This window comes from Lathyrus oleraceus, chromosome 7, assembly GCF_024323335.1.
Source record: "Lathyrus oleraceus cultivar Zhongwan6 chromosome 7, CAAS_Psat_ZW6_1.0, whole genome shotgun sequence".
NCBI lineage: Eukaryota > Viridiplantae > Streptophyta > Magnoliopsida > Fabales > Fabaceae > Lathyrus > Lathyrus oleraceus.
The window spans coordinates 468788987-468861075 of NC_066585.1; the positions used below are offsets into that span (position 1 = coordinate 468788987).

Here is a 72089-nt window from a genome sequence, read left to right on the forward strand (position 1 = left end):
TGAATAGGGGCAGCTGTAGCACCTCAAATTTGCACCTCCCATTTTGTATATACATTTTCATGTTTAGGTCATAAACATTGCATTGTTCATTGCATAGTCCATCAAGTCATCAGGCAAGACTGGTCAAGAGATTTAACTGTGCAAGCAAGCAAGTGCATTTTCTATGGAATCAAAGCCCTAGGGTTGGTACAATGGGTTCATGTGACCTAAGGATCATTTTGAAGTGATTTGGCCAAGAATTAAAGGTTCAAGGCTCATCAGTCAATGTGCAAATCATCTGAAACCCTAAAAAGTCAACAGAAGTCAACTGTCAGTTCAACTATGGATTTGGAGGTGGGAGATGGTTAGAGATGCCTCATTCATGTTCATACAAGTCTCATTTGACATTGCAAACATCAACATTGAAGAATTTGAGGTCAGATCAAAACTTGCCCAAAATAGCAGGTGACCTGTAATTTGAATTTGCCAAAAATGGAAAGGTTTTCAACTCAAGATTACATCCTCAAGAAAGCTTCAAATGAATATTTGTCCAACATGAAAGTTGAATATCTTTCTCTCCCATTTCCAAAAAGTCCAAGATCATGGATTTCTCATGTGTGTTTGAAGAGATATGGTTCAAACTTGGCAAAGTGTGGTTTGAACTTCAAATAGGCATAACTTTCAAACCAAAAGTCCAAATTGGATGGCTCTTTTGGCATTGTTCTTATTTTGATCTATAGTTTCCAAATCTTGGATTACATACCATGCCTTATCATCATATGAACATTTGCCATTTCACTTGATTTTTGGAGGGAATTTTTAAAGTTTAAATTTGGTGCATTGTTTGAATATTGTACCATTATCATTGGCTCCAAAACAGCATTTTGAGTGAAAATCAAATAAATTCGTGCACTGTTCACATGTATTCCCATGCACAAGGGTGAAAAACCAAATTTTCCAAAACACCTTGAAACTTAATCCATTCCATTAGCATTTGGTTTAGGCTTAATTAAACATGATTAGTGGAGCATATATAAGCTAAATCTCTAACTGTTTTTCAGATTAGCTTGGCATTTTCAGATCTAGATCTCAAATACTCCAAATTTTCCTCTCAAACTTTCTTGCATTTTCTTCACATTCAAGCATTTTCTGGTGATTGATTCTTGCTCCTGAAGTTTTATTGAGAAGATTCATACGTGGAAGTGAAGAAAACAGTGCAGTTTTGAAGCATTCTCCAAGCTTGAAGCAACAATGGTGAATTCAGATTTTTGTGAGATCGTGTGCAATTGAGCCTCAATTCTTCCTCCAATTACTTGTACAAGCATTATAGAAGAGATTGGAAGCATCATAAGGCCTTGTATCCATCAAATTCCAAAGCTGCTCTTCAAGAGGTTCCAAATCGATCCTCTTATTTCTCAAATTCATTTTGCTATTGTTGTAGATCTTAGGATGCTGAGTATTCTGAGCTTTGAACCATTGATTTTCATGCAAAATTGAGTGAGATATGCTTGTATAAAGTTTGGATGATGATTCTTATTTACTTCGATCCATGCTTGCTTTGATGTTTCTTGATGAAATGATTGTTGATTCTTGTTGAATGATGGAAGATCTACATGATGCCATGCTTATTTCTGATTTCTGGACGTTTTGAAATTTTCTGGAAATTTGTGGATGAAGATCTTCATGATCTTCATCATGTTCATAGCAATCTCCAGGTTTCCTGCGAATTTAGCTGGGAAACGCATAGGTTTGCTGCGAATTTTGTTACGTGTTCATGTGATTTCCTGCGGATTCTGTTTCCAGCGCTTGCATGTGTTTGTTTAGGGTTAGCGCGTGATTGGTCCGTGCCTTGCCATGCTAGCATTCTGATTGGTTCATGTTCATTCAGCAAGTGCGCCAACTTTTGAACTGTGCTTCACTTCGATTCCCCGCGCCATGCAATATTCAAATGTACTTCATGATTTTTGCTATTTCCCTCCTATTTTATTACATGCTTCACATTACATTTTTTTTATTTTTTCATCAACTTGAAAAATTCATATATAATTGAAAATTGCTCCAAAAAATATGTGGTTTTTTGCATTGTGTCACATTTTCTGTCTATTATTTTTTGATCATTTTTCCATAAATTGTGCCTGGCCTGGAAATTATTTTGCTTAAGGAGATTGAATACATGTCCATTCTTGACATTGCTTTGCCATATCATTTGTGAAATGCTGAGATTTTATCCAATGCTTCTGAAATTTTACATGTTGAAACTAGACTCTTTGCTTGACATTTTAGTGTTGATTTGGTATTTTTGTCAATTACCATTGATGTTTTATGATCATGTTAAGGCAGATGTGACAATTTGTGTCACACCTTGTGATGTTCAACTTGATTGATGAGTTTGCCATGCCAAATGATATCCAATTGCCTTGATTTTTTGCATGATGCATACTATAGATGTTGTGATTGCTCATGATTTTTGTTGGAATTTTTGGGATCATTTCTGATTTAATTGAGATTTTTCATTCTGGATGGTCACATTTGAGCTTTTAAATTGTCTTGAATTTCATTTGATTGTGAAATACTTGTGGATTATACAATGAATGTGAAATTTTGCACACTATTTCTAGACATGTTGAGTGTTGTTTTGGCTTTGGTTTGAGGTTTTTACCATGATTCATCTCTGTTTGATGCCTGTGCTAACTTGGTGTGACAATTTGTGTCACACATGTGCTTATTGTGCTTGTCTTGACTTATGCTATGTGATTGCCATGCCTAATGATGTCCAATGCCTCTAATTTTTTGTGTGATGATCATGTTATATGTGCTGTTTACTCATGAATTTTGTCAAGATTATTTGAATCATTTTTGATTTAATGTGCATTTATTTCTTCTGATGTCACAATGTGGTCACAATTTGCATACCTTGCCATGTTTGATTCATGAAATGCTTTTGGTTAATGATATTGATATGGGACCTTTTGGAATGTGTTCTTGATTGAGTGAATTTGATTCATGTTAAATTTCATGTTCTGTTTTGGATGTTTGACCCTCTTTTGACCCTAGGCTTGGACCTAGTGGTTTGGACTCACTGTTTGGATTGTGGATTTCAGGTTAAGAAGCACATTGCCATGATTGGAGTTGCTCACTCATTTGAGTTGATTAGTTGATTGATGTTGGCTAATGTTGAGTTGTTTTGTAGGTTGATGCCAAGTTATTTGTGTTGTGCCCATTGGCTTGTGCCTTGCCCACTGTTGCATTGCTTGTCTGTCTGATTGTATGGATGACTGTTGTCTGTTTGTTTGTTTGACTTGTAAACTGATTGGGTTAGATTTTTTCAGGTACCTAAGTTGCTTTGAGTTCTATTGAACTTGCTTTTGCTTTGCTTGGTTGCTTAACCATTGAGGTATAACTCTCTGACTGCATGTAGTCTGGAAGACCTTCCCTGTTATGTGTGCAGGCACCTGTCTGAAGTCCTCCTTAAGAGGCAATGCTTGTGTTTGTTTAATGTTGTGCCAAGCAGGAAAAGTCCTCTTATGAGGCAATTGGCAGATAAAAGAGATGTGTAATCCATCTCCTGTTACTCAGTGTGTCATCCACTTTGCTCACACCATGTGTTGATGCATTGTGGATATTAACCCGAGATCTTTGTTGTGTCAGTCATATGTGGAGAAGAGTTCCTACTTTCTGAACTCCTACACCTTCATTTGTCTGAAGCTCTCCCAGGCCAGGGATAAGAGCTGTGAGGCACACCCCTCATTCCCATTTCATCTGCTTCACCCTAACTCTCAATGTTAGGGTTAAGAGCTAACTACACCCGATTCCAGTTGGCTTGTGTTTCACAGCCTAACCTTGTGTGAGCCCAATTGATTGCATATAGTGTGTGTGATTGTTTTTTGTGCTTGTGTTGTTTGCTTGTGCTGTTTAGGATAGCTTGCTCCCTATGCAAGTTAGATAGAAACCTCAACCTAGGACCATGGTGAATTTACATGATAACTATTAGGCTCGAGTTAGTCTCCCTTCTAGTTTGTCATTTCCCAGTCTCTGGTTAGGTTAGCAATTCTTTCCCTGCGTAGGGGAACTACGTCGCCCTGATCCTCATACCAGATGAGGTACGTAGGCAGGAGATGAGCTGATCTCTTCGGGCGCCCTTTTTCTTTTTCAACCTCTTTGTGTCTTGTTTGCTTGTTAGAGTCTGACGTAAGTCCAGCGATTGGCAGTCGGTTTCCTGTGTGTGTGTTTGTTGGTTCGGAATCTGATGTAAGTCCAGCGATTGGCATTCGGTTTCCATGTTTGCCTGTTTGTGTGGAGTCTGACGTAAGTCCAGCGATTGGCAGTCGGTTTCCTGTCTTTGTTTTGTTTGGCGTGTGTTAGCCAAGCTACGAGTGCTCTGATTCTTCTCTGGTCCGAGAAGATACGTATGCATAGGATGCGACATCCTAGCGAGCACGTTTCCCTTGTCCCGAACTACGTCGACTCTGATGTCTGTGCTTGACAGGCTACGTAGGCCCAGGATACGATATCCTGCCGAGTTAGTTTCTTTTGTCTTTTTGTGTCTCCTTTCGGCCTGTGTGTGAAGTTTGTTTGAGCAGTGTTTAGCAAACTTATCCTTTCTTTTGTGTGTGGATCCCGTCGAGTACGACGGATGCGTAGGGGTGCTAATACCTTCCCTTCGCATAACCGACTCCCGATCCCATCTCTCTCTGGTCGCGAGACCATGTCTTTTCCAGGTTTACTTCAAGCGTTTCCTTTCCCTCTTTTGGGATAAATAACGCACGGTGGCGGCTCTGTTGTTTCGTTTTCCCGCCGATTTTTCGCGTAATGCGACAACTATTATCACCATGAGAATAACTTATGACACTTTGCATAACTTTCTATATAGTATTCTCATGGCGGGTCAATCCGGTATAAATATTACTCCTAATATTCATACCTATGTTTAAGACTTCATAACTCTTTATCCATGATCCATGAGATGTGATCATCAGTCTACAAACATAATAGTCTTAATGCTTTAATGTTATCCCACTTCACACTAAAGCTCGACTACAGATACTTTAAGAATAGTGTCCTTATGTTTAATGTGTTCTCATGATTAAGTCACAGTTAATACATTAAACGGACTATCTATTCCAGGGACTTTATTAATCAACCATAATAAAGAAAATGCCTTTAAATAATTCGATACAAGTACCAAAAGTATCGGCCTCTAGGGCTTACACCAACAATCTCCCACTAGCACTAGAGCCAATCAGGCATACCTCGTATGCCCATTGATCTAGTATGGCCATCATGCTTCTGCTGCGCAAGAGGCTTTGTCAGTGGGTCAACTATATTGTCAAGTGTAGGTACTTTACATATTTTCGCACAACGCCTAAGTATGTGTTTGGATCGTTGGTGAGATCTAGGCTCCTTAGCTTGTGCGATAACACCATTGTTATCATAATAGAGACCAATGGGATCCACAATGCTATGGACTATGCCAAGTTTATTGATCCAAATAGCTTCCTTTGCTGCACTTAAGGCAGCAATATACTCGGCCTCAGTTGTAGAATCAGCAACTGCATCTTGCGTTGAACTTTTCAAGCTCACAGTGCCACCATTTAAGAAAAACACATAACCAGATTGGAATCATTCATATTAAAGCGTCTCAGCACTTTGTCTATGTATGTACTCTGACTTAGGCCAAGCATTTCATGATCTATCTCTATAGATTCTGATAGGCTACTTCACCCAGGTCCTTCATAGAAAAGCATTTCCCCAACCAAGACTTTACTTGTTGCAGGGTAGGGATATTGATTCCAATGAGTAATATGTCATCTACATATAATACCAGGAATACGATCATGCTCCCACTAACCTTCTTGTAGACACCAGGCTCATCTTCGTTCTTGATGAATCCATACAGTTTTACTGTTTCATCAAGGCGAAGATTCCATGAGTAGGTCACAGGCTCAGCTTGATCCATGAGTAATACATCACCTTGATCAGATATCCATATATCTCAGGTAGGTGACGTATCCTGCCTGACCTACGCTGGTCTTGTTCTACTTGAGCAGGTTGCTCTTACACAACTACTTGTGTTTCCTGCTCTAATTCCTCCATAGGTGTATCGATGCTTTATGATTCTTAAATTTCTTCAAGCTCTACTTTCCTCCCACTGGTTCCTTTGGAATTAAAATCCTTTTCTAGGAAAACTCCAGTTCGAGCGACAAACACTTTGCCCTCCGAAGGATTGTAGAAGTAATATCCTCTTTTTTCTTTAGGATACCCCCACAAATAAGCATTGGTCAGATTTGGGCTTAAGCTTAGTTGAAATTTGTCGTTTCACATAAACTTCGCAACCCCAAATCTTCATGTAAGACATATGTGGTCTCTTACTACTCCATATCTCATATGGTGTCTTTTCAACCTTTTGGATGGAACACGGTTAAGTGTGTAAGCTGATGTCAATGGTGTATGTCCTCAAAAGGAGTTTGGAAGATTGGTGTGACTCATCATGGATCGGACCATGTCCAACAGGGTTTGATTTCTTCTCTCAGATACACCCTTCCATTGGGATGTTCCAGGAGGAGTAAGTTGGGATAGGATCCCACACTCTTTCAGATGGTCATCAAACTCTAGGATTAAATACTCATCACTTCGATCTGATCGAAGAGTTTTAATATTCTTACCTAGTTGGTTTTAACTCGTTAGGTTTCACCCTTTTGTATTAATGTTATTAATATGCATTTCCAGATCAAGGGCATATAGTCCATTGTTCATTTGTGCAGTAGCATAGAATATATCATTCAAATAAATTGAGCAACAATTGTTCTTTATTATAAATGAAAAACCAAACTTGTCCAAACAAGCAATGGAAATAATATTCCTGCTAATTGCAGGTACATAATAACAGTTCTCTAACTGAATTATTAAACCACTAGGTAAAGTCAATACAAAAGTTCCTACTGCTAAAGCAGCAACCTTTGCTCCATAGCCAACTCGTAGGTTGACTTCACCTTTTACCAAATCTCTACTCCTTTTTAGTTCCTGCACATTTGTACAAATGTGAGAACCGCATCCAGCATCCAATACCCATGATGCAGAAGTAGATAAATTAATAACAAAAATACCTGAAGTTGAAGTCTCTACTCCATTCTTCTTATCTTCCAGGTACTTTGGGCAGTTCCTCTTCCAGTGTCCGGTCTTACCGCAATGGAAGCAGGTGCCTTCTTTTTCTATGCCTCCACTAGGCTTCAAAGCAGCAGTGGATCTAGGATTGGCAACTTCCTTGCCCTTCCCCTTATCACTCTGCTTAGTGGGCCTTTTATTCTGTCTCTTTCCATTTCCGATCATCAGAATGGACTTCCCTTTTGACTTCAGATTCTGCTCGGCAGTTCTTAACATGGCGAGCAGTTCAGGAAGAGATTTGTCCATATCAATCATATTGAAATTTAGGACAAATTGACTGAAACTGTCTGGCAACGATTGCAAGATCAAATCAGTTGCAAGTTCCTTTTCGAGGGGAAAACCCAATCTCTCAAGGTTTTCCACATACCCAATCATCTTGAGTACATGGGGACCTACAGGGGCTCCCTCAGCTAACTTGCTTTGAAAAAGGGCTTTTGAAACTTCAAACCTCTCATGCCTTGCTTTCTCTTGATAGAGCAACTTCAGGTGTTCGATCATATCGAACGCTGACATGTTCTCATGTTGCTTTTGCAATTCTGAGTTCATGGTAGCTAGCATGAGACAAGCAGTTTCATTGGCATCATCGACATGCTTCTTATAAGCATCTCTTTCTGCCTTAGGTGAAGAACTAGGAGGTTCCTCTTCGGGAACAGGTGTCTCCAAGACATACAGCTTTTTATCATGTTTGAGGACAATCCTCAGGTTTCGGTGCCAATCCAGAAAATTTGTCCCAGACAATTTTTCCTTATCAAGGATTGATCGCAGGATGTTGTTAGAGGTGTTTGCTATCATGGTAATCTACATAAGGATTAATGAAAATATAAGTATCATTGACATATTCAATTAGGCCTTTAATTAAATATGCTCCCACTATTTTACTCAAAACAAATGACCCTCATCATTTGATTCGGAAAATCCCATTGGAAGATTTTCTAGTGGGTCGAGATCCATATTTCACTTCGTTCTAAGTCCGCGTAGGCGGATTACACAAAACTAGGTTATTTAGGTAGGAACTCCTTCCAATTGTATCTCATACAACTCTCGAAAATTTCAATTGGGTGAATAACTCCTTATTCCAATCCATCATATGGATTATTCCCAACTCTTGCTTCTAAACATATATAACAAAATTATAATTAAGTTTGAACCATTGTCTTAGTAGTTGGATATTACATTTATCCCATCGCACCCTACTAATATAGAACATGCACCTCGCGTAGGCAAAACCTACATATCCTATACCAATCTTGATGAGTGCTAAAACTTGGAAAGCAAGCACATATAATATTATTATAATTTGTTTAGTTAAGTTTGACCCATTGTTTTAACAGTTGGATATTACAATTATCCCATCGCACCTTACTAATATATAGATCATGCACCTCGCGTAGGCGAAACCTACATTATCCATTACTAGTCTTGATGAGTATTAAAACTTGGAAAGCATAAACTTAATATTTAATTTGAGGGAATTGCAATTTTTCTGATCTCACCGGCTTGTTTATCATATAAACCGTCTCTCACATGCATCAACATACATTCACATGCATCAACATACATACATACATACATAATGAAACAGTTATGGCCCCTAGCGCAATTGTTCTCCCAAGCCAATGAGAGAACCTAAGCTAACCTACAACGATCTAAGCTTCTTCAAGCAAGATCTTCAAGGTTGTCCTCCTTTGGCACTGACTTCTTTGTTTTCTTCATATCATTACATTACATGAAAGAAACTCGTTTTACATACGAGGGAGTGAGATGAGAAAAGAAGTTACATTTGGGAGATTAAGAGAGAGGCACGACACGCAGGTCGTATTTTAAAAACCCAAAACAAAACAAAGGAAAACTAAGGCCATAACCGATCACCACAAGACAATAATAAACACTTTATTATTATTATTATTATTAATTCCTTTAATTAATTAAAATCAAATTAAATTTCGACGATCGATCACACTACGCAGAGTTAGCCGGGGGTCCGCTGCCCGGACAGCGGGAACGGGTGTTCATTTAAAATTTTAATGAACAATTCATTTAAAATTGACGTCGTTTTTCGTATCAACACTTGATACTTCAAAGCATTTTTCTAGCCGAACGGGTGAATTTTTCCTTGCGTTAACCGGTTAACCATATGCGTTAACCGGTTAACACTGTTTGAAAACTTTTAGAAAATTCTTTTCTGCCTTGCGTTAACCGGTTAACCAAATGCGTTAACCGGTTAACACTGTTTGAAAATCTCAAAAATTTTATTTCGCATTCCGTTAACCGGTTAACCATATGCGTTAACCGGTTAACACTGTTCCAAAAATGTTTAGAAGGTTGTGTTCAGTTTCTCGTTAACCGGTTAACCATACGCGTTAACCGGTTAACACTGTTCGGAAAAGTGTTTAGAATGCACAACTCTTGTGCAGTCAAACCCCAATCGCATAACTCTCTGACAACACAACCCTTGCGCCGTCACTAACCCTGATGCACCAATTTCAGACCGTCAAACACATCTCGATTGTTAATTCAGTATTTGCTTAACCATAGTAATGTCGGATCAAGAAGCAAACGACCATTGATCGCTCAAAGGAAAACAATCATCGAGGGTTTGAATGAACGAAACGAGAACACTATATCATATATAATGTATTTTGCATCAGGATTACATATATCACATATATGTAACTTGATCGATCTCAATTTAACCTTTGATTCATTTTGTCTTTAATCATATTATTACAGAACAAAAACAGTTATCAGATTCATGGTTTCGTAAGTAGCTCTGATACCACTGTTGGAGAATAGCCATCCAAGGCGCAGCGGAATTAAAAAAATTTCTCCATTTAGTGATCCTTACGAATGGGCATGATCAGTGATAAAATCGTTACCTCTTGTGGTGATTCAAACCTTTGGTGCAGATCTCTGATAATGATCAAAACCTTTGATACAGATCCACGGGGCGATCACGAACGTTGAACGATGACAACGTCTCTACTCAGTCCACACGAACGGATTCCTTCAATCGCAGTGCTAGCTGTTATGAATGAAGGCTTTGAGTGAGAGAGAGAGATACGAAATTCCAACTCTTCAGTTGTGCTTTCTGTCTCAGTGAGTTACAATGCTTCTACCCAAGGGGTTCTATTTATAGAACCACTTGTGTGGGCTTCAAGCCAAAAAGCCCACTTAAGTGCATTTTGGCCCATATCTCATAAAATGCCAAAATCACTTAAGTATTTGGTACCTTACCATATTTCGTATTCTGCTTAAGTACACCGTACCTTACGATGTTCCTTAATTATTCTATCTCTCATCAATCCGTCCTTTGTGTGTGACCCTATAGGTTTTCGCGGCGTTGGCAATTATATTAAATCACGCATTTAACATAATAAACAGTGAGCGGTATCTAGCAACACATCACTGCTACCCAAGTCACGAAAATGTCATGTGATCTGACAAAACCTCCTGTGATAATAATTATGTGTATAATTACCCCTTTGCCCTTATGTCTATATTGAACACAAGGTATAGACCGTGTCATCCTTGTCCAGTTCAATATTGGCCCCATAGACATTTATCCTGTTACGCAGGATGGGCAAATTCCATCTAGGACACTCATGTTCCTCAGCATGCTTTGTGGAGTACCCATCAACTGTCTTTATGCTTATCCAGTTACGGACAACGTTGGATCAGCAATAAAGCACTCGACTCTACATCTAGGATCCATAGTGGTTTCAGGTCGAAGAGTGGTATACACTATTATCACCATGAGAATAACTTATGACACTTTGCATAACTTTCTATATAGTATTCTCATGGCGGGTCAATCCGGTATAAATATTACTCCTAATATTCATACCTATGTTTAAGACTTCATAACTCTTTATCCATGATCCATGAGATGTGATCATCAGTCTACAAACATAATAGTCTTAATGCTTTAATCTTATCCCACTTCACACTAAAGCTCGACTACGGATACTTTAAGAATAGTGTCCTTATGTTTAATGTGTTCTCATGATTAAGTCACACTTAATACATTAAACAGACTATCTATTCCAGGGACTTTATTAATCAACCATAATAAAGAAAATGCCTTTAAATAATTCGATACAAGTACCAAAAGTATTGGCCTCTAGGGCTTACACCAACATTCCTTTCATTTTCTTGAGCAATTACTTGGTCTATTATCTCTATAGTGTTTCTTGTGCCGATATCATCTTTGTATTGCATTGTGTTCCTCATATCTAATTTTAACTCTTCATCATAGACCTTGAGGGTCATAGTTCCTTCCTCAATGTCTATCATACACCGTCCTGTTTCCAAGAAAGGTCTGCCCAATATGAGAGGAATCTCCTCATCTTCAGGCATTTCCAGAATGACGAAGTCAACTGGGAAGATAAACTTGTCAATTTTTACAAGATCATCTTCCATAATACCATAGGGTCGCCTCACAAAGCGATCCGCAAACTGAGGTGTCATTCGAGTATCTTGAACAGAGCCGATGCCTAATTTTTTATAAATGGACAGTGGCATCAAGCTTACACTCGCTCCTAAGTTAATCAGAGCCTTCTTGAATTTTCTATCACTAATAGTGCATGGAATAGTCATCGATCCTCTGTCTTTCTTTTTCACTGGGATTTTCATGCCTTGGAGAATGGCACTGCATGTTTCAGTTAGGATGATTGGGTCTCTATCAGTGGAACGCTTCATAAAAATGGATGTTGATTTCGAGTTTTTTGAACATTTCCAGGAACTTCTCAAAATTCTTTTCATGTTGATCTTTCTTTTTATGTCTTGGAGGGTAAGAGAGTTTGATTACTGGTTTAGGTACCTTCTCTTTCTCCTTGACAGGAGGTGGTATCACTTCTTCATCTTGGTTCTTTGTTTCCTTGATTTCTAAATCCACCTCTATCAATCCATCTTTTTCTATATCACTTTCCTCTATTGACTTCCCACTTCGGGTTGTGACAATGTTAACAGTGTTATATTCCCGTAGATTTGTCACCGTACCACTAGGTAGGGTACTCGGGGCTTGAGTGTTTGAAGCTAACTGTTGTGCTATCTGACCCATTTGGACTTCAAGATTTTTAATGGAGGCCGTGGTATTTTTCTGATTAGGCCTCGTTTCTTCTTGAAACTGTATGTTGTGGGCTGCTAATTTTTCAATGGCAATTTCCCATTCAGCCTTTTTAGGTGCTTGTTGTTGCTGTTGTTGTTGATACTGAGTCTGATATGCCCTGTACCTTGTTGCGGAGTATTCCATCTCTAATCTTTCCAAGAGAAGTTTGGATGATTCTTCCAACCTCGGTTGTAAGTGTTAGAATAGGGATTATTCTACTTCAAGAATTTGATCTCCTCAATTTGTTAGGGAGTAGCAAAGCAATAGACCGTGTGATGAGGTCCATTACAGATTTCACAAGTGCTAGCTTGAGCTGGATGAATCTGCGCTATTTGTTGAGTACCTATATTCATAGCTTCAAGCTTCTTGTCTACTTCGGCAGCAACTGTGTCTTCCAGACGGATTTTATTTGTCTCTAATTTTAGATCAATCACCCCCTCTGACTGACTAGTACACCTGTCGTATAATTCTAGATGCTCATTGGCAGCTATTGCTTCAATAATCCTTTTGATACCAGTGGCTGTTGAGAAATTTGTTGAGCCACCGACTGCTGTATCAATCAACTATTTTTTTTTTATTTTCAGCCCATTAACGAACATCTACATTTGTTCGGTCTGATCCATATTATGAGTTGGACACGCTACTAAGATCCTTTTGAATCTTTTGTAAGTGTCTCCCAATGATTCACCATCCTTCTGTTTGAAATTAAAAATTTCATACCTTTTTCTCAAGAATACTGATGCTGGAAAGTACTCATTTAAGAATGCAGTTTCCATCTCCTCCCAGGATGTGATACTGCCGACAGGAAGAGAATAGAACCATTCTTTCGCGTCTTCAGCTAAAGTGACCGGGAATATTCTTAATTTTTTGCTTCATCAGTATGACCATCAATTTTCAGGGTGGTGCTCATGGTCAGAAATCTTTGAAGGTGTTTGTTGGCATCTTCATTAACCTTCCCGGTGAAAGGTTTTCTTTCCAATTGATTGATCGTGCTAGGATGCAGTTGAAAATTTGTCACATTCACCGGTTGGTTGACTTGATCGGGAACGACAAGTGTACTATTTTGCCTTTTATAGTAATAATGGGGAAAATCCCTGAATGTCGATCTCAAGGACTGCAAGTCAATATTGAGTTTAAGTTATCATTCAATTAAACAAAAAGTATTAACTTGGTTTTTAGGTGTAAAAATATAATAATAAAGGTAAAGGCAAAGAAGAATGGAAATAAGGGTTTAAAGAAAAAAAGGAACAATGCCAGGGAAGGTGTATGATTTACCCCTGTAACAACTCTTAGTCACTGTTGCATTAACAAATATCAATTACTACCAGTTCTTAAGAGTATTTTCTCCCAAGTCCTTGGCGAGAAAACCTTTAATCAATCTACCCTAATTTCTATGTCCATAGCCAATTAGGGTGAAATTAAGCTTTATAATATCAAGAATGCTCTGGTTCATACAGGGTATCCCTAGTCCTAGGTGATATCTACTATAGAGTAACCTTATGAAAAACTTATCAATGGCGGTCCAGCCTAATTGATAACCACAAATCAATCTCGATTGGTCCGAAAGAGAAAGCAATAAACACATCAAAAGGTTACCATAAAAACAATATTATAAATGCAAATGTAAACTCAAATTCGTTACAATCCTAAATCAGGGACACCCCCTAGCATTGGGGGGTTTAGCTACTCATATTGTTCAAAAAAAATTCAAGATAAAAATTACATATTACAAGTAATTGGATGACTTTGATCTTCAATCGTTCCCGCTCATGAAAACCTTCAGCTCTCCAAATGCCTTGATCTCTGTAATACTTGATTGCTTCACAATATTGTATTTTTCCGTATTCCAAGATGTTTTTTCCTTAGGCAGAAGGCCCTCTTTTATAGTGAAAATTCCAAGCAGCAGTTGGACATGTCCAAAAATATCTCTGGAAAATCCCGACGAACAAAAGCCCGAGAAAACTGAATTTTTGGGCTTGGGCTGACACGGGTGGCCGTGTCAGCCTACTGTCCTGGATTACATGCCCCTGGTATGGGTGACACGGTTGCTTGAGATGCTTGACATGGCCCGTGTCTGCTGACACGGGTGGCCATGTCAGGCTACTATTTTCTTTACCACGTCCTCCCTTGCCTGACACGGCCCGTGTCAGCTGACATGGGTGGCCGTGTCAGGCCTCCTGTACCGGGGGTTTCTGCTTCTCTGCTTGCCGGAATCTCGCATTGTATCGTTCTTAGTTCCCTGGTTCTTCTACCTGGACCTGTCGGACAAAAAACACAACTATCCCACGCATAAAATCACTAAAATATAAGTAAAACATAACAATGATTAAAAATGCTTAAGTATAATGACGGAAGTAAAACTAACTCGAAACGTATCATAAATGCTTGCACAGTGTGTCAAAAGCCTCTGTTTCGTGTCGAATCAATAACGAAAACTTAATGCAAACGGTGACTGATCACAAGGCTTAAAAGATAAATTTAATTTACTAACAAAGGACTTAAGGAGAGAAGATGATCCCGACTATGGTGGTAATCATGCCTCTGAAGATGGACCAGACTCTGAAGGTTATCCATCATCTAACACTGTTCCAGCATCTGAAGAAGATTATGAACAAGTTCATAGACCATAAAGAATCAGACAAATACCAAGAAGATTTATAGAGTTTGACATGTTGAAATATTCTGAGGGGAAGTCATTTAGTGTGACATGCTGGTAGACTCCGAACCAGTCAGTACTGAATAAGTTCTCAAGAAGAAGGTGTGGCTGAATGCCATAAAAGAAGAACTTGACGATATAGAAAGAAACAAGACTTGTGAGTTGACTTAGCTTCCAAAGAACAAGAAATTCATCAGTGTGAAATGGGTTTACAAGTTGAACCTGAAGCCAGATGGATCGATTATAAAACACAAATCAAGGTTGGTAGCTAGAGGATTTCTACAGAAATGTAGATTAGATTACTTTGAGGTGTTTGCACCTGTAGCTAGACATGAAACAATCAGACTGGTGATTGCTATAACTACTAATAAAAATTGGCCTCTGATGCATTTATATGTGAAATATGCATTTTTGAATGGTCCTTTACAGGAGGAACTTTATGTATCACAACCTCTCGGATTTGTGAAAAAGAATCAGGAATGGATTGTGTACAAGTTGCATAAAGCCCTGTATTGATTGAAACAAGCTCGTAGAGCTTAGAATCTGAAAATTGATTCATTTTTTAAGCTTCAAGGGTTCAGAAAATATGAGATGAAGTATGGTGTTTATGTTTAACATACATCTGATAGCAATATGATTCTGGTGTGTCTCTATGTTGATGACATATTGCTAACAGAGAGTTGTTCAAATGAGATAGCTAAGTTCAAGAAGGTGTTGATGGATGAGTTTGAGATGAATGATCTAGGAAATATGGTATATTTTATAGGAATGAAGATTATGTACTCTGATAAGGATATAATTTTGCATCAACTAAAGTATAAACGTGAGCTTCTTAAGAGATTTGAGTTGATAAATTGCAAGTCTACTATCAGACCTGCTGAAACAAATCACAAGTTGGATTCTGATGTTAAGGGTGATGATGTAGATGTTACAACTTTTAAATAGTTGGTAGGCTCATGGAGATATCTCTGCAATACCAAACATGATATTTGCTATGCAGTTGGAATGGTGAAAATGCTTATGAACAAACCAAAGTGGTCATATTACCAAGCTATTGTTTGGATACTGAGATATATTAAGGGGACTCTAAAGTATGGAGTTTTGTTCCCTTCTGGTGTTGACTCTGATTCAGAGCTGATATACTATTCAGACTTTGATTGGTGTGGAGATAGAGTTGATAGGAGAAGTACTTCTGGATATTTTTTCAAGTATCTAAGAGGTCTCATTTCTTAGTGCTCCAAGAAGTAAGTAGTGGTTACATTGTCAACTTATGAAGTTGAGTACATTGCAGGTGGTTTGACTGCTTGCCAAGCTGTATGGCTTATGAACTTATTGCAGGATCTGAAGGTCAAGGTGAGAAAGTCTATGAAGCTGATGATTGGCAACAAATAAGCTATAAGTCTTGCCAATAATTTAGTGCTGCATGGAAGAAGCAAGCATATTGACACAAAGTTCCATTTTCTGTGCAATCAGGTTCAAGAAGGAGTGCTTGAAGTTGTTCACTGTAGCACTCAAAAGTAACTTATAGATGTGCTCATCAAAGTTATCAAGACTGAACATTTTATCTAATTGAGGGATGAAATTGATGATGCTGATTTTGATTAGCTGAATATTGATTAAGAGATGGTGTTAGAATGTAATCCAAATTCAGATTATGTTTTATGTAGAGTTAATTTGGGTTTGCTTTTAGATTACATTTAGCTTGGGCTTGCATATATAAGCAAGAGCTTAGTTCAATTTTGTCAAAGTTTTTGTAATCAACTCTTTTTTGAAAGTTAGTTACAATTCAGTTATAGATTTTTCTTCTCCTTCTCTTCCATCTTCATCTTCTTCATCTTCAACCTTGTGCACCAACAATCCTATAGGGCATCAATGTGCAATATGAGGTATCATTGCTTCCTATTGGTATCACTACACCCTAAGCGGTATCGTTGCACCTTAAGGGAGACATGTCATATCAAACCTTACTTTGGAAACCTCGCTCAACCTAATATGTATTCCTCTCGCCATTGACAAGTCGACATGGGAAACCTCGCCCCTGTATAATATATGTATTCATCTCGCAGAGGACACATTAATGAAAAGAAAATGGTATTGTTAAATATCACCCAAACTTCCATAGAAGAGAGGACAGACTATATCAATTACATGCTTGAACGCATTTGATATTCATCCTATTGTAATATCTTTCAAACTTCAATATGAGAGACTATATATATATATATATATATATATATATATATATATATATATATATATATATATATATATATATATATATATATATATATATATATATATATTATAATAATGAGGGCGAAATAGACTCACTTAAAAAAAATATAGTCGTGAAAATGACGAGATAGTTGATCATTTCAACTCATGCATAAGATTATCTAAATAAACTAATTGAGTTAAGATGCACTCACCAAATATTATTACACTTAAAAGTGATTGATTGAACAAAATTCACTCCGCTAAATGTCAAAAATAAAAAAAATCACAAAATATGATCATAAGAATAATCGTCAAATCAGATCAATTTTCAAGGCTCATGTTAAAATTATAAAGTTGATCGTATGAAACATCAGTGTTTTTCTAAAAGTAAAATGCACTTCCATGCTGTGGTATATGGTGTTTCAGCCCTTAAACATTTCACACAATTACAAACCTACTCAATCGGTCAATATGCCACTGAAAAAAGAAAAACAACTACTGTCTTTTGTTTTCAATTACAACAACAATTGTGCATAATAATGAAACAACAAAATTGTATGGTCAATTGTTTTCATACTTGATAGCATATTAGCATGTATCTAATTGTCTCTTGTTTCATAGTCATTCCACATAGTAAACAAATCAGCAGTAGCTGAGGCCGGCATGTTCTCACCCGCCGCCGACCAGCCGCCAAAACCACCACCTCCATCATGCATATCATAATCAATCTTAACCGGAACAAATTCCTCCGCAGTTCCAACAGCATTATTACCAATCAACCCTCCACTATTATTATAAATCCCACTAGACCCACCACCAACATTATTTCCCATCACAGAAGATGAAGAAGAAGACCCCATGTTATTCATCTGAAACAAACCAGGATGATTACTCTGAAAATAACCATTGTAGAACGAACCAATATTATTATTCTGAGACGTTTGTTGGTTCTGTTGTTGTTGCAACTCAAGCTGTGTTTGGAAATAACCACCACCTTGGTGTTGAGAGAAATGAGACATGCTTTCATGGCTGTTTTGTAAGGTTAGCAAAGGTTGAGGTTGTTGTTCAAATGGATAATGATAATGGGTGAGAGGGTAAGGTTGAAGCCTCGTGTTACTAGAGCTTGCTGCTCCATATTGGAAAGACGATGATGACATTGATGAGTTGAGTGCAATCATCTCTTCACGTTTTCTAGAAGTTTCTAGAGCTTGTGCTTCTTTTAGTCTTTTCGCAGCACCTCCTCCGATTGGAAGTGTGTTACTTTCGAGAATGGCTTTCACGTCGTAACGAGTCATGTCGAAGTTAGTTACAGCGTTGAGTCCTCTGAATTTTATTGCTGCTATGTCATATGCTTCTGCAGCCTCTTCTTCAGTGCCTGTCATAACAGAAAAATGTATGACTTTTAACACAAATGATAATCATTTGTTGATATCGATATCGAAAGAAAATTTAAAAAATAATGAAGATCATAAGCTAAATCATGAAATATTTTATGCTTACTGAAAGTTCCCAAGTAAAGATCTTTGTTTCCGGCTACTCTGCCAATTCTTGCTTGCCATCTCCCATGTTGGTGATGCCTGAAAAATATTAATATTAATTATAATAAAATTATTTATAGAAAGAAAGGTAAGGAATACACAGAATTAGAAGAAAACATTAAGAAAAAATTGTTGTCACATTTGCACCTTGTAACTCCACGGTACATTGAAGCACCCCTTGAGAAACCACTGCTTTTCCTATAATGTAATTCAGTATGAAAATCAGCTGCGAAATAACTTGTAAATTGAAAAATTAAATACTTCCCTGGCATAATGCAATGAAATAAAATTTTTATCCTCAAATGGGAAGATTTTAAAGATCTCTGCAAGCCAAAATTGAGATCGGATTTTTTGCATCAAGCATTAGTCACATTTATTTGTATTTTACGACAATATCTAGGTTTGCAGCATAACTAAATGTTAAAACTATGCCTGCCATATTTTACCTTCTAATAGAGGCAACAAATTCTTGTCTTGTCATATGCTTCATTTCATCTATTTCCTTCTCATAGTTACTAACCTGCAAAATGACATATAATAAATCATGTTAACTATATGAGATGATGATGAGGTGAGAAAGTAATTAAACAGAAGTCAAATTACTGGAAAGTTAGTAGTGGTGGATGTCCCCCAATACTTCAGTGCAGCTAAATCATAAGACCGGGCAGCTTTCTCTTCTTTATCATATCCACCTACCAATAAATTCAAACAAAAAATCAACTCTAAAAACCTGAGAAATAGAATAGGAGTTGAAGTTGAACATATCTGAAATGAGACACTTACCTAAATACACTGGAAAAATGTTGAGAAGAAAGAAGCAAAAACATGAGGATAAATGTGTTAATAGAAATCCAAAACAAACTTCAAAAAAGTTCATTAAAACATGTTATAAAAAAATACAAAAACAAAACCCTAGGGTTATAGTAATATTTAAACTTTACCTTGACGACCTTTTCTTGATTGTCCTTCCCTTCTACAACTGTTATCCCAAAGATGAGCTTCATACCTTCCGGTCCATCTATGTCTATATATTTAGCACATTAGAACAAAAGTAAATGAAATGGATTACAAGAAATATATATAGTTTACTCATCTTACTTTGTTACACCTCGATATATTGATGTTCTCTGACCAAAGGTTTCTGAGGTTCTTTTAGGAACAGCTACTTCAACTGTGTTTGTACTATTGTTGTCACCACTAGCACTAGTTTCACATGTTGAATCCTTACCACTTCCCATGGATAATGTCAAAGATTGTAAATTACTGTTACTACCCTTTTCTTGATACTCTTTGGTGCAAGTTGTTACCATTTGGTTTTGCATTGGCATGAGATTATTGTTATTCGCGTACAGATATTTATCCGACTCACTTGATTGAATTTCATTCGGTGCAGCAAGATCTGAGTGGTTTTCAGACTTGCAAACACCAAGAAAATCTGCAACCTTTGGTACTTCATTGCTGCTATGTGTGTTCATCAGATTCCAATCTGCTCAAACCAAATACCACCGCACAAACATAGGTTTATATTATTAAAAAGATATGAAACACAAACATTGGTTTAAGCGCGAAAAAAAAAGATTATACCGTGATTTTGAAAAGGGTTTTCCATGTTTTCATTGACTAATCCAAGAGGAAAGTGATGATATTGAGTTGCTTGAAGATCATTTGCAGGTAAAGAAGAATGAGAAGGTGAGGGAGGGAAAGAAAGCCAATTGTTGTTCATTGAAAACTTCTTTTCAAAATATAGAAATGAAAAAGTAATGAAATGAGATGAAGATGTAGTGTAAGAAAATTTGTTTAGGTGAAAATAATGAACATAGAGAGAAACATCATAGGTTTACCAAACTCAGAAATGAAGTGTTAAGGTTGTAATGAGTCAAGAGAGACAAAGGGAAGAAGAAGGTACTATAAGTATTATAGTGCTATGAGTCATTCAAACAATTTTCAACACTAGAGGTTAAACATAAATAAATAAATAAATATTTAGTACTATAAATTTATTTGGGACACGAGTGTGTTATTAAACAATTATACTATTGACTGAAATTCAAATCTTCTTCTGTCCATGGACACACATAGTGAAAATATACAATCCCATGCTACCTTTTTTGTTTGTCTCTCTCTACCACTTGATTTATTTATTGGAACTCTCGACCTCGTTTTAGGAAAAATATGACACTTGAAAGCCCGGCATATTTAATTATATATATACTCTTTGTTTTGGAAATTGTGAAGAGAGAAGAATAATAATAATTTAAATATTGTGTTGGCGAATGGAAGAAGAAGGAGTAGGCACCGGCCATATACAGTCAACAGAAATTAAATCTGGTTGTCACGCCGTTTTAGGTTCTGAGGCTAAATTCATTGTCAGGGGAATGTGACTGACACGTGTCAGTTTCTACTCGTTCTCTTTGTCTTCTGCCTTTTACTTTCAAATATTTTCCACCAAATTTGGACCAATTCCCTTCTTTGCATTCCCCTTTTAAAAAGAAGGTTGGTTTTATAGCAGAAAAAAAATCACAAAATAGGATCATAAAAATAATCGTCAATATCAGCTCAATTTTCAAGGCTCGTGTTAATTATAAAGTTGATCTTAGGAAACATCACTGTTTTTCTGAAAGTAAAAGGCACTTCCATGCTGGGGTATATGGTGTTCCAGCCCGTGAACATTTCACACGATTACAATCCTACTCAATCGGTCAATATGCTACTGAAAAATGAAAAACAACTGCTATCTTTTGTTTTCAACTACAACAACAATACTGCATAATAATGAAACAACAAAAAAGACACAACAAAATTGTATGGTCAATTGTTTTCATTTTCATACTAAATATGTAGGATCTGTCTAATTCTCTCTTGTTTCATAGTCATTCCACATAGTAAACAAATCAGCAGTAGCTGAGGCCGGGATGTTCTCTCCCGCCGCCGACCAGCCGCCAAAACCACCACCTCCGTCATGCATATCATAATCAACCTTCACCGGAACAAATTCCTCCACAGTTCCAACAGCATTATTACCAATCAACCCTCCACTATTATTATAAATCCCACTAGACGCACCACCGACATTATTTCCCATCACAGAAGATGAAGAAGAAGACCCCATGTTATTCATCTGAAACAAACCAGGATGATTACTTTGAAAATAACCGTTGTAGAACGAACCAATATTACTATTCTGAGACGTTTGTTGGTTCTGTTGTTGTTGCAACTCAAGCTGCGTTTGGAAATAACCACCACCTTGGTGTTGAGAGAATTGAGACATGCTTTCGTGGTTGTTTTGTAAGGTTAGCAAAGGTTGGGGTTGTTGTTCAAATGGATAATGATAATGCGTGAGAGGGTAAGGTTGAAGCCTTGTGTTACTAGAGCTTGATGCTCCATATTGGAAAGATGATGATGACATTGATGAGTTGAGTGCAATCATTTCTTCACGTTTTCTAGAAGTTTCTAGAGCTTGTGCTTCTTTTAGTCTTTTTGCAGCACCTCCTCCGATTGGAAGTGTGTTGCTTTCGAGAATGGCTTTCACGTCGTAACGAGTCATGTCGAAGTTAGTTACAGCGTTGAGTCCTCTGAATTTTATTGCTGCTATGTCATATGCTTCTGCAGCCTCTTCTTCAGTGCCTGTCATAACAGAAAAATGTATCATTTTTGCCTCAAATTATTATCATGTGTCGAAACCGATATCGAAAGAAAGTTAAAGGGATAATAAAGATTGTAAGTTAAATTTGGTGAAATATTTTTGGCTTACTGAAAGTTCCCAAGTAAAGATCTTTGTTTCCGGCTACTCTGCCAATTCTTGCTTGCCATCTTCCATGTTGGTGATGCCTAAAAAATATTAATATTAGTTATAATAAAATGATTTATTAAAAAAAAGGAAAAGAATAAGGAAAAGTTAAGGAAAAAAATGTTGTCACATTTTGCACCTTGTAACTCCACGGTACATTGAAGCACCCCTTGAGAAACCACTGCTTTTCCTATAATGTAATGGAATATGAAAATCAGCTGCAAAACTATAACTTCATATCCTACCAATGAAAAATTAAATACTTCTCATTCTATTTGCATTTTAAGACAATATCTAGGTTTGCACTTTGCAGCATAACTAAAACTTAAAACTATGCATGCTATATTTCACCTTCTAATAGAGGCAACAAATTCTTGTCTTGTCATGTGCTTCATTTCATCTATTTCCTTTTCATAGTTACTAACCTGCAAAATGACATATATAAATCATCTTAACTATATGAGATGATGATGAGGTGAGAAAGTAATTAAACAGAAGTCAAATTACTGGAAAGTTAGTAGTGGTGGATGTCCCCCAATACTTCAGTGCAGCTAAATCATAAGACCTAGCAGCTTTCTCTTCTTTATCATATCCACCTACCAATAAATTCAAACAAAAAATCAACTCTAAAAACCTGAGAAATAGAAAAGGAGTTGAAATTGAACATCTATCTGAAATGAGACACTTACCTAAATAGACTGAAGAAAAGTTGAGAAGAAGCAGAAGCAAAACATGAAGAGAAATGTGTTAATAGAATTCCAAAACAAACTCAAAATAGTTCATTAAAACAAGTTATAAAAAAATACAAAATCAAAACCCTAGGGTCATTAAAACATGTTATAAACTTTACCTTGACGACCTTTTCTCGATTGTCCTTCCCTTCTACAACTGTTATCCCAAAGATGAGCTTCATATCTTCCGGTCCATCTATGTCTATATATTTATAGATAGATATATATATTTTAAGCAATAGAGCTAAAATAAATAAAATGGATTATAAGAGATATATAGTTTACTCATCTTACTTTGTTACACCTCGATATATTGAAGTTCTCTGACCAAAGGTTTCTGAAGTTCTTTTAGGAACAGCTACTTCGACGGTGTTTGTACTATTGTTGTCACCACTAGCACTAGTTTCACATGTTGAATCCTTACCACTTCCCATGGATAATGTCAAAGATTGCAGATTACTGTTACTACCCTTTTCTTGATACTCATTGGTGCAAGTTGTTACCATTTGGTTTTGCATTGGCATGAGATTATTGTTATTTGCAAACAGATAGTTATCCGAGTCACTTGATTGAATTTCATTCGGTGCAGCAAGATCTGAGTGGTTTTCAGACTTGCACACACCAAGAAAATCTGCAACCTTTGGTACTTCATTGTTGCTATGTGTGTTCATCAGATTCCAATCTGCTCAATCCAAATACCACCAGACAACATAGGTTTACTATTACTAAGATATGAAACACAAACATAGGCTTAAGCGCGAAAATAAAGATTATACCATGATTGTGAAAAGGGTTTTCCATGTTTTCATTGACTAATCCAAGAGGAAAGTGATGATATTGAGTTGCTTGAAGATCATTTGCAGGTAAAGAAGAATGAGAAGGTGAGAGAGGGAAAGAAAGCCAATTGTTGTTCATTGAAAACTTTTATTCAACTTTAGAAATGAAAAAGTCCCTGCATAAAATGAAAAGAGATGAAGATATAGTGTAAGAAAATTTGTTTAGGTGAAAATAATGAACATAGAGAGAAACATCATAGGTTTACCAAAGTTACAAATGAAGTCTTAAGGTTGTAATTAGTCAAGAGAGACAAAGGGAAGAAGGTACTATAAGTATTTTAGTGTTATGAGTCATTCAAACAATTTTCAACACTAGAGATTAAACATAAATAAATAAATAAATATCTGTGATTAAATATAAATAAATAAATAAATATTTGTGAGATATTTGATCGAACTTAGGATGGTCGTATAGTAGTTTTATTTTCAACAATTCGATAGGACCTTAGCATGCCGTCAAAGTTTGTTCACATGTTGTAGTCGAAGTATGCTAGGATAGTTAGCATGTCGAATTTGACTTGTTTGTTATGCCAAATTGTTTAAGTTAGTTTGTTCTCTAAGTTAACTTGTGTAATGAGTTTGTGTGTAAAAGTCCATTAGTTTAGTATGTTAATTTTCTTATAAATAGCATATTAGTGTCTCATCATTGTAATAATGCAAATCCTAATCAGGGTGAGAAATGTTATTTGCTATTCTATAACACTTATAATCTTGTTTCAAAGAGAAAGTAAAGAATACAATTTTATAACCAATTTCATTGTGTTCTTATTGTTTTCTTCTTTTCTATCCTTGTGGGTTTCTTACAGATCAAGAAACCAATTATACTTTGTAATTCCGACATCGTTTTCACAACAAATTGGTGTGGTGAGCGTGGAAAAGATGTCGTCAATAAAGTATGAGATTGAAAAGTTCATCGGAGTGAACAATTTCGGCTTGTGGCACTTGAAGATGAAAGCCCTACTGGTTCAGTAGAATTGTTTAGAAGCGTTGAAGGGAGCCACAACCATGAATGCGGCGTTAAAGGATAAAGAAAAAATGACTATGGTAGAGAAAGTCCACAACGCCATCTTATTGTGCGTTGGTGATAAGGTTCTTCGACAGGTTTCGAAGGAGACCACAACGTCAGGTCTTTGGGAGAAACTCAAAAGTTTGTACATGACCAAACCATTGGTCAATCGCCTCTACCTGAAGTAAGCTCTGTATTCATTCAAGATAAGTGAAGACAAAGTTCTGGATGAGCAATTGAATATGTTCAACAAGCTGATCTTGATCTTGAAAATATCGATGTAAAAATTGAGGATGAAGGTCAAGTGTTGTTATTGTTGTATGTTTTGCCCAGAACACATGCTCACTTAAAATAAACTCTCTTGTATGGAATATATTCTCTGACCTTTGAAAAAGTTCAATCAGTCTTGAACTATAAGGATTTGAACAAACAAAAGGAGCACAAGCCATCTTCAATTGGTGAAGGTATGTCGGTTAAGCCAAAATTCACAAAGAGAGATGGAAAGTTCGACAAGAAGAAGGGTAAAAGTCAACAAAAGTCTTATAGTGGTGATGCATTTGGTATTCGATGTTATCATTGTAAGAAGGAGGGCCATACAAGAAAAGTGTGCCCTGAACGCCTAAAAGATCATAGAGGTAAGGATAATGGCAACGCAACCATTGTTCAAGACGATTTCGACTCATCTGATATTCTTGTGATTTCAAGAGGCGACTCAAGTAAAGAGTGGATTATGGATTCAGGTTGCACTTGGCACATGACTCCAAACAAATACTTGTTTTAGGAACTATGTGATCAAGATGGTGGATTTGTATTGCTCGAAAACAATAAAGCTTTCAAGATTGCAGGTGTTGGATCTCTGAGATTCAAGCTCCATGATGAGACAATAAGGTTGTTGACTGAAGTCATGTATGTACCTGATTTGAAGAGAAATTTGATTTCTCTTGGTGAATTCGACAAGAAAGGATATGTTTTCCAAGGAGAGAAAAATATTCTAAAAGTCATGAAGGGGTCGAAGAAAGTCTTAAGAGGCGGGAAGACATAAGGCTTGTATATCCTTGAGGCTGAAGTTGCTAGTGATTATGCATAAGTTGCATGCACAAAACCTTTGCTGAAGACATAAATTTGGCAGATGAGATTGGGCCATGTCAGTGAAAGGGGTATGGTCGAATTGGTTAAACAAAATCTACTTGGTGGAGACAAAGTCAAAAAGATGAAGTTTTGTGAATCCTGTGTACTTGGAAAATCTTGTAGAGTGAAGATCAATAAAGGTAAATAAAGAATACATGGTTCCCTTGATTACATCCATGCTGATCTTTGGGGGCCTGCGAGGTGTCCATCACATTCAGGAGCAAGGTATTTATATCCATAGTTGATAATTATTCCATAAAGTTATGGGTATTCATCCAGAAGACTAAGGATGAAAATTTTGAGACCTTCAAAAGTTGGAAGACTCTGGTCGAAAATCAGACTAGCAGGAAGGTCAAGAGGTTGAGAACCGACAATCTCCTCGACATTAGAATATGATATTTGATAAGTTCATGGCATACATATGTTTCATTATAAGTCAGTTCGACCATTATGTTTACTTCATATTTCGATTTGGAAATTAATTTGTTATTTTGTTGCTTTATGTGAATGATATTATCATAGCAAACAACAATGTTGAGGATGTAATAAAGGTGAAGGATGAACTCAATAAGGAGTTCAATATGAAGGATCTGGGAGTATCATCCAGAATTTTTGGGATTAACATCCGAAGAGACAGAAAGCAGTCAAAATTATGTTTATCTCAAGAGACATATCTACAAAAGATTCTCAACAAGTTTGGTATGTCGAATTCAAAGCCTATTGTGACTCCGACAAATTCTCAATTCAAGCTGAATACAAATAAGTGTCCCAGTACTGAGGTCGAAAGAGCTTATATGAATAACATCCCATATGCTAACATAGTAGGTTCTTTGATGTATGTTATGGTTTGTACTAGACCTGGCATATCATATGCAGTAAGTCATGTAAACAGGTACATGACGAATCCTAGAAAGGCTTACTGGCAAGCATTAAAGTGGATTCTAAGGTAAATAAATGGGTCTCGGAACAGAGTCCTGATTTATGGTGGAGCATGTGGTGAAAATAGTAAAGCATAAATCGAAGGGTATGTCGCCTCTGATTATGCAGGTTGTATGGATTCCAGAAAATCTATTTCTGAATATGTGTTCACTATATTTGGCACAATAATTAGTTGGAAAGTAACACTTCAGAAAGTTGTTGCCTTATCAACCACTGAAGCGGAATATATCGCCCTCACTGAAGCTATGAAAGAAGCATTGTGGCTTGAAGGTTTTGCTAAGGAACTAAAACTTCAAGGACGAGTTATCACTTTTAAATGTGATAGTCAAGGTGCTATACACATGTCGAAAATTCAGCCTATCATGAGCGTACCAAGCACATTGATGTGAGACTGCATTTCATCAGAGGGGTAATCGAGCATGGAGAAGTCCAAGTGCTGAAGGTTTGACAAATCACAATGTTGCTGATATGATCACCAAGACATTACCAAGTTGCAAGTTTTTCCACTATATGCAGTTGATAAAGCTGCATGAAGAAAACTAGTTTGTTCCCTTGATGTTATAGAGTTTTTTCCAAGATGGAGATTTCTAAGATATTTGATCGAACTCTAGTATCATCGAATGGTAGCTTCTTGGATCGAACTCTAGTTTGTTCACATGCTGTAGTTGAAGTATGCTAGGATTGTTAGCATGTCGAATTGTGCCTGTTTGTTATGCCCGATTGTTTAAATTAGCCTGTTCTCTAAGTTAACTTGTGTAATAGGTCTGTGTCTAAAAGCCCATTAGTTTAGTATGTTAGTTTTCTTATAAATAGTATAGTAGTCTTTCATCATTGTAATAATGCAAATCTTAATTAGGGTGAGAGAAGTTATTTGCTATTCTGTAACATTTGTAATTTCAAAGAGAAAGTAAAGAATAACAGTTTATAACCAATTTCATTGTGTTCTTATTATTTTCTTCTTTTCTATCCTTGTGAATTTCTTATCAATCAAGAAATCAATTATACTTTTTAAATCCTACATCATTTTACACCAATATCTAATACTAGTATAAATGAATGAATAGAATATTATTTGGGACACGAGTGTGTTATTAAACAATTACTATTGACTGAAATTCAAATCTTCTTCTGTCTATGGACAGACATAGTGAAAATATACAATCCCATGCTACCTTTTTTGTTTGTCTCTCTCTACCACTTGGTTTATTTATCGGGACTCTCGACCTCGTTTTGGCAAAAATATGACACCTGAAAGCCCGGCATTCCCACACACTACAATCTACGTAAAGTTACAATCTCTTCTTCTCTCTCTATTAAACATAAAATAATGAATCAAAAACGTTCAAAAAATAATAAAACAAAGGAAAGATAAAGAACTTGATAGTAAGAAAAAAGAACTGAAATGGGATTGAATTGAAGTTTAAGTAAGATGATAAATTTAACAAACACAAGACACAATATGTTGAATCTCGAGTCGTGCATGTGTTAACGATGCATGAATACCGTCACGAAATAAAATCCGACATATTTAAAATTAAAAGGACTGAAAGAATGAGTGAAAATCACTTCTGTTTCAATATTATATTGAATAAAGTAAGTATTACTATCGTGATTCAATCGAATAGTAAGTACAAAATAATATTAAATTTTTTATAGGGTTAAGTTTGTTGACCATATACTTGGTTTCCTCACCATCAAAGACTCAAAAGGCCACACTAGCTAACTTGAAATTGTTTAGTATAATAAAATAATTAGTTTGATTAGAAGTGAACAAAAAGGTAAATATTCCAAATATAAAACACCATAAAATAGTTTAAGGTTCATTTTACAAGAGCTACATATAGAATGAAGAAATTGAAAGAAAAAAATTAAATGTAAAAATAAAAAAATAAAAGTTACTAAAAAAAATTAAATACGAAAATAAAAAAATAAAAAAATAGAAGTTACTAAATGCATGGAAATAAAGTAATGATGATAGAACATGGAAGATATCTACTATAGAATGTTTATGCTATTGCTTAATAAAATATTTAACGTGTATAGATAGGGAACAAATTAGGTTAATAGCTAGCTAAAGCTTGGATCTTGTAACACCACGAAAATGCATCCTCCCTCGCACGCACACACCTATTGTGAACAATGCTTTTTTTATATTAAAAGACTTTTGCTGATTTAGGTTATATTTAGGATTCAATTAGGAAAGCTTTCAAAGGAGAAAATCAAAATTTTATGTTGGAGGTTTCTCCAAAACAAATTTTTAACTTGTCTGTAATTTGTAGTCCGCAATGTTTTATATGATCCACATGATATGTTTTCATCAGGATGAAGATCATGAACATCTCTTCTTCCACTGTCCTGTCGTGACGATTTTTTGGTTTAATATTGGTTTATGAACTGGTATGGATCGAGAACAAGTCAATATTATAGAGATTTTTTCAATTCGAGAATGTGTTGGTTCGGGGAGATTGATTGCAAATGGATAAATATTATTTGAATGGTATATTGTTGATTGATTTAGAATAGAAAGAATGACATTATTTTTGAAGGTGTTATAACTAACGTGTAATCTTGTAATCTCTGTATAAAAATCATTTTCTTTATCTTAAACTTCTTTGAAGTCTATGTATTTAGGTTAGAGTACTCCTAGTACTCTTTTGATTAATTCTTATTAAAAGAAAGTTATATTTAAATCAAAGAAATAGGATGGCATGAAATAATGTTATCTTGCACAATTTGAATTTATAAATAAAGGATGAAATAAAACAGAAAATATATTTTTTTCCTCATTACACCATGTATCAATCATTATAAGAACACATATTTTTTATTACATTATTTATTAGAGTCATTTCAAACCTTATTACAATTTAATCTAATTCATTCATATAAAAATCGACTTATAAGATAAAAGGTGTCACTCTATATAAATTCTTTAAAAACTTTATGTTTAACGAAACTTGGAATCTATTTCATAAGTTTTGTTTATGAAGTTGATATCAATTTCAATTGAGTAATAAATTTGTTCAAGAGATTTAATTTAATGTAAGTAGATCATTTTTTTCGATAATTTAATCTTAAAAAATTATGAAATTTTGTGATGTAGATTTTCTTACACACCTCAAAGATAACCTTATCACTTATCATTATATTTCTCCCTTTCAAATTAGGCGTAATGACAATTGTGTTCAATTCCATACTTAAATAATTAATATGGAAAATAAAATATTTATTCTGCTTCACTTCATTCAACTTTCTTCTATTTTTCTCTAATTTGTTCATTTAAACATATCTTTAAATTTCAAAGACACAATTTAACCTATTTTTAAAATCACATAAATCTGAACAAAATAGAGAGTAATATCTATTATATTTTATTATAACATCAAACTATTTTTTTTATGATTTAGATTGAATGGAAGATTTGTTCAGTTATGTCATAAAATATTTAATATCTTATGTTCTTTAAATCTAAAATATTAAAAACACACCTGAAATCAAATTTAATATGAAATTGACATATATTATTATTATTTGAAAAAAACATTTAAAAAAAAAGTAAGCGCCGGAATGAGAGGTTAACCTATAGAAACCTTGAACTAAACCATTATGAACAACGCAGAACACTGTAACAACTTTATAACTAACTTGTAAAGAATAAATAACAAACTATTTGAAATACCATTGTAAATTTTGGCGCCAAATTCAACGTCTCTTGCTGTTTTTGATTTCACATTCAAGATTCTCTACCTCAATATGCAGCTAGAACAAACAATATTACGAACATCCAAATCCAGAAACTGGAAGAGTAATTAGAAAGAAATTAAAATTTGAAGAAGAAGGATAAGTAAAGTGAATGAGGAATATGTTTTTTTTTGGAAATTGTGAAGAGAGAATAATAATAATAATAATTAAATATTGTGTTGGCGAATGAAAAAAGATGTCAGAACAAGATTTGGTTATGCATTTATATCTTGAATTTTGATGATAATAATGTTGTATTTATGTGAGAACAATTTTGATACCCTAATTGTTTGTTATTGTGTAGCTTTAACAACCAATTCTGGTTGTGGGTATATAACGTGCAACATCATCAATTTCTGAATATTGTGTTCCAAATTTCGCTTTTGCACTAATCATGAGAAGTAAAGATGTCAAGTTGTTCCTGCAATGTTCTTTCTTCTTTTATATTGATTCACTCCTGGGAAGTTTATGAAGAGATGTTATGTTGCTGCTGCAACGTTCTCTCTATTTCTGCTTATGGACGTGACTCTGATTATCAAGCTTCTGAAGAATGGTAAGCTTTTGAAGAATGACAAGCTTCTAAAGTTTTGTTACTTAACTGAACATTCTGAAGATTCTGAAGATCTCAATTCAGACTGCTGACACTGTCAAGGTTCTGACTGAAGATTATGAAGTTTCTGAATTCAGTTGTGTGTTTCTTCTTTTCATGCTTCATCAACTTTCATCAGAAGCTAATGAATTTGAAGATAAGATCAAAATGGGTACGTGATCAAATAGTACATGGTACAAATCAAATATTCCTTCCACTACCTGATATCGTGAGTAAAAGACAGTACTATGCATCACACATATCACTGAAACTATGGGCGAATGACTGTACTATATATCACTCCTTTCACCAATCCAATAGTGGACAACCGCTCTACTTGGTATCCCCATTTTGCCCTCCAACGGTCTCTTATTCATGCTATATAAAAGAGGACTTGGAGACTTGAAGAAATACGACTACAACAATTTCCTAAGATTGTTTTCTACATGAAAAAGATTTAGACTTTGTTCATACTTTTCTTTAAGTGTTTATTTTTCATTTGTGTAAAAATCAGTTTGTGTAGAAGCATCTTGTAAACACAAAACCTTTGATTCAAACTTGTTGTTTGTGATTCTTTAAGGAGGCTAGGATATAGACGAATCCTTGAGAAGACAAAGAAGGTTATTCTTTGTGATTATTGTAATTAGTTGATTATAGTGGATTAAGTCCTTGTGTATAAGGTCAAAATCACCTTGGGGGAAAGACTGGAGTAACTTTGAGTTTCAAGCGAATCAGGATAAAAATACTTGTGTTTTTATCTTTTTGTTATTAATATCTAAGTGGTGTTCTTGAGTTGGTAAAAAGTTTTTGTTTTTAAAACCTAATTCACCCCCCCTTTCTTGTGTTTTTCACACCTTCAATTGGTATTAGAGCCTGGTTCTGATTGTGATAAAAGTTTTATCAACACTTCACCGTGTCCAATATCGATCCAGTTTATGTGTGAGAAATAATGGCCACCGTAACCGAAACTAGCTGAAATATGCCCTCCGAACGCGTCGCACGCTCGAAGGTATAACAAAGTCGCCACCGAACTTTATTTATCCCAAAAGATGGGGAAGGGAAAGTATCGATAAAAACCAAGGGATAAAGAAATAGAGAAACGGGTATGGGAGTCAGTTATGCAAGGGGAAGGTATTAGTACCCCTCACATCCATGGTATTCCATGGGAACCATTTTAAATGTTCTTGGTTGGATAGGTGTTATAATCTTCATATGCCTGCAGAAAAGAAAAGGGTTTAAGAAAGGGGAGTGCTCGAGGAAGATTGTGTCCCTCATGCCTACGTATTCACATAGTGCAATGAGAAAGTCAGAGCCTCGTAGTTCGTGGAATCGGGGTTGACAAAAAAAGGAAAAGAAGGTGCTCGCCAAGGATTCGCATCCTCGTGCCTACGTATCCTTATAGTGCAATAAGGAAGTCAGAGCTCCGTAGTTCGGAGAACAAAGACCGAGAATATATATGATTGGGGGTGGTGTTTAAACTGGAAAGAAAAGGGTAAAGGTGGTGTCATAACCAATAAATATGGGTTAACTAAAGAGGTGTGTCGCAAAAAGAAAAGTGATGTCATAACCAAGAACAAAAAGGTAAAGGTGGTGTCCAAACCAAGAGCAGAAATGTAAAGGTGGTATCAAAACCAAGAAGGGAGTTAACCATGAAGGTGTTCCCCTGAGTTGTGGTGTCATAACCAAGAACTGAAATAAAAATGGTGTCAAAAACAAGAAGGGGGTTAACCATGAAGGTGTGTCCCTGAATTATAGTGTCATGATCAAGAACTAAAATAAAAGTGGTATCAAAACCAAAAAGGTGGTTAACCAAAGAGGTGTGTCCCAAAAAGAAAAGTGGTGTCATAACGAAGAGCATAAAGGTAAAGATGGTGTAAAAACCAAGAGCATAATTGTAAAGGTGGTGTCAAAACCAAGAAGGGAGTTAACCATGAAGGTCTGTCCATGATTTGTGGTGTCATAACCAAGAACTGAAATAAAAGTGGTGTCAAAATCAAGAAGGGGGTTAAACATGAAGGTGTGTCCCTAAATTATGGTGTCATAACCAAGAACTGAAATAAAAGTCTTGTTAAAACTAAGAAGGGGGTTAACCATGAAGGTGTTTCCCTGAATTATGGTGTCATAACCAAGAAATGAAATAAAAGTGGTGTCAAAACCATGAAGGGGGTTAACCATGAAGGTGTGTCCATGAATTATAAATGATATTGCAATGGTGTTTAAAACAAAAAGACCTGAAAGAGGAGACACAAAGGGGCTAGTTGCAGACTTGACAACGAGTTGATAGGAATTTCACTAAAGTCTATTAATAGAGGTAAATACTCTGAGAAATTGGGTCATTCATCCCATACCTAGAGATATTCTAGACAAGTGTAGGTAAGATACCCTCCATCATTATCTATTGCTTAATTCTCATGGCATGCAAGCTTAGTCAAAGAATGACAAGCTGTTAAAATAGGTCTCCAAAGATGTTGTGTGGGGATGAGTCAGATGGTTGACTGTTGAGGAAAAATGTAATCCACTGAGGGTCCTGACCTTGTTGGGAGGTTGAATGCTCCAAGGTGACAAAGGCAAGTCCTATCAAGTGACCAAGGGACTTATGGTCACTTGACAAAGACAAGAGGAGAGGTAACAAATGAAGGGATTTAGTAGATCCAATGTGAAAGCCTAGGGTCTCCAAAACTATGTGGGTGCAAAGTCTATTGTCCTATGTCTCATTGTTAGGTCTCATTGTTAGGTAGCCTAAGGTCTCATTGTTAGGTAGCCCAAGAGAAAGCCATGTGCGTAAGAGTGAACTAAACCTAAACAGATGCATGTAAGAGGTATAAAAACAGATGAAATAGCACACAAGCTCAAAAGCTCAATAGGGGCAATGGCAAGTCAGAGTGTCCACAAGGTCTCAGGGCCAATGTCACTCCAGGTCAACAAAATGGGCCTAATTCCTAAGTCAAAGTCTAAAGTCCAAAAGATCTTCAATACTCCAGATCAAGCATGTGATTAGGATTGGGTCCAAGTTACTTTATCATGTTTTGATTCATTAAGTTTTAACAAGCCAAAAGTTAATCAGGATAAGAGCAACAAATGAATATAGATGGATAGACTATGGAATGATGTAATGATCAATGGAACATAAAGTAAAAGTGAATTAAGTAAATGACATAAAATTAAATGACATAAACTTAAATGACTTGAATTAAAGTCAATAATGTAAAGAGCAATGATTAATCTTAGGAGTTAATGTTATTCAATGATGTCAGGACAATGTAGCACTATTTTAAGCAATCGTAAGTAGGCTTATATGGAAGCCATACCTATCTAAGGCCGATCAATAACAATGTATGTATCAAACATGTTAGAGAATTAACACAAAGTTAATCTTCTATAACATGCCATACAATGGTTAAAACAAAAGAGAGGGATGAGAGTAAAGAGAGTGAAAGAGGGGACCAAGGTAATCACAAGGGATCATTCTATCCTAAAATTAAAGGACTCAAAATATGGCACATCGAGGGTTAACCTATCATTGATGTAAAGTATTAGAGGTGATTCACAATCATCTATCAACAATTTTGGATAAAAGAAGGTTGATCAACCTCAAGTCCATCTATCAATGATTTGAGATGAGGAAGAAAACATTGTTGAAAGAGTATATCTTCGGCAAATATTTTTGTATCGTATCCACAGAGATTGGGTAATATTACCGCCGTTCTATAATTCAAATGTTATAAGTTTAGAAAGTAACAGGGTTGTTTTGTTTGGAGAAATATTTTGTGAGTGAAAATTAACAAAACTATGAAGTGGTTTTAGTCAAATATAGAAGTTTGGCAAGATTGGAGTTCACTATTTCAAATGTCTATGATTCCCTATGATAAATAAATAGATTCAAGATTATTGATGATGTTCAAATATCCTCTCAAAGTCATTTATGTCTAAATGATATCGTGATAATCACTATATTGATCCTTAGACGATCTCTCCACCTAACTATCAATATAGCAATCTTTAATGTTCAATATCAAAGAATAGTAATGAATAAATCTATCTCTACAACTTATTCACTACTTGAAAATCCGTTTTATGTCTAAACTCGAGTAATCTCTCTCGACAACTACTCAAATCTGGTTTTCAACTTAAAGCAAAAACAGTATTCAATACATCAACAATCTTTATCTCATATATAAATCAAAGTGAATACATAAACAGATGAGAATAGCTACTACCTCCAATCTTGACAAAAGGGAGTTTAGCTCCTCATCACCATTGTTACAAAGCAGAAAGATTTAGAAGAAAAACTCTGGTTTTCTCTATTACAAAAGCTCTACAGCACAATGTGTGAATGAATGGAATTATGTTTCTCAATACCCTAGGTTAAACTATTTTGTCTCTACCAAAAAGGTTGACATTTCCCTAATTGGACATTGTCATCAGCAACAGAAAAGCACTTCCCAGGCAGACATCAAAATGGCAATTACTTTTTCTGCACAGCAGCACATTTGACCCTTGGTCAGCTTGCTGGATTCGCAGCCTTCGCGGCGCGAAGGAAGTTCGCGGCGCGAACTGTTGCTTTCCCAGCTTCCTTGTTTGGCAAGCTTCCTCCAAAATGCCATGTTGAAACCAAGGTCTTGTTTATCCATAATTCTACACAACTAACAAAAAATGTGAAATAACTATTCAAAACAAAATAAATTAAACCTAATTGCATTTATACAAATTAATGAAGATAAAAGTGTGTAATTACATCAAAACTTGGTAAAAGGGACCAATAAAAAGGTATAAAAAGTAGTACAAATTGGTCCCTAACAACTCTCCCCAACTTAGCATTTTGTTTGTCCCTAAACAAAAGTTTCCACCCTCACAACCAAGATCATGACACAAAAGATTTAAACAAGCATTTATCAAGGACATTCAAATGGTTCAAAAGTGTTTGGCCTCTTCTCAATTCACCTCTCTCAATTCTAGACAAACATGAATAAGGGAAATGGTAAAGTGCAAAAATCATTCCAGGGATTTCAAAGTCATACATGTCAAAATTGAATTAAACTTACGCACACATCAATATTGATGAATAACATGAAGGGTTTCTTTCACTCATCCAAGCAGTTAAATCAACAACAAATCGAATCATGCGGCTATCACAACAAATACCAAATCATGTGAAAAATGAGAATCAAGAGGTCTTTCAAAGGTTGTAATGTGGCTTAGGTTGCAAGAAAGGGTATGATTAAGAGAATTCAACAAGGTTGCCTATTCTAAGGGAGCATTCCCAAAGATTCAACTCTACACAATTTCCTTTTCCTTGGTCCCTATCTTTTCTTTTCGAATCCACACAACCATGAGCATTTTTTTTTTTTTTTTTTTTTTTTTTTTATGCTCTATGGTTTCAAGGGTGATTTCTTTTTCTTGTTTCTTTTCATATTCTTACCCTTCCATAGAAACTCACTATTCCAAGTTCCCTATCAACTCTTCACTTTACTCTCCCCAACATTAGATTCCCAACCAGATTTATTCAATAATGCTCCCTACTTAAACATAAGCAAAAGGCAAAATTTTTGCAAACAACTCGGTTTGAGGTTTCAACTGATACGAAAGAAATTAGGATTCATTTATTCCACAAATTTCAATTGATTTTACAATTATCAATCAAATGAATCCTAATTAGCTCAAAGGGGGTTAACTAAGGATTACTCCTCACAAGGTTCGTTGATTTAAGCGTTTTGGTCAAGTGGTTTTTCTCACAACAAAATGCCTCTATCATATTCAAAAATTTCACACAACATTAGATTGATGCATGATTTAGCATGATAAGAATGAGTCAAAATAATGCTCGGTTTCCCGCTTTTTTAGTGTACAATGGAAAGCTTCCTCACAAATGGTTAAGTCCTATTTTGATTCAAAACTGACATATACTTCAATGAATTTATGAAATGGAATTTGCACAAAACATCAACCTACTCATGCTACGTCTAGAAAGCGATAAAGTGTACCTTGAAATGCCGACACTAATTCTTATCATCACCACTCGAAGTATCCTATGCTTCTTTCTTTGCGAACAATTCTTGGTTGCTTTAGGCTTGACTTAAGCGTAAGAACAATTAAATAGGACTGTTGGTAAACCAATTTGATTAAAAACACACTTAAATTTCAAAAAAGTACTCATGCAATTATAAAAAAAAACTAAAGAAAAATTAAAGTGCTAAGATAAAGTCACGGTGAACTAGAGCCACCAAAAAGTACATTACAAAATTCCCAAAACAAAAACAGAATTGGTAAACAGAAAATCAAACAAACAATTCTCTTCAAAACTCCACAAATTCAATCCTCCTCCTCTTCATCACCACCAACACCTCCGAGAACATCTTCCATCTCCTCATTTGGGTCAGCACTACCTCCTGCACCCCCCATAAAATTTGGCCTGCCCACAGGCCAATTAGCATAAGCTGCATAGTCAGCTTGCGATGGAAAAGTGCGGGCCTCTGGTGCCAGAAACGTGTTCTGGAACTGCTGCTGCATGGCATCAAAAAGAAAGGATTGAGACCTCCTGGAGGCCTCAAAGTTCTCACAGCAGTAGTTGGCAAAAGCCATCTGATCAAAACCTGGGGTACTCTGAGGTTGAGGTTGAGAACGAGATCTGGCTCGGGATCGGGAGGAAGAAGTACCAGATGCATCAGTCTTCTCATTCGGGTTCTGCAGAAACCTGTTCAAATAAGCGTCACTGATCACACTGGTGATCGAAAAGTGCACTTCCTCAGGGATGTGGACATTTGCCTTACGGCACAATCCCATAATAAGTCCTGGATAAGCTAACACACCAGCCTTTCCCCCGAAATTTGTTCCGCTTAACACAATCTTTCTCAACTCGCATGAAATGAGGGCTGCGACATCCACCGTCTTTCCAATCATGATGCAGTACAAAAGAAAACCGACATCCAAGGGAATTGTGGTGGTGTGGCTTCTTGGTCTGATATTGGTTAACAGTAGCACCAAAAAAGCCCTAGCATCCAAATTGAAATTTTCTCTCTTCCACAATCTCGGATGCCCTTGGTCATTCACTTCATAAGATTTTCCACGGAGACATAGGGTGGTATTGACTTCTTCCAGATTCCACCTGTTGGCAACCTCCATGACACTGTACTCACAGCTCTCGCCCTCTCCAAGAGTTAAGGGGTGGCCTAGATAGGAATTAATGTCATCCCTTCCAAATGAAACAATCTTTCCCCTTACCCTGGACTGGTAAATGAAGGTTGTACCTTCCTCACGATGCATCGCATTCGCGTAGAATTCTCGGACAAGGTCGTAGTTGATTGCGGCTTCCGGCTCACATAACTTCATCCATTTTCTTTGCTCGAAAGCCTCAACCACTCTGTGATACACCCCAGTTGGAGCCAGGCGGATAAACCGTTCAGGTAGAATGGTTCTCTTGACAAGGCTTTCAAAGCGGGCTTCGTGTTCTTCACTGATGAATCTTCGGATAGCACGGGCCTGAGGAGGTGCTGTGGTCTTAGTTCTCTTAGCCATCTGCAATCAAAACCAGCACAACCACAAAACACATATGACAGCATTAGTCAAAAAGCAAAAAGAAAATGGCTGCTGGAAATCACAGTTCGCGGCGCGAAGGGTGGTTCGCGGCGCGAACCCTGCGATTTCAGGAAATCCCCAATTGCTTCCTAGGGTTTCACCATAGAGGGATTAAACATACCCAACCAGTCAAAATGCACAATCCTAACCTAATCCTATTCTAATTCACACATGCATAGCAATCCCAAACAGTATTCACAGAAAAATTCGATCTCTAACCAACCCTAAATTGAAAAACCCAAAAAGGGATTGGAAAAGAGGAAATGAAGATTACATACCTTTAGAATCTCTACACTTGCAAAAAGAAGAAGATTGGAAGAGTGAAAAACTGAAAACGTTGAGAAATGGTGGAATTTGGGGATTGGGGTGAAAGCGCGGCAAAGGGGGTTGAAATGAAGAAGTTTGAAAAGAAAATGAATTGACCTAAACAGTATTTAAATGATTTCTGTCACGCAAAGTTCGCGGCGCGAACAGGGGGTCGCGGCGCGAACTGCATAAAACAGAACCAATTAAAATTTTTTCATTCAGTTCGCGGCGCGAACAGGGGGTCGCGGCGCGAACTGCAAAAAACAGAAACCACTCAAATTTATTCATTCAGTTCGCGGCGCGAACAGGAGGTCGCGGCGCGAACTGCAAAAAACAGAACTTCAAAATTTTTAAAACTTCAATCAGAGCTAAAAATCACACAACAGAGAAATTTAAAATGCACACTAACAACGTTGGGTTGCCTCCCAACCAGCGCTTTGTTTAACGTCGTTAAGAGCTCGACGGTACCTCAATTAGCTTGATCCAGATAAGGAAAGGACACACACATCACGGTTTATGTCACCGCTATGATAGACTTTCAGTCTTTGACCATTGACAGTCCAGCTTTCTTGCGAGTTTGGATCCTCTATCACAATGGCTCCATAATTCCGTACTTCCTTGACCACAAATGGTCCAGACCATTTAGACTTCAATTTACCCGGAAACAACTTCAACCTTGAATTAAAAAGCAATACCATCTGGCCAACATGAAACTCTTTGGGGCGGACCTTCCCATCATGGTATGCTTTTGTCTTCTCCTTGTACAGCTTATTAGAATGGTATGCATTGTTCCTTAGTTCCTCCAACTCATGGAGTTGACCTTTCCTTCTCTCTCCAGCTAGAGTGGAGTCGAAGTTCAAGAACTTAAGAGCCCATAATGCTCTATGCTCCATTTCAACTGGAAGATGACAAGTCTTCCCATACACCAGTTGAAACGGAGTCAACCCAATAGGTGCTTTGTAAGCAGTGCGATATGCCCACAAAGCCTCATCAAGTTTTAAAGACCAATCCTTTCTTGAGTTCGAAACTGTTTTCTCAAGTATCCGTTTGATTTCCCGGTTTGAAACCTCAGTTTGACCGTTCGCTTGTGGGTGGTACGGAGTGGTCACCTTATGCCTTACACCATAATGTTGTAGAACTTTTTCTAAGGGTGTATTGCAGAAGTGTGAGCCTCCATCACTCACCAACACTCGAGGCACACCAAAACGTGAGAATATGTTCTTCTTTAAAAATTTGATCACGGTTTTGGCATCGGCCTTGGGTGAGGCAATTGCTTCCACCCACTTCGAAACATAATCGACAGCTACTAAAATGTACTCATTAGAGAAAGAAGAGGGGAATGGGCCAACGAAATCAATACCCCAACAGTCAAAAACTTCTACTTCTAGCATGTTGGTTATAGGCATTTCATCCCGTTTTCCTATTCCGCCACTCCGTTGGCATGCATCACAACTCTTCGCATGTTCGTGCGCATCTTTGAATAAAGATGGCCAATAAAAACCCGATTGGAGTACTTTAGTGGCTGTTCTCAAACCACTATAGTGACCTCCATATGGAGAGTTGTGACAGTGCCACAGAATGTCCCTTGATTCCTCCATTGTTACACACCTTCTCAAAATATTATCTGCCCCTACTTTAAAAAGATAAGGGTCATCCCAGACATAATATTTTGCATCAGCTAGGAATTTCCTTCTTTGATTGCAAGTGAGGTCTTCCGGTGTTAAACCAGTTGCTTTATAGTTAGCAAAATCAGCAAACCAAGGCCTCACTTGAATCGCATAGAGTTTTTCATCTGGAAATTCTTCTCTCACCTCTTCTTCTTTGTTTGTAATCTCTACATTGACCAATCTAGACAAATGATCTGCTACCAAGTTCTCGGAACCTTTTTTATCCCGAATCTCTAGATCAAACTCTTGTAATAAAAGGATCCAACGAATAAGCCTTTGTTTTGAATCCGGCTTGGTAAGCAGATATTTTATTGCAGAATGGTCAGTGTAGATTACAACTCTTGACCCAATCAAATAAGCTCTAAATTTTTCCAATGCATATACTATGGCTAGCAATTCTTTTTCAGTTGTTGCGTAATTAACTTGGGCGTCATTCAACACCTTACTAGCATAGTGTATGGCATGGAAAACTTTATCGCTTCTTTGTCCTAACACCGCACCCACTGCATAATCGCTAGCATCACACATGAGTTCAAAGTCAAGGTTCCAGTTTGGTGCTACGATTATTGGTGCGGTGATCAACTTTTGTTTCAAATCTAAGAAGGCTTTAAGACATGACTCATCAAAAAGAAAAGGCGTACCTTTGTTGAGTAAATTACTCAATGGCTTTGCGATTTTTGAGAAGTCTTGTATGAATCTCCGGTAGAAACCGGCATGTCCTAGAAAGCTTCTTATTCCTTTAATGTTGGTTGGAGGTGGCAGCTTTTCAATAATTTCCACCTTGGCCTTGTCCACCTCTAGCCCTTCAGAAGAAATCTTGTGACCAAGCACTATACCCTCAGTGACCATAAAATTGCATTTTTCCCAGTTGAGCACTAGGTTGGTCTCCACGCATCTCTCTAGAACTACATCAAGGTGCTTCAAGCACATTTCAAAAGATGATCCATAAACAGAAAAATCGTCCATGAACACCTCGATGCATTCTTCTATCAGGTCTGAAAAGATAGCTTGCATACACCGTTGAAATGTGGCCGGTGCGTTACATAATCCAAAAGGCATTCTTCGATAAGCAAAGATGCCGAAGGGACATGTAAAAGCTGTTTTCTCATGGTCTGCCGGATTTACTGAAATTTGATTATACCCCGAATATCCGTCCAAGAAACAGTAGAAGTTTTTGCCGGCGAGCCGCTCCAACATTTGATCCATGAAAGGTAGTGGGAAATGATCTTTCCTTGTGGCTTGGTTCAACCTTCTATAGTCGATGCACATCCTCCACCCTGTCACTGTTCTCGTCGGAATCAACTCGTTTTTATCGTTTTTAATCACCGTCATTCCGCCTTTCTTGGGTACCACCTGTACCGGACTCACCCATGCACTATCAGATATGGGATAAATCATTCCGGCTTCTAAAAGTTTGACAACTTCTTTACGAACCACCTCTTTCATTGATGGATTCAAACGCCTCTGAGGTTGCGCAACCGGTTTGAAGTTTTCCTCCATCATTATCTTGTGCATGCAATATGCTGGACTAATACCCTTCAAATCGGATAAAACCCATCCTATCGCACCTTGGTTCTTTTTCAATACTTGAATCAACTTATCTTCCTCTTGCATGGACAATGTGTTGCTTATAATCACCGGCTTGGTACACTCCTCTCCAAGAAACACATACTTCAAATGTGACGGAAGCATCTTCAATTCTAACTTTTGCTCTTCAGTTTCCTTCTTTGCATCCAAATCTTCCACTAATTCTTCTTGATAGGCCAGCTCACCACAAGATTCTAACTCGTGCAACATCGCTTCAATCTCTCGTTCCTCATTGTCGGTTAACACATTGTATGCTCCGATTAGGGATCTTTCCAAAGGATTAGAAATATGGATTTGATTCACGACCTCCACTACTTCCTCTTCACTTGCATCAATTCGAAAAGAATCATGCTTGTCAGTTGGATGTTTCATTGCTTCGAAAAGGTTAAAAGTCACCTCTTCATCTTGCACTCTAACCTTCATAAGCCCATCATCTATGTCGATCATCATCCGAGCGGTCTTCATAAAAGGTCTTCCAAGGATTAAGGGTACATCGCGGTCCTCATCCATCTCTACTATTACAAAATCCACCGGAAACAAAAATTTGTCCACTTTTACGAGCATGTCTTGGGCAATTCCGTATGGTGAGGTTGTAGACTTGTCTGCTAGTTGTAATGTCATTCTTGTTGATTTAATCTCCACATTTCCCAATCGTTTGACAATAGAAAGAGGAATTAAATTTATACTAGAGCCCAAATCTATCAAACCGTTCCCAACGTATGTGCTTCCAATGGTTACCGGTAGAACAACCCGGCCCGGATCGGACTCCTTCCGAGGTAAAGTCTTCTGGATGATTGCGCTACACCGTGCATCAAGAATGATGGTCTCATCTTCCACATGTCGCCTTTTCTTGGTAAGAATGTCTTTCATAAATTTAGCATACCGTGGCATTTGTTCTAATGCATCCGCAAATGGAATGTTGATTTGGAGTTGCTTGAAGATGTCCATGAATCGTGCATAGTGCCTAGCATTGTCTTTCCTTGATGGAGCATGTGGGTAGGGTAGATGTTGAGTTGGGATGACATTCACTCCCTTCTCAGATTTCTTCTTTTTCTTTGATTCAGCATCTTTTTTCTCTTCACAATCAGTCTGCACAGCAGTGGGCAAAACCTGCTCTTTTCGCGGCGCGAAGGTGGTTCGCGGCGCGAACTGAGCATTTCCAGAATCATTTTTTCTCTCACCAACTATATCTGTTTCTTCCAGAATCCCATCAGTGGTGTTCTCTTCTACAATTCCTTCACCTTTTTCACTTACCAACGCTTTACCGCTCCTTGTGACAACTGCTTTGCAATGCTCCTTTGGATTTGGTTGAGTGTTAGCAGAAAAAGAAGGCCCTGCATTTTGTTCCGACAGCTGCTTCGCGAGTTGGCCTACTTGATTTTCCAGATTTTTAATTGCCGCCTCGTTACTTTTCTGATTTGCCATAGAAGCTTGCATGAATTGTTGAAGAGTGTCTTCTAGCTTGAAATTTCCTCCTTGCGACTGCTGACCTTGAGAATTTGGTTGTTGGTAAGGGCTTTGCTGTTGATAATTCTGGTTGTTGAACCTTGACGGTTGGTACCCTTGATTGTTTCTCGGTTGATAGCCTTGATTGTTAGGCTGTTGTCTTTGATATCCCTGGTTTTGGTTGTTCACATAACTGACTTCTTCTTGGGGTGGGGGACAAAAACCAGTAGGATGATCCCCTTGACACAACTCACAACATGCTACTTGATGCTGAACTTGAAAACCTTGAATCTCTTTTATTTGCTGTGGAAGCTTGGCCATTTGTTGAGTAAGAAGCTCCACTTGCTGAGAGAGTAGCTTATTTTGTGCAAGGATGGCATCATTGGTATTCAACTCCAGAACTCCGGGCTTACGTTGTGAAGGGCTACGATCATGTTGACCTTGATGATCATTACGGGCCATCCGTTCAATAATGACTTTAGCTTCCTCCGCAGTTTTTGATATAAGCGAACCACCCGCGGTGGCGTCCAGAAGTGTCTTATGGGTTGATTGGAGACCATTCAAAAAGATGTGGATTTGAGTAAGCTCATCAAAACCATGTCCCTTACACTTCCTCAACATTGATTTGAATCTCTCCCAAGCTTCATTTAGAGATTCGTTTCCTCCTTGAGTAAATACAGCTATAGCCGTCTTGGCTTCCATGAATCGGGATTGAGGGAAGTATCTTTCTAAGAACTTTTCTTCTAATAGATTCCAATCCGTCATCACTCTTGATTCTTGATCAAGGTACCACTCCTTTTCTTTTCCCACTAATGAGTGTGGGAACATCCTCTTGAATAACGTCTCTTCACCCGCCTCGTCTATTCCCGTAGAACCCGCAATCTCATAGAATTTGATGAGATGGGTATACGGATCTTCGTGATCCATTCCGGTGAATGGAGTTGCATAGAGAAGTTGGAGGATTCCGGTCTTCATCTCCGTATTTCTTCCTCCACGGGCAAATTGAGCATTCCTTCTTGGACTATTAGCGGACATTTCGGTACGATTATCCTCCGCCATGTTTCCTTCACAAGCCTCTACAACCACTTCTTCGATTGGAACAAGTGCGGAAGTAGATGCTTCTTCTCTCCGGTTCCTCTCTTCGGCTAGTTTCCTTCTTCTTCGTGTTTTGCTATTGAGCTTCCGAAGTGTTCTTTCAATTTCAGGATCGAATTGAAGTTGCTCCTCGGTTGCTTTTCCTCGCATGCACTAGAATCTACAAAACTAACAAACCAAGTGAAGCAAAAGAGGGATAGTAATAAATGTAACAAAACTTAAAACAATGAATTATTGCAATGCTTATAATATCGACACCAATCCCCGGCAACGGCGCCAATTTGTTGAAAGAGTATATCTTCGGCAAATATTTTTGTATCGTATCCACAGAGATTGGGTAATATTACCGCCGTTCTATAATTCAAATGTTATAAGTTTAGAAAGTAACAGGGTTGTTTTGTTTGGAGAAATATTTTGTGAGTGAAAATTAACAAAACTATGAAGTGGTTTTAGTCAAATATAGAAGTTTGGCAAGATTGGAGTTCACTATTTCAAATGTCTATGATTCCCTATGATAAATAAATAGATTCAAGATTATTGATGATGTTCAAATATCCTCTCAAAGTCATTTATGTCTAAATGATATCGTGATAATCACTATATTGATCCTTAGACGATCTCTCCACCTAACTATCAATATAGCAATCTTTAATGTTCAATATCAAAGAATAGTAATGAATAAATCTATCTCTACAACTTATTCACTACTTGAAAATCCGTTTTATGTCTAAACTCGAGTAATCTCTCTCGACAACTACTCAAATCTGGTTTTCAACTTAAAGCAAAAACAGTATTCAATACATCAACAATCTTTATCTCATATATAAATCAAAGTGAATACATAAACAGATGAGAATAGCTACTACCTCCAATCTTGACAAAAGGGAGTTTAGCTCCTCATCACCATTGTTACAAAGCAGAAAGATTTAGAAGAAAAACTCTGGTTTTCTCTATTACAAAAGCTCTACAGCACAATGTGTGAATGAATGGAATTATGTTTCTCAATACCCTAGGTTAAACTATTTTGTCTCTACCAAAAAGGTTGACATTTCCCTAATTGGACATTGTCATCAGCAACAGAAAAGCACTTCCCAGGCAGACATCAAAATGGCAATTACTTTTTCTGCACAGCAGCACATTTGACCCTTGGTCAGCTTGCTGGATTCGCAGCCTTCGCGGCGCGAAGGAAGTTCGCGGCGCGAACTGTTGCTTTCCCAGCTTCCTTGTTTGGCAAGCTTCCTCCAAAATGCCATGTTGAAACCAAGGTCTTGTTTATCCATAATTCTACACAACTAACAAAAAATGTGAAATAACTATTCAAAACAAAATAAATTAAACCTAATTGCATTTCTACAAATTAATGAAGATAAAAGTGTGTAATTACATCAAAACTTGGTAAAAGGGACCAATAAAAAGGTATAAAAAGTAGTACAAATTGGTCCCTAACAAACATCAACCAAGCAATCAAACTCAATTCAAAATATAAAAAATATCATTAAAAGAAACTAAAATGCAATTAATAATGATTTAATATTGATTAAATAAAGGAAATAAAATAGAAATTGTCAAAGAAGAGTCAAGGTATCAAACAAAAGTCCAACAAAAATGTGGGAGGTCAACAAAATTCAGAGTGAATGGACCTTAAAAGTTGGGATAAAAATATTTGAAAAAGAATAAAATAAAAATGCAAAAATAAAACTATATGAAAAATAAAAATAAAATACGCATTTAATGTATAAATGATTTTTAACAATTGGAAAAAATGGCATGAAGTAGAAAATATTTTTACGGAATTATGGAAGAAATTTGGATAAGAAAATAATAAGGGAACTATTTTTAATTAATTTTGGAAGAAAATGAAATTAAATGAAATAAAAAGAAAAAGAAAATAATTTGAACACAATGGCTAGAACACGTGCTGCTTTACGATTGGAGGGAGGATTTGAATTTGGCATGGAAGCGCGGGAAGCAACTTCATCTTCAACCTCCAGATTTTGATTTGACAACTTCATGAACTCGTGTTTTTAACATGAATCAAACATGGATTCAACTGCAAAACACTTCATCGTTCATGTCTCCCTGCATCAGAGAAATTAATTTGCTCTGAGCAGGGAGAATTTGCTCAAAAACTCGAAGAACACTTGAAATTCTAGTAACAGACTATCAATGTCACACTGGATGTTATGACATCCAATTCTACGCAGACAAGTAATGTATGCAGAAAGTAAATGTAAAAAGCAGTAAATGACACAGAGAATTGTTTACCCAGTTCGGCGACAAACACACCTACTCTGGGGGCTACCAAGCCAGAGAGGAAATCCACTATAAGAGGTATTAATTCAGGACTTAAACCACCAGTTTAATCCTATCACTTAAGACCTACCCAATGCAATTTCAATCTAAACTAAGACCTGAGTACCTACTCACTCCCCCTCAATCACAGCAGTGATTACAACCATTAAGAATTTTAAAGTCAGTGGTGAAGATATACTTCAAACAACTCTTGATTGTGCTTAAAAGCTTTAATCAAGAAACACAGCACTCACGCTTAAAAGCTTAGAGTGACAACAATTACAACTCAATAAACACCCTAGTCCAATGCAATCATCTAGGTGATAATTGCTTGGCTCACAAGTAAAACCTAATTCAAGACACAATGAAAGTACAACAATGATATATAATGATATATTGAATTCTTCACGCTTCAAATCACTGAACTGTTGAAAGTAGGATTGCCATCCTTTTATAATGCAGTACTAGGGCCTTGAACTTGAATTTCATAAAATTAGGGTTAAGCAAGTTAACCTAATTTCCACACATTAGGGTGCTAACAAATAGGCTATATGCTAGGTCTCTTAATTTTAGCACGACTGTTAGTTTCCTGAAAATCATCCTGAGATAAATACTGAAACATAACAGAAAAATTAGCCTATACTTTAGCATCCGCTGTCAGGGATGAATGTCATAACATTCAGTTTGGCATTCAGAAAATGCTGTCATGAATGAATGTCATAACATTCAGTTTAACATCCAATAAATCCTGTATTAGCTAATCCTGCAGCATACTACTTAAGCATGTCATGACATCAGTCAAGACATCTAAGTACAATAAGTGTTTTAACATAAAATGCAGCCAAAAAACATCTACAAACTCCCCCTTTGGCAAATTTTTGGCTAAAACAACTTGGCATCACAACAGAGTTCACAGTAGCAGAAAGCACACATCCAAGCAGAGAATCAAATTAGCTAATACACTTAGCAAACATAGAAGTTAAACTTCAAACAACAGCAACACAAGAGAAGATCAAGCAGAGAGCAAACATCAACATAACCTCTTGTTTAGAGGACCTTCAACTTCAAAGAAATCTGTTGTCCTGGGGTACAAGTGTTACTCCCCCTTTTTGTCAAAAATGTTGCCAAAGCAACACTTAATATTACAGACCAAAAAAATAAAAATACAAGCAATTATCAGAAACACAAGAAATGTTCTAGTCATCTGACTGGCATCATCAGGACTGGCATCTGCTTCTCCCTCTTCACCTTGTCTTTCAGCTTCTTCTGCAACAGCATCAGCTTCACCAAATTCTCCACCATCAGCTAGTACATCACCTTCAGGCATCTCCAAAGAGCTAATCAATTTTTCCAAGTTCAACTTCCTTGCCTCTAATTCCCTGAAGGTTTCTTTGAGCATTGCAATGACAACAACTTTACCTGGCTGATTGCTTACACGTGATGTCTCACCTGATGTCATGACAATGTCAGGGACATGGGTACCTAGGAACAACTTATGATTGAAAGACATAGGGCTGTATCTTTTCTTCACAGAATCATTCTCAGTTAAGATGTTTGGAAACTGATTCAAAATAATACCACAGATGAGAGAAGGAAAGGCTATAGGACCCTTCACACTGAAGCTTCCTGCATGCTTCAAAGTTTGATAAAAAATATAGGAGCCATAGTCAAATTTGGCTTTGGTTCCAACAACATATATAAACTTTCCAAGCATTACAGCAACTGTAGATTTATGATTGGTGGGCACCCAGTTAGCAGCTCCAATCTTGTGCAACATTGCATACTTGACACTCAGTTTACTTGCCACCAATTTTCCTTTGAGAGGCCACTTCCTTACCTGATTAGCAGTGATGACTTGACAAATTTTGTTGTCAATCACCTCAAGCTCAGGTTGAGCTTCATCAGGCCTTCCCAAATACTTATTGATCACTGAAGGAGAGAAATTTACACACTTGCCTCTCACATACACTTTCCTGAATTCCTTAGACTTGCCATCAGCACATTCTTCAGACAAATTAACAATAAATTCCTTTACCAACATCTCATAGCACTTTGAAAACTGAGTCACAGTCTTCATTAAACCATCCTCTTGAATAAGATCCATAATATCCTTATAGTCTAGGGCATTCTGAGCTAATTCTCTTTCCAAAGCCAGCCTCTTCTGATAAACATATTTCCACATGTTTACACTTGAAGCAAAATGAAAAGATATGTTGTCAATTGGTACCTCAGGGACACTAGCTGCAAGCTTGCTAGTGGTTGGCTTCTTCTTTGACAGAATGTCAGAGACATTACAAGGAATATCTGAGTCAGACTCAACAACAACAAACTTGGTCTTCTTTTTCTTGGGCACCACTTTGCTCCAAGATTTGGTTGGACCATGAACTTTCCTCTTGAGGGAACTCTCGACTGCCACCGTTGTCTTGGAAGAGGTTGGAACATCAATCTTCTTTTTGGGGGACCTTTGAGCCACAATTTTCTTTTCTCTCCTAGTCCTAAACCTTTTGGCTATGCTAGGGAGGACAGAGGACAACATCTCATTATCAGAAAATTCCTCCAGGTCTACTGTTTCAGCCTCACAGTTAGGGTTGTCACTAACATCATGAGTGACATGAACTTCCTCACCAGCCACATTATCTAAGGGTTTGTCAACATTTGACTCCTTATGGGCATCAGTTTGCTCAACATCATCAGAGATATTCTTTCCTAAAGACTCAGTATTTTCTTGATCAGCAACACTATCAGGTTCAATAGTGTTTAAGGGAATGGAAACCCCAGGGACCTCATGATTTCCAGACAGTATTCTAGTCACTATAGTGGCAATGGCATTATGAACATACTTGGAACCTTCTTTGGTTCGTTCCTCAAGAACGATGGATGAGGAGAAGCCTGTTACAGTTTCTTTAGGTCTTCTTGCATGTGGGGTATTCACAGAGTCAGCAACAGGATCTTCTCTATTAGGGTTGCTTGGTTCAGCGCTAGGAGAACAAGGCATGTTCTTGGAAGGAGAAGAGTTGGATTGTTGAGACATGATGAGTATCTTAGAGACGAAATGAAAAATTTCTCTGAGAGGATGCTTGCGTGAATGGCAGTTGAAAGAGTGGAAGAAGTAACGCTTGTTGCAAGTGAAATAACTATTATATGTTGACCAATCAGAGCACACTTTCAATTGTTTAATAATTTGAAATATTAAACAATAAATTCCTAACATCCTTAGTTGCTATAATTCCTCAGAAAGACATATTCCCAACTTGCCCCTTAAATTTTCAAACTGAGTAGCATCCAAAGCCTTTGTAAATATGTCAGCAAGTTGTAGTTCAGTTACCACATGTTCCAAGGTAATCACTTTGTCTTCTACCAGATCTCTTATGAAGTGATGTCTAATGTCAATATGTTTGGTCCTGCTATGTTGGATAGGATTCTTTGAAATGTTGATGGCAATGAGATTGTCACAGAACAATGTCATGACATTCTGAGTGACATTGTACTCAGTCAACATCTGTTTCATCCATACCAGTTGGGAACAACTGCTTCCAACTGCTATATACTCAGCTTCTGCAGTGGATAATGATACACAGTTCTGTTTCTTGCTGAACCAAGATATGAGATTGTTTCCCAAGAAGAAACATCCTCATGATGTGCTTTTTCTGTCATCAGCACTCCCAGCCCAATCAGCATCACAATACCCAGATAAGATAGGCTCAGAGCCATGAGAGTAGAGCATACCATAATCACAAATCCCATTAATATACTTGAGAATCCTCTTGACTTGATTTAAGTGACTCACTTTGGGTTCTGCTTGGTATCTAGCACACACACCAACTGCATAGGCAATATCAGGTCTACTAGAAGTTAGATATAGTAGGCTACCTATCATGCTTCTATACAAGCATTGATCAATACTAGAACCTCCTTCATCTTTAGTTAACTTTAAATGAGTAGGTGCAGGAGTTCTTTTGTGACTAGCATTATCCATACCAAACTTCTTAACTATGTTCTTGGCATATTTGCTTTGGGAGAGAAACATAGAATCTTCAATCTGTTTAACTTGCAGTCCAAGAAAATAAGTCAATTCCCCAACCAAACTCATTTCAAATTCAGATTGCATCTGGTTAACAAAATGTTTCACCATTCTATCTGACATTCCACCAAAGACAATATCATCCACATATATTTGGGCAATCATGATTTTTCCATCTTCATCCTTCACAAATAAAGTCTTATCTATCCCTCCTTTTCTGTAACCATTAGTAGTCAGAAATTCAGTCAGCCTCTCATACCAAGCTCTAGGAGCTTGCTTCAATCCATACAAAGTTTTCCTCAACTTGTACACATGTTTTGGTAGATTAGGATCACTGAACTCTTTAGGTTGTTCCACATAGACTTCTTCATTCAAGTAGCCATTTAAAAAGACACTCTTCACATCCATTTGGAACAATTTGAACTTCAGAATGCAGGCAACACCTAACAGCAACCTTATTGACTCAAGTCTTGTAACAGGTGCAAAAGTCTCATCAAAATCAACTCCTTCAACTTGAGTATACCCTTGTGCCACTAGTCTTGCTTTATTCCTAGTGGTTACTCCTTTCTCATCAGACTTAATCTTGTAAATCCACTTGGTACCAATGATGTTAGTCCCTTCAGGTCTTGGAACTAACTCCCATACTTCATTCCTTTTAAACTGCTCCAGTTCATCTTGCATAACATTGATCCAATATTCATCAGTCAGAGCTTCTTTCACATTTTTAGGTTCAACCTTGGATACAAAGCATGAATTTGAGCTATTCTCCCTTGATCTGGTAATCACACCACTATTGGGATCTCCTATGATAAGATCCTTAGGGTGGTCTTTCTGAATCCTGATAGAAGACACCTTGTTGGATGCTTCTAACTCAAGTCCAGGAGGAGTATCCTGTACATTTTCTGTTGAAGTCTCAAGGAATGTTCCAACATCCTCTATGACATTGGATTCTTCATCTTTATCATCAAAAATAACATTTATGGATTCCATCAGGACATTAGTTCTAGAGTTGAAAACTCTGTATGCTCTGCTGTTAGTAGAGTATCCCAGGAATATACCCTCATCACTTTTGGGGTCCATTTTTCTTCTCTGTTCACGATCTGTAAGAATCTAACATTTGCTTCCAAAGATATGAAAGTACTTCACAGTAGGTTTTCTGCCTTTCCATATTTCATACAGAGTGGAAGAGGTTCCCTTTCTCAAGGTAACTCTGTTGTGAACATAGCAAGCTGTATTCATAGCTTCAGCCCAAAAGTGCATAGGAAGCTTCTTTGCATGAATCATAGCTCTAGCAGATTCTTGAATAGTTCTGTTCTTCCTTTCAACTACTCCATTTTGCTGAGGAGTAATAGGTGAGGAAAACTCATGACTTATTCCTTCAGATGAGCAGAAATCATCAAACTTGGAATTTTTAAACTCCTTTCCATGGTCACTTCTTATTCTGATAACACTACTATCCTTTTCTCTTTGGAGTCTTATGCATAGATCTTTGAAGACATCAAATGCATCTGATTTTTCTCTGATGAAGCTTATCCATGTGTATCTGGAATGGTCATCAACAACCACATAAGCATATCTCTTCCCACCAAGACTTTCAACCTGCATAGGTCCCATTAAGTCCATGTGCAAAAGTTCCAGAGTTTTGGATGTTGTAGGATGTCCAAGCTTAGGATGTGACATCTTGGTTTGCTTGCCAACCTGACATTCTCCATAGACTTTTCCTTCATCAATAAGCAGCTTTGGGATTCCTCTAACTGCTTCCTTGGATATGATCTTCTTCATTCCTCTTAAATGAAGATGTCCAAGTCTTCTATGCCACAACTTCACTTCCTTTTCTTCCTTGGCTAAGAAGCACATTGAGGAGTCGTTTGAGACTTTAGGTTCCCATAGATAGCAGTTATCTTTGGATCTGGATCCTCTCATAACTTCCTTATTTTCTCCATTTGTCACAACACATTCTTCCTTAGTGAACTGTACATTGAAGCCTTGATCACATAACTGGCTTATGCTGATGAGATTAATAGTTAGTCCTTTTACTAACAACACATTATTCAGTTCTGGAACTCCAGGACTATCCAGCTTACCAACACCTTTGATTTTTCCTTTAGCTCCATCACCAAAGGTCACATAACTGGTAGTATGAGGTTGTATATCTACTAATAAGTTATTCATCCCAGTCATATGTCTTGAGCAACCACTATAAAAATACCAGTCTTCTTTGGTAGATGCCCTTAGAGTTGTGTGAGCTATTTTAGCAACCCATTATTGTTTCTTGATAGGGGCATTATGGTTAGGTGCCTTCTGCTTAGGTCTGACTTGAGGGGTCTGGTTAGGATAACCATGCAACCTGTAACAGAAGGGTTTTATGTGACCAAATCTTCCACAGTAGTGGCATCTCCATCTTTGAAATTTATTCTTTTGATGGTTAATCCTCCTGTTTCCATGATGTTGTGACATTGGTTGTGACTTCTGCTTGATTTTCTGAATTTCAGCCTTTGAGCTTTTGAATTCAGATGAGGATTCCTTAACAAAGCCTAAACCAGACATGGTTCCTGATTTCTGTCCCACCTTTAGAATTTCTTCCAAAGTGTCAGTTCCTTTATTCAGCATTCTGATGGATTTTGTCATTTGATCTAGCTTAGAGGTCAGCAAGGTTATCTCACCATTTAGATCATCTATGACTGTCAGATGCTTCTTCTTCTCAGCTTCCAGCTCCTTGATAAGTTTCTTCTGCTTTTCTCCTTGTAGACACACTTCTGCAATTTTGACACATAACTCTTTATATGAAGCAGCAAGTTCATCAAATGTAAGTTCATCTCCACTTGAGTCATCATCAGAGGCACAGACACTAGTTAGTGCAGTGACATGTTTTGCAGATTCTCCTTCTGATTCACTCTCAGAGTCTCCATCAGACCAGGTGACAGATAGTCCCTTCTTTTGCTTCTTGAGGAAGGTAGGACATTCAGCTCTAATGTGTCCAAAACCTTCACATCCATGACACTGGATTCCCTTGCCTTGGTTGGACTTTTCTTCAGATTTTGATCTTCTACTGATGTCAGATGAAGTGTTCTTGACATTTGGTCTACCTTTTTGATCAATCTTCTTTATGAACTTGTTGAACTGTCTTCAAAGCATGGCTATAGCTTCTGATATACTTTCATCACCTCCAATATTTCCTTCTTCTGAATCCTCTTCATTATTTGATACAAAAGCTATGCTTTTGTTTTTCTTTTCAACATTCTCACACAAGCCCATTTCAAAAGTTTGGAGAGAACCAATAAGCTTATCAACCTTCATATTGCAGATATCTTGAGTCTCTTCTATAGCAGTAACCTTCATGACAAATATCTTGGGCAATAATCTAAGAATCTTTCTTACAAGTTTTTCTTCAGACATTTTCTCTCCTAAGCCTCTAGAAGTGTTGGCAATTTCAAGAATATTCATGTGGAAGTCATGAATAGTCTCATCCTCTTTCATCCTCAGATTTTCAAACTTAGTAGTCAGCATCTGGAGTTTAGACATCCTTACCTTGGAGGTACCTTCATGAGTTATTTTGAGGGTATCCCAAACTTCTTTAGCCAGTTCACAGTGATGCACCAGTCTGAAAATGTTCTTATTTATCCCATTGAACAATGCATTCAAAGCCTTAGAGTTTCCAAGGGCTAATGCCTCTTGCTCTTTGTCCCACTCTTCTCCAGGAATTTGCATAATGATTCCATCTTTATCTGTCTTCGTTGGATGTTCCCATTCTTTGTTGACAGCTCTCCAGACCTTGCTATCCAGAGACCTCAAGAAGGCTATCATACGAGGTTTCCAGTCATCATAGTTAGAACCATCCAGCATGGGTGGTCTATTTGAGAATCCTACATCCTTGTCCATGGTACTAGAAAGTAACGTCCCTAGATCTCACCCAGAAACTAACAGACAGGGTGCCTGCTCTGATACCAATTGAAATTCTAGTAACAGACTATTAAAGTCACACTGGATGTTATGATATCCAATTCTGCGCAGACAGGTAATGTATGCAGAAAGTAAATGTAAAAAGCAGTAAATGACACAGAGAATTGTTTACCCAGTTCGGTGACAAACACACCTACTCTAGGGGCTACCAAGCCAGGGAGGAAATCCACTATAAGAGGTATTAATTCAGGTCTTAAACCACCAGTTTAATCCTATCACTTAAGACCTACCCAATGCAATTTCAATCTAAACTAAGACCTGAGTACCTACTCACTCCCCCTCAATCACAACAGTGATTACAACCATTAAGAATTTTAAAGTCAGTGGTGAAGATATACTTCAAACAACTCTTGATTGTGCTTAAAAGCTTTAATCAAGAAACACAGCACTCACGCTTAAAAGCTTAGAGTGACACAACAATTACAACTCAATAAACACCCTAGTCCAATGCAATCATCTAGGTGATAATTGCTTGGCTCACAAGTAAAACCTAATTCAAGACACAATGAAAGTACAACAATGATATGTAATGATATATTGAATTCTTCACGCTTCAAATCACTGAACTGCTGAAAGTAGGATTGCCATCCTTTTATAATGCAGTACTTGGGCCTTGAACTTGAATTTCATAAAATTAGGGTTAAGCAAGTTAACCTAATTTCCACACATTAGGGTGCTAACAAATAGGCTATATGCTAGGTCTCTTAATTTTAGCACGGCTGTTAGTTTCCTGAAAATCAGCCTGAGATAAATACTGAAACATAACAGAAAAATTAGCCTATACTTTAGCATCTGCTGTCAGGGATGAATGTCATAGCATTCAGTTTGACATCCAGAAAATGCTGTCATGAATGAATGTCATAACATTCAGTTTGACATCCAGTAAATCCTGTATTAGCTAATCCTGCAGCATACTACTTAAGTATGTCATGACATCAGTCAAGACATCTAAGTACAGTAAGTGTTTTAACATAAAACGCAGCCAAAAAACATCTACAACATTAGTTCTTCAAAGTAAAATTAAATGATTAATACTGAAAATAAATGACCATTGGTTAGGGCTTTTTGATAAGTGGAATAAGGCGAAGAGTGTGGTAACTTGTTTGCTGAAGGTTGTAACTCGTATCTACCTGTTCGAATGAAGCTTTAGAAGTCAACAATGGTGGATCCGGGATCTAGGTTGCAGAAGGATTCAAACCAAAGAAAAGATTCAAACACCTTCATAGGATGCCGATGAAGGATTATGGGAAAAGAAATGAAAGGAAAAGAGCTTGAAATGAAAAAGAGTTTGACTGGTTATTTGAGATATCGGGCTTCAATGGTGGCAGGGTTTATTTGGCTTTCAAAGCATGGAAATGAACACAATAACTTTCCATATTTATAGGGAATGAATTGGGATCCAAATACGTGTGAAATTGGCTCGAATTCGTGTGAATTGAGTGGGAAATTTTCAGATCTCGAGCGTGTGGAGTTTTGGTGCCAAACTCGTGAATTTGGAGCTTCTCAAGTCGTTTCAAGTTGTCCTTAGATGCATTTGGTCATGGGTAATTGGTTTTCACGCATGAGAAGTGATCCTAAATTGATATGTGTAAGTTTCAACATTATAGGTCATAGACCAAAACAAAGTTAGGTCATCATGTTCAAGCTTGGGCCAAATCCAATCCACTCGTGCGTTTTGTAATTTTCTTTGAACCAAATGATCACCTCGTGGAGTATAATAAGATGCGAAAAGAATAAATCCAAAAGGGGATTTGAGGTGAAAGTTTTTGTCTTGTGAAGTTGAGGTCGTGGCATGGTTTGGTGGGCTAGGCAATTGGTCAAGCACTTTGCAGCATGTTTGGTCATTTTGAGGTCCAATGTTCATGATGCCATAACTTTTGACTCCCTTGTGAACTTTGAGCCAAAATTTGGAACAAATGATATTTGACATAAGCTTAACATAATTCAAAAGTAATGGAAAATGATAATTGAGCTGAAAATGGCAAGGGTGGAAAGTAGGGGTCATGGCAAGGTTTTGACCCATTTTGGCAACTTGGTCGTTGACACCAATGAGGTCTTAAATGGATGAATTGATGTTTGAAACTAAAATAAAAAATTTATAGAGGATCCCAAAAATCACATTTGGATCAAAGAAGCTTGGCATTTGGATAAAAATTGAAGGAGTTATGGAGTTTAGACCAAAGACATGTCATTAGGTCAAACCAACCACCTTGCACCATTTTTGCTATTTTTGAATTTTTCTTGAATTTTAAACTATGATGATGATGGAATGAGAATCCCTTGATGAAATATTGATTAGGGATTTAATTATATGTGATTTAGATTGAAGATTGAGGGTTGTGGTATGGAGATCAACACATGAAACACCTTTGACACAACTTGAACCAAACTTGCATTTCCCTTGATCAAAGACCTTGACTTTGGATTGCTTTGAATAATAATCACCTACTTGGATAGTAAGAGAAAACAAGTACCAACACTTCATGAAGTTAGGGTTAATTTGTCAAGTAAAAAAAATTAAAATCCTAGTGTTAATATACAAGACACAAAGGGGCCATGTTTGTGATTCCATGATCAAATGCAATGGTCATGCATGATATAATTTAATGTATGCAAATGAGGGATGTAAAAAGAAGACAATGGGAAGGTAAATTTTGGGGTATGACAGATGCCTTTATTTAATCATTTTAACCTAAAATTGAAAATTGTATTAGCTTTTCGGGTATTCAGGTGGAAGAGGAGTAGATATAGAACTAACCAAAAAATTTCCCGATTAAAGGGATTTGTGAAGAGTAGTAGATAAGTTAGTTTGATTTGCGGGGGATGAATTGGAATATTCTGCCGGGGAGATTGATACATGACTGTTTATTTATGATGTGTATGCAATGCAATGTGGGATAAAAATGTAAGGTTGGTTTGATGAAAGATAGACTTCGACTCATCGGTATCCATATCATAGAACTGCAAGGAAGAGCTTCCAAGTTACCAACGCTGCTGGGGGAAATCCTGCTGGCTGAGGACTACTATTTGACTCCGCTTGGGGAAAAATAGTGTATGACCTGTCTGAGCAGTAGTTGACATGCACTCGTACAACAACTGCCTTATTGTAGACTATTGATAGTCCATTGGGGTATTTTCCTCAATTAAAGAAATTCATAGAGTTTCTTTTGATTTAGGTTTTTATTATTCTCAAAGTTTTATGGCATTATGCAATCAAGATTAGAAGTTAGTTTGCAAACAAAATATGGAAAAGTAAAAATGAGAACTTACTGAATAACGACTGAATTTATTGATAGTGGTAAATTTGTACATGTAGAGTGTGTACAAGGATGCAAAAATCCTTAAAGAGGAAAATTTTCAAAAATTGAAAAACAAATTAAATGGCAAAGGGAAATTTGTTTGACTTTCCACTAATCACAACATTGGTTGTCATTTGTGTAGCGGTAAAATTTTGAGATTAAGTTATTGATTAACTTAGCTCATAAATCAAGAGTCATCACCGCGCTTTTATTATTTCTAAAAGAAAATGAAAAAAGTACGAACAAAACCCAAAGAAGTTTTAAAACAAAACTAATAAAAAGAGATAAGGGTCCGAGGGTTAATTATGCAAAGGGAAAGTATTAACACCCTAAACATCCATGGTACTCCAAGGGAACCTCTTTTAAGATGTGTACATTTTGGTTTGAAAAAGGTGTTGTTTACAAAAGATTGGAGAGATGGGAAAATAAATATTTTTCATAATTTATGTTTGCCAAGACTTTTGAAGCCTCATGCCTATGTACCAACAAAGTGCAATGGAGGATCAAAACCTCGTAGTTCGTGGTAAAAATAAAAAAGATGTTTGTTTTGATTCATTTTAATGAAGAGACATTTTTTAATTTTAAGGAGAATACTCAACTAGTCACCCACAAGTATGAGAACCTTGCATCATCATGAAAATGACTCCAACTTGGATAAAAATCTACAAGTACGCCACTAGCTCTCTTAGATGGAAAATAATTATCATCAATACTATGGATATAGGAGAGTTATATCTCAAACTATTGAAATGACTCATGTCTAATCTTTGAAAAAAGTTTTAAAAAGGAAAAGTGCATAAAGAGCACAAAATGATTTGAGTGAGTTATGCATTTTTTAGCCTTTTGAAATTGGTCTGAATATGCTTAAGATGGATTAGAATCTATTGGGAAAAGTTTTTGAAAATAACTTGACAAAAGTCAAGGTTTATTGAGAAAGTGATTCAAGTTTGAAATCAAGATTTTTTTTGAAAAGGGGGAGAAAATTTGAAAATTAAAGAAAGGGAGGAGGAGAAGAGACTATCCTAGAGCATAAATTAAAATATAGGGAGGAAAGATCTAACCAAGAGATAACAAGTTTTACGACATAAGTCAAGCAAGAATTCCCTCCTTTGGACTAAGCCTCAAGCAATCCAGATAAGCAAAGAATAATCATGCATCAGATGAAACAAAAGTAACTCAACCAAGTCTCCAAAAGAAATCCAAAGTCAAAGATATCAGATGAGTCCCAAGGTATCAAATCACAATCTCCCAAAGCAAAGGTCAAGGTCCTAGCTTTAAGTCCATAACTCCATAACGTTGCTAAGGATAGTAACCTCAAGTCCATGAATCAATGGAAACGAAACTTTTAGTTTTTTTCTTTATTAATGTCTTTTACAAGGAAATGAAAGTCCCAATGGACAAAGAACAAATAATAAGCCATAAAAAATATGATATGAGATGCTAATATAAAAGCATAAGGTAATTAATAAGAAATAAAGGCATAAGATAAATGACATTAAAATAACGCTAATATAATAGGAGGTTAGTAAATTATGTTAGTGATAAAAAAATGAAAGATGGTTTTGGTCATTTTTTTGGAGAATACTCAACTATTCATCCACAAGAATGAATATATGAACCTATGCATCATCATGAGAAGGGCTCCAACTTGGATAAAAATCTATAACTATGCCACTAGCTCTCACAAAAGAAAAGGGAACAATATTTTCACACAATACAATGAGGAGTAGGAGACTTATAATCTCACTTATGAAAGTGCCTTACTTTCATGACAAATTTAGCGCTATGTTAAGCAATCATAATTATACTTATGTAGAAGTCACAACTATCTGAGGCTGGTCAATGATAATGTTACTGTTAATATATGATAGAGAAAAGATATGTAAATTATTCTTCTAAAGCCATGCCACACAAAAAAGAAAGAAGAGAAATGATCAAGCACAAAGGCTAGGAGGATGGTCCATTACTTCAATCCATACTTCATGACACTTAGGACAAACTTATGCATCAATCCAAAGTACCTTAAATGGTCAATGATCAATTAGGAGCTTGATTTGAAATGATGAAAGTTCATCAAGCACCAACCCACACATCATGAACAAGATGTACACAAGCCATCCAATTGATCAGAGGGTAAAGAAATAGATGAAGAAAAAGGGGGAAATAGAGATCACAACCAAATTAGGTCAAAGGTTTGATCAAGTCATCATCAAAATTAATCATCCATTTTGGTGGATTATGGTTTTCACCCCATTAACACCCAAGATCTATTGAGTTTGGTAAGATTTATGGTCCAAACCATCATGATCCAAGGCCAACAGAAGTTCACAAAGGTCACACAAATATAAAATAAATTAGATGAAATAAAAATGCACCAAAAGTATTTTAAATGAATTTTAAAATAGGAATAAAAATGAAAAATCCATAAGGTCCTTCAAAATACCAAATAAATGACCATGAAAATTATGGAAGGTTGAAAATAAAATAGGAAGCATATAATAATTTTTTTTTCCAAAATTTAAAATTGCAGAAAAGTATTTTTAAACCAATTAAAACAAACGAGAAAAGAGAATTTTCATGAAAAATAGAAAACCAATGAAATAAAATATGAAAAAATAAAAATCAGATAAGAAAAATAAAGGAGAATTTTAGAAATTATTTTGAGATTTTTTGGATGTAAAATGAATTTTATGGATAAGCTAGACGTCAATTAAACCAGAGTCGCCACCGCGCTTTTATTGTTTCCAAGGGAAAGGGGAAAAGTACGAACAAAACCCAAAGATAAGAAGTTTTCAAATCAAAATTAATAAAATGCCAGAGATTACAGGTAAGGGGTTGGTTACACAGAGGGAAGGTGTTAACACCCAAAGTGTCTTAGGTACTCCTAGGGAGCCCTTTCTTGTGTGCATGTGTCTTTTTGTAGAAAAATGATATTTGCAATAAATAGAGTGGAGGCATGAGAAAAGAATTCATTAATTATAATTTTGTGTTTGACAAGACCTTCGGACTTGTGCCTATGTACCAACATAAAATGAGGGATCAAAACCTCGTAGTTCGTGGTATCAATTTCAAAGTGAATGAGTTGCTTTTAACAAAAATTTAAGTTTAACAAAGGCACCAAAGGCCTAAAAAGGTTTGAATGAGTGTTAGTTCTTTTTGTCTTTTGAAATTTTAAGTCAATATAGTTAGATTCGTCTACAAGTTTGCTTAAGAAAAAAAAGTTTAAAAATGCAATGGCATAAGGCCAAAGTTTCTAATTTGTAATAAAGTCAAGGTTTAGAAAACACAAGCAAAGAAGATTTTAAAAGGAGGGAGAGATTTGAAACTAAAGAAGTGGGAGGAGATGAAGAGGTTAATCCTAAGCAAAAATTTAAAAGTTAAGAGTTGAAAAGATCTGACCAATTGATGTAATCCAATAGACAAGAATGTCATATAGAAACCCAATTTTCCCTTGGACTTTTGGAATCAAGCAATATCAATACACAAATAGCAAGATGAAGAGCAAGGAATCAAATAAAGATAGCCACATCCAATCTTAGCAACTCCATGATCTTCTTCATAATCTCCCATGTATCAGATGAATTCAGAGATAGGCATTAGACACATGTTTAAAGTAACAGCTTCAATAAGACCATGTAGCAGATGAACTCAAATGGATCTTCAATATTTGCATCAGATTAAAGTTCACTTCACAAGCACTTGGTTTCATGAAAGTTGGCATTGGCCAAGTCCTTTTGCATAGGGAGTGTTGTCTACTTCTAAGTCAAATGTCTCAGATCAAATCCAACAGTCCACACAAATATCTTTTAGGGTTTTTGTTGTTATTATGTACATTAAGGTCAAAGGACCACAAACACAAACATGTATATACAATCACAATATAATCACAAAGATATGGTTCAAATGAGCAAAGTGAAAATTGTAATAAAGTAAACAAGTTAAATGGTATGAATAATGGCAAATGAATAAAGACTTGAATTTAAAGTGCATAAAATAAAGAGCTTGAAATTAAATGTTAATTGTTAGTTGATTAGAAGTTAGTATTGCTTTTGCTTTTCAATTGTTTGAGCCATTCTTTGGAGAACACTCAACCCAATATTCACAAGCATAGATCCTTGAACCAAGACATCTTCCAAAGGAAGGAAAAAAAGGCCAAGTTTCCATACAATACCATGAAAGAGGGGAGACTTACAATCTCACTTACTAGAATGATATGCCTTTTGTGTCAAAATTTAGCGCTATGTTAAGTAATCATAATTGGACTTATGTAGAAGTCACAACTATTTGAGGTCGGGCAATAGAAATTTTAGTGTTAATGCATGTTAGAGATATGGTATTATGAACCATACTCCTAAAACATACCACACTTAAAAGAAAATGCAAAATGGGTGGATCTAATCTCATCCATACTTGTGTTGATTTTGTAATCAACTAGCCTTAGGATATAAAGATATCATAGGTCCATGAAATGAATGAGAAGAGAATGGGATTGAGATGAAGAGGGAGGGAAAAATGGAATCAACACAAATTGGTCAAAGGAGGACTTTTATCAAATTAAAATCATTCATTCATTTTGGGAGATGAAATGTACATTTCATCAATCCTTTAAATCCAATGATTTTAACTTAACAAAGTCAAATCAACCTTGACCAAGGCCCAACCACACAAGTCAAACTCAACAAGTCAATAAAAATAGCTCAACACAATGCATTTTGTAATTAAACAATTAAAATCAATTAAAAAAAGCATTAAATTAAATTATGGTTGGTCAAAATCCTAAAACCTCATCAAAACACCAAATAAATGGCCATGAGATTTATTATAGGTCAAACAAGGTCAAAGGACCTTGGAGAAAAAATTTCATTAATTTTGGAAACTTAAAATTATTTTTAAACAATTAAAAATATGCACAAAAACAATTAAATCATGAAAAATATTAACAATGATCCAAAAAATAAGTTTAATTCAGAAAATGAAAGAGGAATTTATTTAATTTTTTTTGGTGAAAGTCTCATATTTTTTGGATCAATATTAAAATTATTATGAATTAATGAAAATAAGTCAAATAAAATGAAAATCAGAAAATGCTAAAAAATGTAGACCACTTGATCTTCCTCATTAATTGAGGTGGCAGATCAAGTGGATCTCAGCGCGCGTTCCACAATGGACTCTAGTCAATGCGCTGCAGGGATGGTAATCAAAACCAACGCGTGAGATTAAAACAAATTGCAAGGATCCCATCGTCTGAGACATGCTAACGCATCGCCAGAGCTGCAATTCCAGTCTTCTTCTTCGGTGGACCTCACCGGACTGGTCCACCTTCAACCATCACCAAAATAAAAAAGGACATGAATTTAAAGTAAAAATGCTCAGGAGCTCGAATCTGGCATCAATTTCATCTAACTCTAAGTATATTGAAAGATACAGGGAGTTGAATTTTGAGGTTCATGATCTGAGTTGCTTCGATTTGACCTCAAAGCAACTCAATCTTATTGCCTACATTGGTAGGAATTCAGACAACCAAAAATCAAGAAGAATTATGGAGAATTGAGTGAGAATCAAAGAAATGAAAAAAAATATGAGGAAATCACCTCCACTGCAAGTTCATATGGCCACGATCTTGCTTCTATCTTCACTTAGCTTTGCTCTGGATGCTTGATATAGTAAAATTGAATAAAAAAGGAAGCAGGACTCTTGGAGATTTGAATCTCAAAACAGTGGAGATTCAAACTCGATTTCCAATGGAAATCCTCAAGGTTATCCTTTGAATGAGAGGGTTTAGGGCTAGGGATTCAAAGTTGACGCACAAGGGTCCTCAATTCTAAATGCAAGGGTCTCTATTTATAGCCAAGGCATTGTTATTTGCACACTTGTTTCAAATTTTCAAAAATAGCAACATCACTTTGCATGGATGCATGGGCGTGTGATAAGCCTATGTAATCATTCAATCAGGTCCAAAATTATGTACAAGCATTGCTGAAGTCATGTTAGCAAGCCATGCATTTGTGTATGGAAGATGCAAGTTCAAATATGCCAAATGGTGATCCAACTTCAAGCCATGTGCAAGTCACTCATACTTTGTCCAAATGGGATGAAATTGGACTTTTTGGAAAGTTTAGATCAAGAGGAACAACTTTAATGTTTACCACTTTTTCATTTAAAGCTTGGATCATGATGAATTTTTATGTGGAAGTTTGGAAAATCAAACATATCAAAAAAAATTCTAAGTGTCAAGCCATATGTTCACTTCTTCCATCTTGGCTAACTTTTTATATGAGCTTCAAATGAGAAACATTCCTTCATAAAAGTTGCAGGTATCTCAAATTCCTTCAAAATGGTCACAAGTTTGACCTTATTTAGATATAGTATGGAGGAGTTATGCATTTTAGAAGTTGAGGAAAATCACTTGTTCAATGGCATGGGTCCAAAATGACCTATAATGTCTCCTCATATCAAATACATTTAAAAGTTGAATTTGCTCTTCCTCCAAACATATAAGTTGAAGTAGACATATTGAATTTGATCATGCAACTTTAATGGCTTTCATCTCATAAAAATTGAGAAAGTTATGGTCTTGTGAAGTTGACCTCCAAATTAGGGTTTAGACAAAAAGACCTATAATCTTTCACCATAAAAAATGACTTTACAAGCAAAAATAGCTCTAGACCTCAACATGAAATTTATATGGAATGTCATCTAGAGTAAATTTTCTCTTGGAATCATTTTAATATGATAACAATTGTAGGATATAGGGTCTAGGGAACCCCAATTTTGATCAGATGAATTCCTCTAGTCAACCACCATGGACCAATTTGCTAGCTTGCTATTCTCTTGACTTTTGGAACTCATGGAGGATCATATATGCATAATATGATGAAATGTGAAGTATCCCTTGAAATATTTAATCCATTGTTGAAGAAGCTTGTTGAAGAAGTTACACAAGATACCCAGATGAATTAGGGTTTCCAAGGCAAACCAATTCCAAACTCTTGATAATTTCTTGATAAAAAAATAACATGTAAAGATCATGGGGATTCATATATGATACTTAGAGCCATAGTAAACCACTTATTGATTGAGGTCCTTGCAATGAGGGTCTTAAACCCTAGATATGAACTTGATAGAGCATAGGTGAGCATGTGCCCTACCTACAAAAGAGTTAGATTGTACAATGACATATTTCTAGTGTTTTGGTTAGTAAAATGATAAAATACAAAGTATGATAAAATCAAATGGTACTTGGTGATCTCTCCCAATGCAAACCCAATGAATGAGGGGTAAGGAGGATGCCAAGATGTGATCCCAATGCTAATGCATATGATGATATAGCATGAGGGATCTTAGGGTCAAAATTGGGGTCTTACAGCTGCCCCTATTTAAGGACATTCTAGCTGAGGAGGTGAAGGTTAAAATTTTTGTATCGACTCAGTATAATGAACTTAAATAACAACATATAGAAGCAAATTTTTGTCCCTAAGAGACCTCATGATGCATATGATATGAATGTTAAAATAATCTCTATGGGGAAAATGTTGCCACAAAGGAAAAGAACCTAGAGAGATTGAAAGTCCACAGGAGTATAATGCATTCCATAAGGAAAACTCACTGGGGAGATAAAGACTCTAGGGGGATAAAGGGTTGCGCGTAGGCCAGGCTACGACTTTAAAACTGCTGGGGGACTAGAGGGATCCAATCACTAGAAAGACTCAGTCGGGGAATAAAAGGAACATCTGTAGGGGAAACAGGTAGATCAGAACAAAGCTGAAATACTCGAACCCAATAGGAAACAACGATTTCACTAGGGAAATGCGCACTCAAACTCAACTAGGGAAGAAAAGATCTTCATCACAGGAGGAGCAGAAATATATTATCCATTACCGGTTACTGGGTAAGAGGATAACAAAATCTGACAGGGAGGACATCCGTTACCGGTTAGGGTAAACATATCAAGGATGATTCATTGAGGGCAACCAAGAGGTGTATTCGTTACCGGTTACTGGGTAAGAATAATCTGCAGGAGAAAGCCAAAATAGGATTTACAACTACCAGTTACTAGGAAGAAGACCAAAGGGAGAGAATATCCATCACTGGTTAAAGTGAACATATCGAGGATAGGCTCAAAGGAAAGAAAATTCGTCATCGATTAGGATGAACATATCAAGGATAGACTTTCCTGGGGATACTAGGAAGGATATCCATCACCGGTTAAGATGAAAAAGCAGGATTTACAACTACCGATTACTGGGCAGAAGACCGCAAATAGAAGGAAGTTCGTCATCGGTTAGGATAAAAATATAAAGGATTAACTCTTTGGGGAACAAAATAGGGATTACAACTACCTTTTTACTGGGTAGAATACCAAAAAAAAGAGAATATCCATCATCGATTAAGATGAACATATCAAGGATAAACTCAAAGAAGGGGAAGAAAATATCCGTCATCGGTCAGGATGAACATATTAAGGATAATCTTCCTGGGAGACGTGAAAACGAATCCGTTGGGGAGGAAAAGGTTGCTCTCGCCGGGTATTGGACAAAAGTGTCAATACTTGCAAATTGAGAAGAATATTACCAGTTACTGGGTAATAGACTCCCAGGGGACCAAAGGTGTCTATCTAGGTAAGATCTAGGAAGAAACGGGCAATCAAAGACTCATCCCAATGAGGATATAACTCAAGGGGAGTGGTTCCATCCAAATAATCAACTGGGGAGGAAACTAAAATAATGATCATCCACGAGGAAATAACTCAGTGGGGAAAGAGAAAGGTTAAAGTCTTTCTGCCTAATAGGCTAACACTCTACAATTGAAAGAGGACAGACAAACCAAATATGCATGGGGGAAAAGTAAACCACCATAGCAGAGGATCAAAATGAATAATGCATCACCAAGTGTAATAATGCAATAATGAAATTATACGAGTGTATATGTATATGTATATATGATGATTATGCTGACAAAATGATCACGAAGGATACAAATTTCACTGGTTTGAATCATCGATACAATTCTTCGCCAATCCGCAAAGGAGGGAAACAACTGTTGGAGAGATCAAGGTGCAAAGGAATGCACATGGACCATCCACCTCAAAGGCTTAACCCAGGCCGGGGAAAAGAGGAGGGGAAACTACTGAGGAAAATGCAACATCATCTCTGTAGGGAATTTTATGTGAACATCATATCAAATGGGGGACACCCTTGTAGAGGACAACCACAACACTGCTCAGAATCAGAGGTTAGGGACAACTCTGATGGTGATTTGCGGGGAAACAACATTATGCCGATCTGTACGAACTGCTGTGAATAACACGCCTACTACTCAAGGGAGGCAAGTATGAACTCAGCTGCGGAATCAACCAAACTTGGCTGCTGACATGCTGTCGGGGGGGGGGGGGGGGGGGGTAAAAAGAGGATCACACCAACTTATTGGGGGGAGAACCAATAATTCTCCATATTTAGGGCTCACCGCTTTTCAAACCGCTGTTGATATTCCTTTAAATGATATCGGCTGCTTAAAGTAACTGCTTTTATATATTTAAGAAAAACATGATTTTAACTTTAAAATTTAATTTCAAAAATGATCATAATAAAATTTAAATCTATTTGGCTGAATAAATAAGAGTAGAAACAATTGGATAAAAGCTCAACTTTATTTAATGGAATGGTAGTCTGTAAATGACAAGACTCCATAGATCTTTACAAAAGTTGAAATATGGTAATTTACATGGAAAAGGGACACATTGAATACATTGATCACTAATTCTTATACCAACTTTTGATATCCACTGTGCTCTTGGTGTCTCCGCTGGAAATGGTGAAACCAGAATTGACCGGCTTGCTTAAAAATGTCTTCAAAACTGAAGATCAGCAGGATGCATCTACTTGCCATAATCCCTAATTTTTGTATAAATTGCCCCAAGGTGGGATACTCAATTTATTGGAATAATTCTTTCTGTTTTTATGTCTCTAATTTTTTCCTGGATCGCCCTTTCGGGTTTCAATCCACCGAGACACTCATTTTTTCCTAAGCCGCCCTTTCAGGTTTTCAACTTAGCGAGCAGTTCTTTTCTTTTTTTAGGCAAAGTATTTCTTGACTGCATTTGCGTTCACAGGACGCATGAACTCTTCACCATCCATAGTTGTAATAATCAAAGCACCACCTAAAAAGGCTCTCTTAACAACATATGGGCCTTCATAATTAGGAGTCCATTTGCCCCTAGAATCTCGTTTGAAAGATAGAATCTTCTTGAGCACAAGGTCACCTTCTCTGAATACACGAGGTCTGACCTTCTTATAAAATGCAATCTTCATCCTCTGCTGATATAACTGACCATGACATATGGCAGTTAATCTCTTCTCTTCAATCAAATTTAGCTAGTCATACCTGATTTGACACCATTCAGCCTCAGTCAACTTGGCTTCCATCAAGACACGCATTGATGGGATCTCAACCTCTACCGATAAACAAGTGAGAAAGGGGCTGCCTCTGTTGAAGTGCGGATGGATGTCCGGTACCCATGCAAAGCAAATGGGAGCATCTCATTTCAATCTTTGTACGTCACAACCATCTTCTGGATGATTTTCTTGATGTTCTTGTTTGCAGCTTCAATAACCCCATTCATCTTAGGTCAGTAGGGAGAAGAATTATGATGTGCAATCTTGAAGTCTTTGCAAAGAGCTTCCACCATATTATTGTTCAAGTTAGATCCATTATCAGTAATGATCTTACTTGGCACACCATAAAGGCATATAATCTGATTCTTGATAAACCTCATAACAACTTGCTTGGTCATTCGCATACGATGCCGCTTCAACCCACTTTGTGAAGTAGTCAATAGCTACCAAAATGAAACGATGTTCGTTCGACGCTTTGGGCTCAATCATGCCAATCATATCAATTCCCCACATGGAGAAGGGCCATGGGGAGGAAAGGAGGTTCAACAATGTCGGAGGAACATGAATTTTATCTGCATAAATTTGACACTTGTGGCATTTCTTCACAAACTTTCAACAATCAGATTCCATTGTCAGCCAATAATAACCTGCTCGCAACATCTTCTTAGCCATAACATGTCCATTGCAATGAGTACCAAAGGAACCTTCATGGACTTTAGTCATCAATAAGTCTGCTTTGTGTCTATCCACACATCTGAGCAGAATCATATCGAAGTTTCTCTTGTAAAGCACATCACCATTCAGGTAGAAGTTACCGGCTAATCTCCTCAAAGTCTTCTTGTCTTTCAAAGATGCCCCAGACGGGTAAATCTGACTTTGGAGGAAACACTTAATATCAAAATACCACGGCTTCTCATCTTTGACTTCCTCAACAGCAAACACATGAGTTGGCCTATAAGACACATTACAGTCAAATTGGGAACTTTGTTCCAATACTTCACCATAATCATTGAAGAAAACGTTGCAAGAGCATCTGCCATCCACTTTTCATCTCGAGGGATATGATGAAACCCAACCTTTGTAAAGAAAGTTGAAATCCTTCTCACATAATCTCTATATGGTATCAAACTGGGTTGATTCATCCCCCATTCACCTTTGATCTGATTCACGACCAAAGCTGAATCTCCAAAGACGTCCAAATACTTGATTTTGAGATCAATGGCCTCTTCAAGCCCTATAATGCAAGCTTCATATTCAACCATATTTTTTGTACACTTGAAAGTCAATATAGCTGTAAATGGAAAATGCGTGCCTTGCGGAGTAATAATCACTGCCCCAATGCCATTACCATGGTTTAAACCTGCCGAACATGTTCTACAAGAGGTTCCCATAGTCATCATCCCATCTTTCGAATATTATCGGAGAAACGAATACTCGTATTCCAAAAATATTCTCAAGAGAGACTCTTATGAGTGTAGTATCGCGTAACAATCGCATCAAATCTTACATTTGAACGACCTCCGCACTACGTCCTAAAAACAGGCCAAGATGGGCTTGGTAAACTACGGTCCTTGGCTTCTATGGTCTATATTGAAAGAATAATGTCTAACCACAAATTACTTGTGTGACATCATTGATCCAACATGACCTCCACCAAGTGAATGGACTCGCAAGTCAACTTGCTAAGGAATAACTCCACACAAGTCAACGAGACTACGCCATTCTCCTATCATAAGTGCACTCGAGTTCGGGTATAGAACTCATCTCACAGAGATCACCAAGCAAGCAAGCAATTGATATATCAAGCAATTCAAGCATTACAATCAATACAGTAATCCCAAATAGCACAAAAATATGTCATAAACAATATAATACAACAGGTGTGAAAAGTAGGCAAAACCCACTAGGGAGAATAATTCCCCAGCAGAGTCGCCACTTTTCTGTAGTGGTGTATTCGTTACCATTGGAAATATTAACCAGATCCAAGGTAAATCATACAAAGTTGAGTCGCCACCGCACTTCTATTTATCCAAAGGAATGGTTAGAAAGCGAACAAAAACCTATAAAGTTTTACAAACAAAACTAGTAAAAGAAGGTCAGAGATCTGGGTAAGGGGGTTGGTTATGTCATGGGAAGGTGTTAGGCACCCACAACATCCTAGGTACTCTTAGGGAGCCCTTTTCACAACTTGTTGCAAATGTTATTGTTTATGAAATTATTTATGTGCAAACATGATTGAAGAGATGAGAAAAGAATATACAAGTTTATTTACATTTTGTGTTTGGATGGATGAACCCATTGCCTACATACCTTCTCATGAAAGATAAGGATCAAAACCCCATAGTTCGGGTAACAAATTTCAAAACAAATGAGTGGATTGATTTTAAACAAAAGCCTTAAGGACTTTCGTTATCAGAGGGAGAAAACTCAACCTGAACAACCACAAGTCCACCATGTGAGAACAGCTTCAACATGCTAGTGAGGGGTTAACCCTATAATAAGCAGGGAAGTCTTACAATTCAATCACTAAGGACAAAGGTGAGATTCACATCAACCACTAAGATAACTCAGATCTATGGCTAATGCTTGAAAATTTGATTAAGAAGTGGACAAGGGCCACAAAAGACAATTGAGTGATTTGAATTAACCAATTAGAAGTATTCACAAACATGTCAAAGTTGATTTAAAGTTCAATTCAAAATAAGTATTATGAAAAGAAAGTTTGAAAACCAAAGGCATAAGGCCTAGGTTTCTAATGTTAAAAACAAGTCAGATGTTTGCGCAAAAGTTTTCTGGTTTGGGTTAAGGATGAAAATATGGATCAAAGTTAAGCATGAAAAAAGTGGGGATTAAGGGACAAAGCCACAAATAGGGTTGCTTTCTCAAGATCATAGAAATGATCCAAGTAAGTTCCTTTGGAATCAGGCAACACCAAGTAAAAACAAATAAGCAAAGTCTCATAAGAGAACAAACAAAACTGGAAACGGAATGCCAATCAATGGTCTTATATCCAACTCCAAAAAACAAATGGGAAACAG

General features: G+C 36.8%; 2 protein-coding genes across 2 annotated transcripts; both read right to left on the reverse strand.

Annotated features, from left to right (window-relative positions):
* Positions 1 to 17490: 17490 nt before the first annotated feature.
* Positions 17491 to 20678, reverse strand: LOC127106649 (AP2-like ethylene-responsive transcription factor PLT2). Its single transcript, XM_051043947.1, has 9 exons — positions 20243 to 20678; positions 19757 to 20144; positions 19600 to 19682; positions 19442 to 19450; positions 19262 to 19350; positions 19105 to 19178; positions 18806 to 18856; positions 18621 to 18697; positions 17491 to 18495 (listed from the first exon to the last, which is right to left on the reverse strand). Exons 1-9 carry the CDS (start codon positions 20379 to 20381, stop codon positions 17720 to 17722), a joined length of 1686 nt encoding a protein of 561 aa, XP_050899904.1. The 5' UTR covers positions 20382 to 20678; the 3' UTR covers positions 17491 to 17719.
* A 631-nt stretch (positions 20679 to 21309) lies between these two features.
* On the reverse strand, positions 21310 to 24128 carry LOC127106650 (AP2-like ethylene-responsive transcription factor PLT2). The gene is made up of 9 exons (XM_051043949.1): positions 23953 to 24128; positions 23471 to 23858; positions 23296 to 23378; positions 23135 to 23143; positions 22953 to 23041; positions 22797 to 22870; positions 22585 to 22635; positions 22410 to 22486; positions 21310 to 22282 (listed from the first exon to the last, which is right to left on the reverse strand). Exons 1-9 carry the CDS (start codon positions 24089 to 24091, stop codon positions 21507 to 21509), a joined length of 1686 nt encoding a protein of 561 aa, XP_050899906.1. The 5' UTR covers positions 24092 to 24128; the 3' UTR covers positions 21310 to 21506.
* Positions 24129 to 72089: the final 47961 nt, after the last annotated feature.

Bases quoted from the DNA above. Each gene is read 5' to 3' on its own strand.
- LOC127106650 (XM_051043949.1), bottom strand. From the start codon at position 24,091: ATGAACAACAATTGGCTTTCTTTCCCTCTCTCACCTTCTCATTCTTCT. The intron at 22,487-22,584 runs GTGCAAAATGTG...AATATTTTTTAG, and splicing joins ATGTACCGTGGAGTTACAAG to GCATCACCAACATGGAAGAT. The intron at 22,283-22,409 runs GTAAGCCAAAAA...CTGTTATGACAG, and splicing joins TCTTTACTTGGGAACTTTCA to GCACTGAAGAAGAGGCTGCA.
- LOC127106649 (XM_051043947.1), bottom strand. From the start codon at position 20,381: ATGAACAACAATTGGCTTTCTTTCCCTCCCTCACCTTCTCATTCTTCT. The intron at 19,179-19,261 runs GTAATTTGACTT...GTCATTTTGCAG, and splicing joins CCACCACTACTAACTTTCCA to GTTAGTAACTATGAGAAGGA. The intron at 18,857-19,104 runs GTAAAATATGGC...ATTACATTATAG, and splicing joins TTTGTTGCCTCTATTAGAAG to GAAAAGCAGTGGTTTCTCAA.